Genomic DNA, 72,089 nt, shown 5'->3' on the forward strand with positions numbered 1-72,089 from the left:
ATTTTAACCTTCCTACTACCGTGGGGTCCTATATGACCCCAAGCTAAGTTCAACAGTGTGTAACTCGCGTAATAAATTACATTGAAAAATGAAAAACATTGGATTTTCATGTCTGCTTTGGAACTTCACTTTGTTACATCGTGATAATTTTTGTGTGTATGTGAGTTCAAGTTTCTCTAATTCCTGCACCGAGGTCCATTGGGGTCATATAGGACCCCAGCAATTATTAATAACTTTTGTATTTTTCGATGCATGTCACTGATTATTCGGAGTGAAATTTGACACAAATCACTCTTCAATTGTTTTCTCGAATGTATGAGAAACACCATGGCATTAAAAAATCTATCTTGTGAAGACATAGAAAAAAAAATTTGCATGAAGAAATCACTGATTCTGACTTTTCGCCAGAAGATCTGTAAGTGATATATTTCATCTAGTAGCGATTGTGAAATAGATGAAATTTTGGACTATAATGATATAGATGAATATGATTCAGATTCATTTCTAGATTCTGAAGATGACTGTATGCTTGAAAGAAGCAAAAATGATACCTCAAGATTTGCACTTACAAGTAGGTATATTCTAATGGACTTCTACTTTTGTTGCATTTGTATTTTTGTCAATCATTTTTGTCAATTGCTTTTATTATTTTACAGTGGTAAAATACAGTGCGATATACCTTCATGTAGTATAAAAATCTAAAATAATGATTTGCTTTGTTTTGAGTTTGACGTCACTCGATTATGCTGTGTAGACTAAAGGTGACGTAGGCGTACTGAGTGTAGGGAATCCGAACCATATTCCTCCTTCAACTGTACTCCTACCGGGAATAGAACCCAGCCCTGGGTCGAAGGTAAGTGTCCTAGCCTCTCGATCCAGCGTGGTCCCGAAAATAATAAGAAATAGCTCCTAGTTGAAATCGTAGCCTTGCAATATCTGCTGTATTTCTTTTCCTGATCTATTAGTTTTCTGAACTTTCATGAAAGACACATTTCAGCATTGTTCTGTCATTTGATAACAAGATTCCCTTTTTCGTTATTTCCTTTTTATCATCCTTATTCAATATTGTAGAAAAAACAATTGGAAAAGAGTCCACGGTTATTCCACCTAGGCTAAAGGTGACGACGATAATGAGAATAAATGAAATTGCTGATAGACGAAAGTGGGAGAAAACGGGTGAACCCCAAGAAAACCCATGCACAATGTGTTTATTCACCACAAAAACACTTGGCGCGAGCTGGGATTGAACCAGGAATCTCAGACACTAGAGATGAAGGTGCTACCAATGAGCCACCGCGGCATATTATTCAATATTATGTTTCTGAATAATCCACTAAAATTGTTCCTAATGAGCACGATCAACTACACGATGATAAACATATTTCTATTCTTGTTCTGAATTTGATCCTGATTTCTGTTACTCATTTTATGTTATTGCAATGTTGATTTTCGCTTTCTTTTATCATATGAATCCGCATTTTCTTTTCAAGTCGGAGAATGGACAATAAATCTACAGTAGTAATCCACTAAGGACTTGTCAGGACTCGGTTTCCGTCTCTAAGACTCCGTTTCGCAATATTATCAAGACTGGAAACAGGGCTTACACGTCATAGTATCAGGAATGTGGATATAGTTCAATCTCCTTTCGAGCACTTTATGAGACCCAATATTCTTGAAACTATTTTGAAATGGACAAACAAGAAATGCTCTATTACATATGGATATAAATGAGCGTATGTTGATAAGGGTGAACTTCAGTATTTCATATTGCTTCTTATACTGGAGGAAGTATAAAAAGCACACAATGAATGTATTATATATTTGTGGAGTAAAGAAGATGACAGGCCTATTTCCAACAAATCAATGTGGAGAAATAGATTTACACAGAATTTCGATGTTTCCGGTTCAATGACACTCAACATCGAGGCAAAAATCATAGTTGCTACAAATTATTTCCAATTAGAGACGCTTTTGATGCATGTGGAAGTACGTTACAAGACGCATATATAGCGGGTAACATTACTATTGATGAACAATTAGTGTCATTTTGAGGACGCTGACCTCTCCGTCATTAGCTTCAGTGCTCTCAACGTTCTCATCATTTGGTTTTCACTCAATCCTGAATGGAACAGCAGAAGTAATTACAGATGGAGAATATTTATTCTTGAACTAGCTAAGTCTCTAACTACACAAAACCGACTTCAGCGTTCAGAGTTCCCGTGTATATCTTCGGAAGCCAATAAATATCGAAAACGTGGTCGTTGTCATTTCTATGAGCGGTATGTTATGCAAGACATATGCGAAGATGCGAAACATACGTGTATAAGCAACACTCAGGAATTCTTTGTGTAATATGTGACAACGACCAAAACGACAGTGTAATTTTGTACAAGTTCTTTTGTGAGCAGTTTGTTTCTTGGAGATCAAAATTTCCTGAACCAAAAAAAAAAAAAAAAAACTTTACTTCGCAGGAAAACAAAAATTTAGAGAATTGTTTTAGAATTGAATTGTATGTCTAAAATAGGCAATTAGACTGGAAAATTCAGCTATACTACTAATCATCATCCAAATTATTAAGTTTCCCTATGTGCATAACTGTACTTAATTTATATAATTGCACTATGTTATCAATTTATCAACACATTAAGCATATTACGTGGCCAGAAAAGCTAAGTTAATAACAATGTATAAATAAACACGATAGAATGTAAAACTGGGCACCATTAAAGGTTTTTATAAATAAAGAAGGCTGTGTTTCTTCAATAAATGAAATGGGGTCACCAGAGACCCCAACGGTATTCAGTGTAATGAAAAAATTCCGGTAGTAGCAGGGTTAAAGGATTGCCATTTCTCGTGGCTACTTATGCAATTTTGTCCACAGGCATACATGCAATTTCCAGTCATTACGCAAATACATTTATATACTTAATAGACCTCGGCTAGTTGGGGGCTTCGCCACTAGACCCCCGTTACTAGGGCCTCGCACCACAAAAGCCTCTAATCATAATCAATTTAAAAAGAAATGTCTGGGGATTTGCCCTTAGACCCTCTGATATCTCATTTGATCGGCCTATGACCTCAAATCTCGTAAACCTACAACCATACCGAATCTCAGTTCAAATATCAAGTTGTATGTAATATCCGGTATCCCGAGATATACCGAATTTCAGTGCGAGTACATGGGGGCTTTCCCCCCAGCCCACACATTTGCTCGGTCTACGGCCTCGCACATCATATGCCTGCAAACATAACGAATTTTTAAGGGGGCGTGGTGGCTCAGTGGTAGAGCGTTCACCTCCGGTGCTTGGGGTCCCTGGTTCGATCCCAGCTCGCGCCGTGTGGACTTTGTTTTGGACAAACACCGTGCTCGTGGTTTTTTTCGGGGTTTTCCCGTTTCCTCCCACTTTCTTCATTCCACCATTTCATTTATTTCTTATAATCACCGTCTCCTTTAGCCTAACCGGGATAAGCGTGGGACTTAAAACTCAAGGATTTCATTTCATAACGAATTTCTGTTCAAATAACAAGTTTCATTTCTCTAACATTCCAGGATTCCGAGATATAAAAGTCTTTTCTCCCCGTCAATTTTCTTCCCTTCTAAGACATACATAAAAAAAAAAAAAAAAAACGCTGAAGTACATACCTAGTTATTTCAAATGAAAAGTCCAAATACCAAATTCTATGCTCCTAACCTTCAGAGGTTCCCAGATATCGACATGTTATTATAATAATTACAATCCCCACCCTCTTTCTTTTCCATCTCTTTTCTTTTCCTTTTTACTATAACGTCAAAAAACACTGAAACACATGTCAAATTATTTCCAATGAGAAATATAAATACCAAATTTCTAGTCTCTAACCTCAAAGGATTGAACATATTAATAAAATAATTGTAATCCCCACTTAATTTTCTTCTCGCCCTTTTTCTTCCCTCCTGGAGCACATATAAAAAAAATATTTTAAAAAAACGTTGAAATACGTATCTATTTATTTTAAGTGAAAAGTCCAAATATCAAATTCCATGTTTCTAAACCTTTAAGTTTCCGAGATATAGGCATATTATTATACTAATTGCAATAATTGCAATTACCACCCCTTCTTTTACTTTCTACATCTTCTCTGCCCCTTTTAATTTAAATATCAAAAAACACTTAAACAAGTATCAAATTATTTTCAATGAGAAACCCAAATACCAAATTTGAAGTATCTAACATCAAGAATCATCAATATTTTCCACCCCATTTTCCCCCTTCCTCGTCGAATTTCCCAAAGTCCTTCCTTAGTGGTATCCTACGTCACAAAGCCTATAAACTGTCCAAATTTCAAATTTGTAGCTTAAACGATTTGGCCTGTACGATGATCTGTCACTCACTCAGGACTTTGCCCTTTTTATATAGAGAGATTTAAGATATTATAGGAAAGTCATGGATTTTGTTCTAAGGCCGCCAGTGTCTTAGAAATGTAATAGCTTTGCTATAAACATTAAGCAATCAACTGACTGATCTGCGTCTATATGTATTATGTAAAATACCGTTTATGATATTTATTTTGCTCGTAATAAAAAAAAAAAATAGAAATGATGAAAATTCAAAGACATCCATGATTTTAGCGTAATACTGCAGGAGTTCAGATCATTGGATTAATCATAAAAGCCGACTGTATCAGATAGACTACATTTATCTCCAATGTGGCACAAAGAAAATATGCAGCATTACTATGCAGTTTTTCAACGTTTTAACTCATTCTGAAAATATTATCATAGGTCTCACAAACAATCGAACTTTAATCTTAACTTGATTAATATAATATAACAAAAGGCAGATCTATACAACTACTGACTTGAGATGAAAGTGGCATACTTGTAGTACGTTTAAAGATATACTAAAGACTAAATGATGGATGGGGTGTGCGCAACAGTGGTCTAACCCCGAAAAATGTGAAAATGAGATTTTGATGTAATCTTTTGTCATTTGAATTGAATTGTCTTCCCACTGAGTTAGATAAAATTCACCTAGTAAATTTTATACATATGGATATTTTAGTTCTGGGTCTCAATCTAAGGCCTAAAATATTCAAAACAGGAGTCCGAATCTGAACTTCGAAATTCCGGATCCAAGATCCAAAACTTCGGATCCGGATCCAAGATCCGAAACTTTGGATCCCGATCCAAGATCCGAAATTCCGGATCCGGATCCAAGATCCGAAACTTCGGATCCGGATCCAAGATCCGAAATTCCGGATCCGGATCCAAGATCCGAAATTCCGGATCCGGATCCAAGATCCGAAATTCCGGATCCGGATCCAAGATCCGAAATTCCGGATCCGGATCCAAGATCCGGATATCCGTATCCGGATCGAAGATCCGAAATTTCGGATCCGGATCCGGATCCGGATCTTATAGGATCCGGATATCCGAGATCCGGATCCGTCTGGCCATCCCTAGTGTTAATGTCTAAATTTACAGAAGATTCCACGTGTTTTGCAAGAAGAAGTGGGGGAAGATGTGGTCAACTTCAGTGTTAGTGAAATTTCGTGCTTCAAATATGCAAGAATTGTTTCTTGTGACGTGAAGCAATATTTTTCACAATATAATATATATATATATATATATATATATATATATATATATATATATATATATATATATATATATATATATATATATATTTAGATAATGGTCACAAATTTACAATGGAAAACTTGGAGAAATTTATGGTGGTCCTTTGCAACACTTCCAAAGAATAGCTCGCTAAGAGGTAAGCATTTTAAACCTGACTTTTAAGAAGTTTACAATATACATGATATTTAAGTTTCTGTTACGAAATGTTTTATTTTTGTCACATATTTTTTTCTGTTTCTTTTTATCAAGTATTTTCAAAATTTGTGGCACATAAACAAATAAATATTTCTGAGCCCTTTTTTAGCACATAAAGTTCCGTTCCCTAATAATGATATTTTTTAAAAAAATATATATTTCTTTTTAGCATTCAGTTAAAAGAAAAATGTACGGAAAATTCTTAATTCTCAGTTAAACCATTGAGAAATTTAGAAAAAAAAAATACATATCGCGTTTCTGATTTCCAAGATAATTTCACTCAGAACCCTGCAGTAACGAGTCGAATTACAATAGAGGAAGCATTTAATTTTCCATAGGAGAGTGGCATATATACAGTGTGTTTTGAAACAACACCGACAACGTTTGAGAGATGATTCCTGACACTAAGATAAGACTAAATGTATAGACCAACATGGGTGCAGAAATTCGTAATTTTGGAGTTATAGGCTGGCAAAACATGAACAAATGAACTTTAAAGATTCATAGCTCCAATACTACGAAACCTACGTAGTCGGGTCAAGACCTCACTTAGGAACTAATAGGCCTATGTGCGTTATATAAAAATGCATGTTTCAGTATCATGTGGTACTCACGCAACAATTTTTATAGAGGGAGTTTGGCTACGGACATATGATTTGAAGTACCCACCAAGTACCTCTATAAAAATTGTTGCGGAAGTACGGCAGGATTCTGAAACATAGACATATGGATAGGACATATAGGACCTACTTGTTCCTAAGTGAAGCTTTGACCCGATTACGATAGGTCCCGTAGTATTGGAGCTATGGAGATTTAAAGTTCATTTTTTTTTCATGTTTTCGACAGCCTATAACTTCGAAATAACGGATTTCTGCAGCCAGGTTGGTTTATACTTTTTGTCTTATCTTGGTGTCAGTAACCTCTCAAACGTTGTTAGTGTTGTTTTGAAACACCTTGTATACGAAAAATACACGAATTTCTTGTAACATGATACCTACGTACTAGTGCAAACTCAAACAATTTGCAGTTCTGTAAGTGTGATACTGTTTCGCTTATTCCTGTTCCGCCTACTAGTCTTTCAGCAATATTTACCAAAATTTCTCTGTTGTCAAGATGGTATGCAAAACAGGAAATCCTGCTTTGCCTATTCCTGTTTCGTGTAACAGGACATTTGCGGTACAATCAGAACACTACTATTTACAGGACATTTGCCGTACTGTTCAAAACTTTCCCTTGGACAGTAGGAAATTTACGGTTCATAGCGTGGAACGTGCACCAAGAGCATCCATAGTTAATCTAAATTAGGATGAATATAATAATAAAGGGGGTAGGTATGGAGATGGAACACCCTAATATCATGTGATTCATCCTGATTGGCTGGTTTTGAGAAGCTATGTATATACAAGAGGAGTTCATCTTGGTCATCTAATGGAAACTATCACAGTAATCGAATCCCACTATTCATTATTAACTATAAGTAGTACTGTATCTAAATTTTATATATTGTATTTGTTTCAAAACTTACACTGTTATGTGTTTATCTCTAATGTATTAATTGAACTCTATTATAAATCTTGAAAATAAATTGAGGGCCCATAACGGGAAACCATGTTTTGAGAAAATTGAGTGTAAACATTTTATCATTATATACATAACTAACTCTATGGCCTATGCAACCAGGAGGTCCAATGACGCGTTCACAAAAGCTCTCCACTGAGTTCTATCCTTAGCTAACTGCATCCAGTTTCTACTTTGTATTCCAATCTCTGCGAGATCCATCTTAATATTGTCCTCCCATCTGCGCCTAGGTCTTCCTAATGGTCGTTTTCCGATTGGTCTTCCTGTCAAGACTTTGAAAGCGTTTCTACTTTCTTCCATTCTAGCTACATGACCCGCCCACCTAAGTCTCCTAGACTTCACGACCCTAACAATGTTGGGTAAACCATATAAATTATGTAGTTCCTCGTTATGAAGTTTCCGCCATTCCCCTTTCCCGTTCCTCTTGGGTCCGAATATTCGTCTCAGGATCTTGTTCTCAAATACTTTGAGTCTATGTTCTTTCCTCAGAGTAAGCGACCATGTTTCGCAGCCATACAAAACAACAGGCATGATTACCGTTTTGTATATTTTAAGCTTCAAATTTCTCGACAGAATTCGCGACGACAAGAGATTTTGAACCTAATAGTAACACGAATTCCCTGCTTTTAGTCGACATTTAATTTCTCCGTGACTATGATTTTTCTCTGTTAATATTGATCCTAGGTATTTGAAACTATCCACTTTTTCAAAAGTATTATGTAATATTTTAACGCATTCATAGTTTGCTGTATTCCGGTCCCGACGCACTTCCATATATTTAGTTTTATCTGCATTTACTTCTAAACCCATATCCCTGCAAGCGTTTAATAAGATCTCTGCATTTCTTTCTATTGTTCTCCTATCATCACCTATTAAATTTACGTCATCAGCATATGCCATAACCTGGTGAATACCGTTCAATTCTAGGCCCTGGTTGCTATCTTTGATTTTCCTTGTAGCGTATTCCAGGACGAAGTTAAATAATAATGGCGAGAACGCATCTGCTTGTTTCAGGTCATTTTCGACGTGAAAGCTCGTGGACAAAAATTTTCCTACCCGGACTTTACTTTGGGATTCATTTAAACATATCTTAATTAATCTAATTAGATTTCTCGGTATTCCAAGTTCTGTAAGGACGTTGTATAATATTTCTCTTCTAACCGAGTCGTACGCCTTTCTAAAATCAATAAATAGTTGATGTACCGGGGTATTGTATTCCCACTTTTTTTCGAGTATTTGGCGAATAGTAAATATTTGGTCGATAGTTGATCGATTCCGTCTAAATCCGCATTGATAATCTCCAATAATTTCATCTGCGTATGGGGTCAGTCTTGCTAATAGAATATTTGAAAGAATTTTATAGGATGTTGACAGAAGAGAGATGTCTCGATAATTGTTACAGTCAGTTTTGTCGCCTTTCTTGTGAATTGGAACAATGATTGATTCATTCCACTCTTGTGGCAATTCTTCCTTGTTCCAGATAAGGAGAATGAGTTTGTGTATCATGTTCCACAATTTTTCGCCTCCAGCTAAAATTAACTCAGCCGGAATTTCATCTACACCCGGAGATTTGTTTCTTTAATTTCTTTATAGCAGTTTCTACTTCTATTCTGTTGGGTTCTGGAATATACGGTTCTGCGGTGTGTATCTCCTTTTCTCCACGCACACTAGTTTTCGGTTGCGTGTTAAGCAAATCGTCAAAGAAATCTTTTCATCTATTTAAGATGCTATCCATGTCAGTGAGAACTGTACCGTCAGATTTCTTTAATGTGTAAGCACGAGGTTGATAGCCTTTCTTAAATTCGTTGATTCCCTTATACATGCCCCGGATGTTTTTATTTTTACTATTATCTTTAAGTTCCTTAATTTTAGTTTTCAGAAAATCGCGTTTCTTTGTTCTAAAAGTTTTGGAAGTTTCCCGCCTGATATCTGCGAAATTTTGTGTAGTTATTTCATTCGAATTTTGTAGCCAGCGTAATTTTGCCTGTTTTCTCTTCTCTGCTAGTTTTGTGCATTTCTGGTCGAACCATGGTTTGTTCCTACGTATTTCCGCGTGTCCCATTTTTCTTTTGCTGAAATTTTAATGCTATCTCTAATTTCAATCCAGGTAATCTCAACACTAGTGCACTCCGAATTTTCTAAAGCCGAGAATCTATTCGAAACTTCAATCTGGTATTTCTCTCTTACCTGGCTCTCTTCTAATTTCTTTAAATTGAATCTCTCCGTTTTCGGACAATGAATATTACCTTTATTCAACGATAACCTCTCTCGTATTATCGCTGCTACCAGGTAGTGGTCGGTGTCGCAATCAGCCCCTCTAAACGACCGGACATCAATTATGCTAGATTGCCTTCTTCTATCTACTAAAACGTGATCAATTTGATTATGTGTTTTCCCGTCTGGTGATGTCCAAGTGTATTTATGAATGTCGCGGTGTGGGAATTTTGTACTCTTCACGATTAGGTTTTTGGATGTTGCAAAATTTACGAGTCTAACACCGTTGTCATTACTTTCCCTATGCAGACTTTCATTCCCTATAATCGGTTTGAAAATATCCTCTCGTTCTACCTTCGCATTGAAATCCCCTAATAGAATTTTCATATGGTATCGCGGGAGTTGGTCAAATATCCGTTCCACTTCTTCGTAAAAACTGCCTTTTATATCGCCATCCTTATCTTCAGTTTGGGCATGTACATTTAGAACAATAATATCACACCACCGTCCCTTAAGAGTAATAAAAGAAAGTCTGTCAGTAACAAATTCAACCCGTTTAATTGCTGGTAATATACGTTTATGAACGAAAAACCCTGTCCCTAACTGGTGATTTTTGTTTCCTTCCCCGTAAAAGAACGTAAAATTTCCGGAATTCTCAGATCCATTTCCTTCCCACCTAACTTCCTGAACTCCTACTACGTCCATCCTGTATTTCTCTAACTCATTCGTTACGGATTTTAACGCGCCTGCCCTATAAAGACTCCTAATATTCCATGTTCCAAATCTCATGTCCATTTTCTTTTGCTGAGGTCGTGCCAAGTTATCAGTCCTTGTCCGAGGCTTTTGTGAATATTTCTGAACAAGTGCTTTTTTTTTACAGGATGAGGTTGTCAGCCCTACCCAAACCCTCAAGCTGGAGGACCGCTCCTAGTCGGCTGTCCGCGACTGCTTATTCAGTATATTCGCAGCTAAACTCTATATCTAGAGGCCTTCTCCTCGATCCGCAACCTGAGGACGCGCCATGCCGTGTCCATCCTACGAGAGAAATATAGATGTATTATTTTTCTTCTACAAAATACAAAGAAACTAACAATTTTTTTTCCACTATAACATACATATGAATGTTTTTTTAAAGGCTTACCTAGGACCTTTTTAGAGAGAACGACTTCGCAGGATTCTCGCGTATATGCAGTTGGCTGATACACTTTGTGAAAATGAATTAAGAAATGTAATTGCAAAGTAAGGAACACAGTACAAAGTAAACAGAACAATGTATGTGTAACAATAATATATTCATTCATTCATTCATTCTTTCTTGGCAGGCCTTTTGGCCTCTGGGGGAAGTTTCGGGCCGAAGCCCTTGCCTTCATTCAGTGTTGTGAAATTCTCGGGTTGTGGGACTGTTAGTTAGCTTGGGTTGGGCTTGCAACTGTCGCAAGGCCCCTAATATATTAAAGTAGTCCATGCATTATGTAGAAAAATGGACATGTAACAATCGTGAGCACTGGAAACAGTCTATGCCTTATATAGGGCTGGTAAGACGTACTCATGTAGATCGTCTGCATTACCGCTTTCTTTTTTTTCGGACTATATTCGAAATCGTGCGAACTCGTTCTAGCACACTGCGACGTATTCAACGCTATTCAAACACCACCTCACCAACATAACTGCAACAGATACTCCTTTCGCCTCTCAACGAGCTCTACTCCTTCACTGTAGCAACAGTGAGATTTACGATATTGGCATGAAATTTTGCAGGTTTATAGAATTAATACTAAAACAAAGAATTACAAATTAAAAATAAAAATAAAACATAAAAATGCAATCTCCCTAAACAAAAAGCCTATACCGGTATGAGCATCTATTACATGGAACGCCTCAATTACTGATTCATTTAACGTTAATTCGAATTTTGTCTCATGTATATTCAGATCTAGATCTGATAATAATAATAATAATAATAATAATAAATAAATATGATTGACTTGTGATACTTCTCTGACAAGTTACATTTTGGATAATTCCGTAATATTGCTAGAACCTAAAATAGGCTTGCAATGTACTTTAAATGTGACCGTTTTTGGGACGCAAAAGGCAGTTAAAAACCTCTCAGAAGCATTTCAAACGAAGACCTTTGTCTGGAATGCGAACCCCAAACCATTCTCTCATATGAAATTACTGAATGGCCTGGACATCCACCCAGTCCCTCCAAGAAGTGGTGTAAATTAAAGCACGTCTGGGGGCGTAGAAAACGTAGCTCAGAATCGACTATAAGCATGGGATGTAAAGTTCAGAGATAAAGTGCAACAACACATAAATAATTGAGAACAGGAATTTAATAGTACGTCGTTCAGAAAATAAGAAACATAATTAAATAATTACAGAGCAGTTCAAGGACTGGTATGACTTTTAAGAGTAGGCTAAGCAATACATGATCACTTACTTTCTGGCAATGGTGACGAGCAGAACCTCTGACTGACAGAATGACGGCTAGGAAATTACTAACGATAAATAATCTGACTCACAGAGTCTCGGCTTAAAAACAGTACTTCTCTACGCGGAAGAGAATCCGGCAGTATTTGTATGATTTTCCCGTCACGTCAATATTCTTGCACATTCTTTGTGAATCTTCCTAGTTTTAAAAGTCATAGCCGGTCATTTGCATTGAAGAAGTCAAGACACTAAATTTTCCGTTGGATTATGAATCCTAAAGAATATTCACAGGGACGTGCGCAGGAATTTATTTCGGGAGGGGTCTAAAGCGCTTCGGAGGTCCAAATTGCAATCCCTATTTTATATACATTTTCCCATTTCAATTAAATATTTTGTTTCATTACATTGTGATACACAATAATATTTATGCGCAATTACAAATAGGGCCTATCTCAATATGTTAAAAATGAAGAAAGAAGAATGTTATATTTCAACTTTGAGTAAATCTGGTAAATAGTTATTGGAAAACTGTTAATGAAAGCTCTAAAAGAAAACAATATATATAAATACTTCTAGAAGTTCCCTTTAAATATGGACAGACGTTTTACCAATCAAAGATAAGGATTTGTTTACATTTTTCAATTTTGGCCAATCACAAACAATCATTTGTTTACATCTTTCGGATGTGTCTACCATGCATTCTAGTAAATGATTTTTTTTTCACTTTTCTGTATAAGTGATCCTTATGTTTACATGTTATTAAAGCCTGTGACAAACATCTTGTCATTTCAGCTAAACGAATAAAACGCAAGCTCTGAAGCGATGTTGCCGAATGCTAAGGGGTATAGTTATGACTAGGCAGACGAACTACTGAGCGATCAGGTGGCAAAGGATAGACGTGGATGTGTATAAAATAAACGTGACAATACCACTGGCCTCTCATTTGCCAGCAGCATTTAAAGGGAACTTGGAGCGCCGCCTTCAAATGCCAAGATGTTTGTCACGCCGTTTAGTGTTCTGCAAAGGTTTCTATGTATATATGGTGAGTTAATAATGGTTTCATATTCTGAGAAAAAAATAACTTGCTTTTAATATACAAAAAAACCCGAGTTCCCTGAAAAAGTCATATCATTCTCTCTTACAACAACTTGCTTGCTATAAGAATGTTATAAAATTTGGCCTTCGTGTGCCAGTTGATCCTGTGTGCTTATCTTCTAACGGAACACCCGAAAATATCATCTCTTAGCTTGGAGAATAAGAAGTTATTTCGAATAGTACGTACCGCAAATGTCCCAATACCACACATGTCGACACTCGAAGTACCACAAATGTCGCACTACCGCAAATGTCGATACTGCAAGTGTTGCGCTTTACCTGTTTCGCTACGGGATATTTTTGAGTTTGGGATTTATTTTGGGAATTTAGTATGAACTCAGTTACTTCGTAAAATAATTTAATATTAACGAAAATGCTTCAATAGTCGCGATTAATATTAATATTAGTGTCTAGTTTTAGCTTTTATTTAAATTTGTGATGTCTGCTTTTAAAAATAAAAGTAATTAGCATTAAAAAATGGTAATTTTGCGTACTTTTATTAGAAAACTGATCAAAGTGTGCAACCTCTAAATACTATCCAACCTTCTTGAAATGTGTTATATATCTTTTACATCACTGAGTCTCGGCGCATAAGCAAAGTCTGCAAAAAACTATATATATATATATATATATATATATATATATATATATATATATATATATATATATATATATATATATATATATATATTGACTACAAAATGGAACATCCTAAAGTGTACAAATATTAATTATTAATTTTCTGTTGAAATAAACTACATTTAAATTTAAAGTTTGAGTGATTGCAATGTGAGCCTTGAATCTTTTTTTCTTTTACCAATGATCTCACGTATCGTTATAGGAAGAGGTGTAAAATTAAATGTGAAGGGGATACTGTGTTAATTTGGGGGCTGGCGTCACAGCCTTTGGGTGATTGGCACCCTTGCACTAGGATACAAAGCCATTGTTGTTCTTCTTGGAGATGAGCCCACAAAATTATCAGGTATACATTTGTACGAGCCACAAAGAACGTCAGTTGAAACAGACGCTTAGTGGATAAAATGACGAACAGGGTAATCGATGATTCAGTTCAACTACTTCCAAAGATTTGCAGACACGTCCATTTCTTTGTTGTAAGGCACAGCACAGTGGCATTTTTTTTATTTCTGGGGAAAAGAGAGGGGGATATTGCTATCGTAGTGCAAGCCATAAACTTTCGCAGTATAGTAAGCACAAATTTGGTTAGAAAATTTCATAGCCAACCTACACACCCATTTATTTTTTATTGCATTGTATGAAATATTAATAAATGTGATAAATGAGCAAGAACGACTAATGGTTTTGAAGGATGACATTCAAAACTGAATAGAGAATTGTATCATGATCATACCAATATATTTACATTGTTGGAGTTATTGAAGCAAGGACAGCAGGAGAGTGAAAATCTAATGTTGTTGCTGGAAGTAAGGAAGCGGCTAAAAGTGCATAAATTGAAGACAGAAGCTTAGATCAGCGAAATAATACTGTACCTTGAAGGAGAGATTAAAATCTAGAGCTATAGGTTTAATGGATTACATTGATACTGTATCCTATTGCACACGTTTGGAAAACTGGATATGAGTGTACGACAGAAAGAAAAAGTACAAATAAGTGAATATGTACTATAACATATATCTTCTTTAATTTTCATTTATTTTAATCCTGATCACTTAGTTTTACCTCATGCTAAAAAGTTTTTTACTTCTTTTGGTGATTTGCATTAAATCAATATTCTGAATTCATATAAAGCTAAACTCCCCAAGAAAAAAATCCCGAACTCAAAAAATCAATTTGTCCTAATAGTAGGCGAAACAGGAATAGGTAAAACATGATTTCTTGTTTCTCCTAAATCTTTATAACTTAAAGATATTGATAAATATTGCTGGGAGGCTAGTAGGCGAAACATGAATAGGCAAAACAGGAATGAATCGTTCGGTAAAATGCTCACAAAGTTGTCCCTAAGTGATTTTCCTCAAGATTAAACACTAACAAATTGTTCTCTTCAAAAATTAAAAGTATTAACTCTAGGAATACCAAGGTATTTTGGGATACATTAAAAAGCAGTGGGTGTGGGCGTCAGAAACCCTCATCTTGGTGTTTTTAGGGTTACCCTTGATAGTGAAACGATTCAGTGAAACAGTAAAATAAAATTAGAATAATGCATTTTGATTAACTATTTTTCTTTAATTAATTCTACAATAGTATAACACTAACATCACGGTTCTATGATTGTCTCCCCGTGGCCTGGTGGTTATTGTGCGTGCTTTCTGAGCCCATGGTCGCATGATCGAATATCGATGAAAGTCGAATATGTGAGTCTGTCACAAAAACTACTAATAATTCGGATTCCGCTTTAAATAGTAGGCATAATTTCTCCGACACTGAAGATAGACATTAAATAAACCAAAAAAAAAAAAAAAAAAAAAAACAGAATCGCTAGTATATTAAAATTGGTTCTTTTCGAGCAAGGAGCTACTGCCCCCCAAGAAACGTAATTTACAAAGGCTGACATCAAATAACTTTTGCCAGACCCATGTGTCCCTGAAATTGTTTTCGCGCAAGGCGTTACTGTCCCCCCAAAATGTTATTTACAAAAGTTGACATCAAATAACTTTCACCAAATCCAAGTGTCCCTTAAACCGTTTTCGTGCAAGACATTACTGTCCCGTAAAAAAAGTAATTTACGAAGGCTGACATCAAATAAATTTTACCAAACCCAAGTGCTCCTTAAATCGTACGCTGAAAGAATACATTCACCTTACCATACATAATATAAAATGACGCTGTTAATTCAGCACAATTGTTCTGCGTTACCTGAGATATGTTAAGTGTTTACCCAAGCCTCCATTGCAGTTTGGAGTAAATTGATAACGTGGTAGTGGTTAAATTACCTTCCATGGTTGCTAGGAGTATTGAGTAATTTTATTAGTACTTCATTGTGTTATTTCTCGTGCAGTTACCAAACAACTGATTTTATATATAAACAAAATATATTATTTCTAATTAAATGAAAATAAATATTTTGAGAGAAATCATATGACATAAATTATATATACGCGGTTAGGAGAAACGGAATCTAGTCGGCGAGGAAGAAAAACGTTGAACACTTTAATGTTTCGATTTTTTGACGTTTTAACAATAAAAAAAGAGTATCGGGGAAGGAACAACAAAGTAACTAAACACGGTGTCAAATGCTCTCCATTTGGTGTAATTTCAAAAAGTCTCTATAGCTGCAATATACGAAAATTCAACGTAAGAATAATAACGTAAATCCGCGCTTTCTATACTACAGAACAAGTACAGAAACTACTTTTAGACACAGAAGGACAGCGTACGCGTTACCGACACTCTTTGAACACCTCTAGATGTCACATTTTCACCACTTGTTGATACTGCATTGTAGAAGTATGTCCCAGATATATGTACAAAATGCATGTCATCACTTTGTTTTCGAACTGTTTTCCGAGAAGAGTTTTAAATATGTAATACTAGATGCTGTTTTCGGAGACTGAAAGCTTTTGGGCACGCGAAGGACGCTTTATAAACACACGCTTGATATATTTCCCCCTTAACATCTGTACTAATACTGCTTAAAGGCTGTTTTATTATTATTATTATTTTACAGTGTATACGTTTGAGAACAAGAATATTAAATACGGTTTTATCTTGTCTAAAGTATAATCAAAAACACTTTGTTTGTCATGTGCCATTGCCCTTATTTGATGTATAGCAAAGCAAAGGAGAGTAACAAGTACTCAAATTAGATAGCACCACTTCTACTGATGCAAATGTTGGTAGAAATTCATACGCTCACAACACACTTTCATGAGATGTTACAGACAAATGTAGTACGTTCTTTGTAACTTGATTTAAGTGCCAATCACACTGGGTAGAGGTTTGCTTACAAATAAGAACTAATACAAATTATCAATACCATTTACTTAGATATTTATTGTGCATCCAAGACGTGACGCACGCTAAAATTATAAAATGAAATACAATGTTTTAGTTTAACGTCACGTGATTATGGCGGTCAGGCTTAACCATCAGGGAGACGATGCATTAAGCAAGTTGATGAAAAAATGGTGGAATGGGAAAGTGGGAGGTAACCACGCGCACGGTGTTGCTGCCACAAACTTACTTGGCCGGGGATCTAACCAGGGACCGCATGCACGAGAGGCAAGCGCTCTACCACTGAGCCACCATGCCCCCATACATCCGTCTAATACAAATTACTTTTAATGAGTTTTGACTATATTGCTAAATTATAATTCTTAGTAAACAAAACGTGCCGGGCAACGAGAATATAATCATCATAGGAGACTGGAAGGTGTTAGTCGGCGACGGAAATGAAAATATAATTGATTACTTTGGACTAGGGTAAACAACAATGGCAGGGGCACGCGGCTAATAAAATTCTTTAAGAGTCATAGCATTACAATAATAAACACACTCTTGAAACAACCTAACCGAAGAAGTTCTACGTGGATTAAACTAGGAGATACAGAGAAATACTTAAATAGAATATATTGGTCGAACAAGCATACGGAGATGAAGTTAAGAATGACAAGAGCTATCCAGGAGCTCAAATACTATATGGATTCGGACCATATGGTACTTGAGTTGAGGTTAACGGAGAAAAAAAATACCAAGGGCAAAATATAAGACGCAACATATACAAATTGAGAAGATGCATTAACCTAAAAAAAGAATCCACGAAGCAACGAACAAAGAAACAACCAATATCTTCATGCATGACGTTTAATTAGAATGGGAAACAATGAAGAAAGGAATCAACAAAGCACCTCACGAATGTATATGGAAATAATTACTACAGTATACGCAATAATTAATACAGTATACAGTATATAACTATTGTATAAATATTGGATGACCGATAAAATGTTGGGGCCGCGGTGGCTCAGTGGTAGAGCGTTCACCTCTAGTGCATGGGGTCCCTCGTTCGATCCGTGCTCGCGCCAAGTAGACTTTGTGATGGACAAATACCTTGTGCGTGGGTTTTCTCTGGGTTCTCCAGTTTCCTCCCACTTTCTTCATTCCATCATTTCATTAATTTCTCATTATCACCATCTTCTTTAGTCTAGCCGGCATATTTGTGGGACGCAAAACTCAAAGATTTTATTTCATTTCATTTCAAATAAAATACTATAATTAATGCGTAAGAAAGACACTATAAAATCATAAATAATGAATAGGAATGTAAGAAGTACAGAAATGCTATTAACAGAGAAGCAAAAAAGAAAGAAAAGACGATTTGAGAAACAAAGATGTTGGAGAAAACATGCTTAAAAGTAGTACATAAATGGCGTACAAAGAGATAAGGATTGAATTCGGTGGGAAGTGGAAACGTTCAGACAATATGTTGGACAAGGAGAGAACACTGATAGAAGAAGATCAGATAACACGAAAATGGAAGGAGTATATAGAAGAGCTATGTAGAGAGGACATGCTGAACGAAATAGCGATAGAGGGAAAAAAGAGGAAGTAGACAAATATGAGTTATGTCCACCGATTTTAAAATGTGAGTTCAACAAAGCATTGGAAAATAAAGGAAATAAAAGCGCTCCAGGAGTGGATAAAATGTCCTTGGAAGTATTCAAAAATCTAGGGAAAAAGACAAGGAAGAGGCCATTTCATCTCATTAAATTCAAGAGTCTTCAAAAAACAAAGAAAAACACATCATAATCTACATACCAAAGAAGAACGAAGCAATAATATGTGAAGAGCATATAACATTTAGATTTTTGTAACATGTTTCAAAGACATTGTGAAAAAATCGCACAAAGGTTGGAGGTGAAGGCAAAATAATAACTATCAGAGGATCAGTTTGAATTCAAAAGGAAAAGAGGAACAAGATAAGCAATACTGACCACACGTCTGATTGTCGAGCAGCTCCTCAGGGTAAGTAAGCAGGTGATTGTTGCTTTCATAGTTACTGAGAAAACATACGGTAATTTGGATTAAAGTATCATGTTCAGGCCACTGAAGAATCTGAAGGTGGACTATAGGAAGAATAATGTATGAACTGTAGAAGAATCAGTCTTCATAGAAAAATAACAGAAATAAGAAGAAAGAGTAAGAAAAGTGTAAGAAAATGGTTGGACTGACTTCACTGTTATTCAACATGTATGTAGAAGAAACTATGAAATAATTATTTTCGACTAGTAACTAAAAATGAAAAAAAAATGAAAACAAATATTTTTAGAACAATTAGGTTTCCAAATGCCTTATCACTAGCAGCGGAGAACGAAGAGGGTAAAAAGTAAGCACTCTGTAATTTGTACGAATGTCTGAAAGAAAAATACAAAATGAAAATAAAAAAAATACTCAAGTATGGAAGGAACTTACAGCAAGGAGCATGCTCCTGTTTAGGAGAATTAATAATTGAAGAAACCAAAAACATTCAAATACTTGGAAAGACAAGAAAAGGCGTGACTTCGAGAAGAGCAAGAAGCAGGACAGGTATTCATTAGAAAGAGAGGATTTTTACAAGAAAGAAATGTATCGTTGTAAGTTAGGAGGAGATTCATCAATACCTTGATATAGAGCATCCCGTTATATGGCTCAGAAACGAGAACAATGAGAAAATCAAAAGTGCGGGAATCGGAACGTTCGAAATGTGGTGGTAGCTCAGAATGCCGGTTAACCCGTGGACGGCGAATAATAAAATCAAAGATGTGCTGAAAGAAGCTAACGAAGAAAGGCAAATCACGCAAGTAATAGAGAAAATAAGAAACAACATGGTTGGTCACAATATACGACAATCAGATTGGATGAACGTGTTATTGTAAGGAAAATATCAGAAGGGACACCGAAATATGAGAGAGAAGAAAAAAAAAACAAGAAATAAGTACTTTGGTGCGATTAGAAAGAAGAAGACATATCAATCCCCCAAACTTCTCTGGCAATAACGGTACAAAGTTTTAAATAGTATCCATAATGCCCACCAACCTTGTTCTCCTTTTTGGTGCTGCAATTCCAACATCTAGCAGTGTATATCGGACTAATAAAACAAACATGGGACTTCTATCCGAATGTAGAAGACCATGAAAATTGCAATTTAGTAAATTCCATGCATTTATATTGTGGTAATGAAATGAAATAGAGATAAAAGCAATTATTGTCCTATTTTGCTTTTGTTGTTAGATGACACAAATTTCCATCTATTCAATTATCTAGATTTAAAAGTACGCATCAAAATTCCAATGAAGGTGTATTTGTTACAAAACCGAAACAAATCCTATTAAACGTCGACCTATTTCCATTAAATCAAGTCATCCAATAGTTGATTACAGAAAATACAGATATATATACACCTTTGTTGAATAGAAAATACATGATCTATTCATCATGGTGTAAAAACTGTTATAGTCAAATTCCCGCAAACCTTCATATTTTATATAAATGAAAGTAAATATTTCATTTAATTTTCCAATGATCTATAGGCTAAATAAGCGTATGGTAAGTAAAAGTGATATGTTATTATTATTATTATTATTATTATTATTATTATTATTATTATTATTATTATTATTATTATTATTATTATTATTAAGTATTCTGCCTTTCGGCAGGTCCTGGCACAGAAGTGTTTGTTTTATTTTATTTGACCTGTAAATTTTCTCCCACTTTCTTCGATTTTCAGCTTCCTCTTTTAACTCCCAATATTCTTATGTTTCTCAAATCGCAGATCAGTTGTGTTCTTCTTCTTCCTATTCCTCGCTTTTCTTCCATCTTTCCTTCTATGGCGGTATGAAGAAGACAATTTCTTCACAAGATATACAAGGAATACGTCCAAAGTATACTTTATCTAGTGACGAATGATGTTTATGCTACGTTTCATTGATATACATCTATTGGTACATAAACCATCTGCCACATTGTATTTGCAATTCGTTTACAACACTGACCAAATGGGTACGTCGGGGTGCAAAGTGATATTATCAAATCATTGCCCGAATCACGTTCTAGCAATGAGCCAGAGAGGAACATGATGGGTCCAGGTACGTACGTGTGATGCATCGTAAATTTATTTTTACTTCTGTCGAATATGCGATACATAGGGTCACAAATACCAACAAACTGGACCCTTATAGGGTCAGGTTGCGGGTTTGTCCGTGATTTGAAAATGGTTTCGTACTTCTCAGGCAAGAGCTTTCAGACAATATATAGGTTTTCCCCAGGTACTTGGTCCCGGTATGGAATCATTCCTAGTTATTTTCACAAACATCAATCGTTCACTGCAGCATTCCACTTTGGTTACACTTTTTCCTACTTTCTTCTTCTTCATTGCTATCGCGACACCATTCTCAGCGTTAAAGCCAGCCGAATAGAATATCCTGTAACTTCCCGATACTGCCTTACTTTTTCCTGGCAATTTCACTTAACTCAATCCCACTATGACCATTTTACATTTGCCCATTTCCATTTTTAAATTTTCAAGTTTACTCGCAAGTCGTAGAGTTCGTACTTTCCAGGTACCCATGCTGAAATAGAAGTTATTATTATCTCCTTTGATGATTCTTTTCGGAGTAGTCCCCACCCGGAGATCTGAACGGGGGACTACTTTAGCTCCGGAATGTTTTGTCTCAGGAAGAACCATCATATTTATTTTAATCTGCTCCTTCATCCCTCCTGGGAAAAAAGATAATGTGGTAGTGTTCCTATTTCCTTTCCACATCTCTATGCCGTTGACCACTTTGTGGTTCATCACATTTCCTTTTGGACAGTTCCCCCTCCTAAAGACAAGAAGGTGCCCTAACTTCTACTCGCTCGTCCGCCCTTGAAAAAGCCGTCAGCACTTGATAGAGGTTGACGCCTTATTCCAGGAGTCGGTCGGTCCCCAGCTACGTTAGCCACCATAGACGTTCCCACTTTCTCCCGGAAAGAGGTGTAGCTGGTAATCTCCCTAAAAGTAATATAATTATATAAAAATTAATGCTATAAGTGGAGTGAGAAAACAGAGAAACCTAAGATAAAAACCCATGATTATTGAGGGTAAAATCAGGAGTTTCTCCAGGCCAGATTTCATAACTTTTCTGTCGCGACACCTCGGGATGTTGTGTAATGAAATCAAATGTGTCGTGATCTATATATATATATATATATATGTTCAGAATAGGCGATTAAATAAGTGGAAAACTTCAAATAAAATTAACTCTTATAACGACAGTAGAGAGGATTACGCGAAACATTTTCAGGTATGGGGCATGAATACCTGCCGCTAATGTCACCGTTATCTGTCAATATGTTAACAGACTGACTCCATTAACGAACTCGGCCTTCATAATAGTTTTAGTTATGTGCTACAGTAAACAGTATTCAATAATTTACTTTCAAGTATCGGAGGGATATCGGCTATAGATAACAACCATGAAAGTCATTGTTCACCGTTATATTTTTAACGGATTGATTATGAAAACAAACTCGGACGAGACAATTGTTCTAGTTATACATTACAAAAAAGCAGAATTAAAAGATTTGCTTCCATCTACGGGATATGGTCATTTTGGGCAATACCGATACTCTAATGACATTAATACTACTACAAGATTGTTATAAATTATTAAGGAAACAAATTAAAGGCTATGGTTAAGTATACTATTTCAACTAGCTGACAGATACAATACATGTTATACAAAAGCAATGTGTGGCTATGGAGGCACAATTGAAATGAACGATGAAGAAGTGTCGGACTTTCCCAACTCTGTGGGAAAATACGACAGATTGTTAGGATAATACAGACATCAACATTAAAACCTTCCATACTATGATAGTGTCACTAATAATTTTACAACGCATACTATTGTTCGTAAAGTAGTTCATGCGCTATATACAAACACGGGAATCTTTAAGCTTAGGAATGTAGAATACCTTTATTTACAGCTACAGAAAATATTTTTAAAAAATGCCACTAAGTTACAAATGAGGGAAATAATAATCACAAGATTTGATCAGTTACAAGAAATATATGAAACAAGATATTATTTTTAAAACGATATGCTAAATGTGAGCTAGTGCAGAGAACACAAAAATTATGTACTTCAAGAAAAAAAAATGGTTAATTTATGATTAATCATACGTTGTCTAAAGTATAGTTACAGATTTGAATATTAGTATTAACTTCATATACAGGAAAGAGTAAACATTATTATCATATTTGTCTGAGATTTCACATTGTTGACATACAAAGAAGGGATCGTCTGGATGAAGAGCACAGTCCTCGTTAAACCGCTGAAAATATTTTTACATTGAACCAAATCTGCGGAATTGTTTTTTTTTTCGCAAAACCAACCTCGGCAGATAGCATAATAATTTTCTTTTTTGAGATTTTCTTCATTTGTGTTACTGTGTTTTGCAATACTTTTATGTATCTGTGCATGCTTTTATGTGTTACTACCTTTCTATTTTTATCTATTTCTATTATTACTATTATACAAAATGTTTCCTGCAGTTAACTTTGAATAACCTGTCACGTAATGTATCCAAGGGACTTGAAAAGCTCTTGAAGCAGTAGCAAGTAGCATTGCATTTCTTACGGCCTCTATGGCTACTAACGCTTTGTTCAAATTTCAGGAGCATCTCATGCAATTGAAAAAGTATGAAGACATTCTATTATCTATATATTGGCACTAATGTAGTATTTTTTATATATAGTTATTAAAAATAACAACTAAAGGGAGAAAAAACATCTGTCGAACGTGTCACAAATGTGACTGTCGGAAGTACCCCAAATTTATACGTTGCACTTAACTATACTTTATGCAAGTTAGAAACACAGCACACTAATGAACCAACTACTTGTGATTGCACAACTTTCAATTGTATGCTGTCCACCATGAGTGCTGAACAATACAACTTTTATTTCCAAACTAGAACTTAACAAAGCATACTCAAATTTTACAGTGACCCTTCATTTCTCACATATCTCTCACACCTTACTTCATAAGCTTAGACCTTTCTCGTCAAATCATTTTACTTATTTTTAAACTTTTACAGATATACATTTCATACATCCCACAATTTCACTTAATACTGATTACGCTTCCATCTTCACTTCCAAGTAAAATTGACAGTGTTTTAATCTTACAAGGAACGGACAGGAATGTGTCATCCAGACATCCAAATCAAACCTAGTTCATTCGATAAACGTAACAAAGATATGTTCATTTACAAAAAAATAGGCGCCATGGGCAACGGAGTAAGTCCTTGGGACCCATTATCCCTGTTAGTATAAAGAAAATCGTAGACCCACAGTGAAATAACTATTGCATCAACACTGTTCATTGGAAGATCATGGTTTGTAGTTCATTCTTTTCAGCATGAAATAAGCCTTCCAGAGGTGCTGTGTGTTAGGGCCTATAACGTACTTGAACAGGGAAAATTGGGAGAATATCGGGAAATTTCCCTCCAGAAATCCTTCCCCCTAAGTTTGGACCTCTCTGGAGTGGCCCTGGGTAAAAGCACACAATCCAAATATATCTCGAAAAATACTATAGTGAATAAGAAATATGTGTACCAAAGTGTATGTTGGTATACAAGCTTTTCCCTCATATCTATTCCATCTTTCGATACAACATGGTACACATATTTCTTATTCACTATAGTGTTTTTAGAGAAATATTGCTTTTACACTCCAGAGGGGGTCAAAGTTGATGGGGTGGATTTCTGGAGGGAATTTTCCCGATATTCTCCCAATTTTCCCTGTTCAAGTACGTTATAGGCCCTAACACACAGCACCTCTGGAAAGTTCATTTCATGCTGAAGAGAATGTACTATAAACCATTACTTTCCAATGAAAAGTGTTGATGCAATAGTTATTTTACTACGAGTCTATGATTTTTTATACTAACAGGGCTAATGGGCCCCAAGGACTTACTCTGTTGTCCATGGCACCTATTTTTTTTGTACATGAGCATATCTTTGTTATATCTATCGAATGGATTAGGTTTTATTCGGATGTCCGGATGATACGTTCATGTCCGTTCCTTGTTAGAAATGTCGGTATTCCCCAACTGTCGTTTTTCCCCTGTATGATTTATGGGCTATAGATAGTCAGAGTTAAAATTCTATTCTCCGTTAACATGTTAACAAATTAACTCCATTAATGAGCTCGGTCGAGACAAAGCTCTAACAATCAAGTGCAAGAGCCATAATTACGAAATTCGGTTTATGCATGGGGTACGGGCTATAGATATCGACCGTTAAAATCGCAATTACCCGTTAGTGTGTTTATGGATCAACTCATATCGAACTTGGCCGAGATGATTGCTCTAGCTATATATGGAAGACAACATAAGGTAGGTGTGCACAATTTCGACATGTTTGCAATTCTGCCAGGTACCTGTATTTCCCAACATGTTGGCATACGTCGGTAGATGGGGTTAGTGTGTAGGTAGATAGCCTATTGTGAACATGTTTTGTCCCATTTCGATGGTTAGGAGCTAGGCGCGAAAGACAAGCAGTTAGAGTATGTAATAGAAGTAGTGCTGTTATAAGATCGAGACCAAAGAAGTGCGGTCCATTGTTCCAGAAGGAAGGTTCGAAGCTTTGTGGTAAGTATTGCATTGTGAAGACGAATACTTTAAGTTTACAATGATATGTGTAACGCTGTGTGTTGTACATTGGGAGTCATATTGTCACCCTATTTGTGTAGTCTTTGAAAGTGCTTGCAATTTCGCCATGCAGAACAAAGGGTGGTGAAATTGGAACCTATGCTAATGTGCATGACTAATGGGAGCAACGGCAGTGATATCCCCTTTCTTTAGATTTTGATATCTCCTTTCCTTCGATTTAGTTGCAATAATGGCAGACAGACGGAATAAAGGAAAGTATTGCAAGTGGTCATCCATGGATTTAAAGAACGCTGTGATCAGAGTTGTCCAGCATCAGCTATCTGTTAACGCTGCAAATAAACAATTCGACATACTACATTGAAAATCAGGTGCCTATGTACAGAGGTCTTAGTCCAGAGGATTGTGCGCATAGCGGTCGCAGAATTTCCTCTTATACCTCTACTGTTGAAAAAATGTGTCTTCAAGTTTTGTACACAAACCAAAGTGCCACATCCTTTCAACAATATACAAGGTGCAGCAAGTCGAACATGACTTCGTGGACTTTTGTAACTGTGTCCTGAAGTAGCGATAAGAAAAGCTCAGTATTTAAGTGAAGCCAGGACCCAGAAGTTAAATAAATAAATATTTACTAATGATTATGTATTATGTTCATCATAATATTCATGGGGTGAAAATATGTATTCCAATATTTGTTTTGTTGAGCGGCTGGACTGATCATCTTTGTTTACAGTAGGGGTGGCAAAATTGTGGACAGGGTGTATGCAATTTCCCCAGCTTCACACTTTATTTATTTTTTTTTTTTTTTTGTATTTTGGAAATACTACTAGCGTAAGGATGTTATTTTTGTCCAACAGATAACTTAAGCCTTGCACTATTCATTTCCAGTACGGACGTACTCGCCATACCTATCAGGAATTCGCAACAGTCATTCAAAGCTTAACATGGCGAAATTGCGCACAGCTACCTGAATTCAAAAGTCCACTTAGGTGTATGGGATATAGGTATAGATAAGCACAGTTAAAGTTGCAGTTACCGGTTAATATATTAACGGAGTTACTCCATTAATGAGCTCGACCGAAATATTCACTCTAGCTCTCTGTTGCAAAGAAAAAATCATAATTAAAAAAAATCGTATCCGTTCAAGAGTTATAGCCTTATGCAGAGTCGTTCTGACGCGTGGTTAGTGTTATTACTAAAGAATTCGACTAACATATGTTTCCTGCAGTAGTCAAGCCTTTAGTAAGACGCTTATCATACGTCAAAACGACTCTGCATAAGGCCCATTATTTTAGTCATAGAAGGAATAATGGACTGACGGACGGATATACAACATAATCTAACAATACAATCTTATTAACAACAGTACTGACTACACAATCTCACACGCTTCACTGGGTGATCCTAATAATACTAAATTTCCTTATTTTAATCTATCGTATTAAAACTATGTAATCGAGAAGCTGATTATTATAATTTTGTGTTAGTAGCATTCATTAATAGTGCCAAATATATATATATATATATATATATATATATATATATATATATATATATATATGTTCTTTATGTTCCGAGAACACGAAAGTGACACTGTATAATGAGAAATACCCGATAGTGCTATTCAACTGGTTCCAATCGGTTCGCTAGAATAGGTTGCTAAAATATTTCGAGTGCGCAGAACGTTTGCTATACCCAAACGCATAGTAAATTTTACCCAGGAACAGTCAATTTTACTCTAACTATATTTGTTTCTAGAATTTCTTACCACTCAATTTATCCTGCTGTTCTAAGTCCTTGACACCTAACTCTTAATGTGTTTTCGAAGCATCATTCAGTGTTTCACTCTCCGAATTGGTACCTCCTCCATACACTGAAAGAAAAACGCAGCCAAAGGAGAACAAGAAAAAAGTAAAAACAGTCATTTTGACGGGGTCCCCAAACAAGCATCAACTTCAGACAGCATTAGAAGAAAATAAAATGAAAAATGAAGGAAAGAAGAACAAAGATGGACAGAAGACAAATAACCGAATCAAAGAAAATGAAACTTCTTAAAGATGAAAAAAGAACAACAGACAGAAGATAAGCGCCCAAAACAAGAGAAACCGAAAGAGCAAATGTGGGATGACTCCAGTGAAGAGGATGACAATACTGCCTGCATTTACTGCAATGAGCTTTACTCGGACTCCAAAGTAAGGGAGGGATGGATCCAATGCATCCAATGTCGTTCTTGGGCGCATGAAAGCTGACCTGGGGCCGAAAAGGATGATGACCATTTTCCTTATGACTTGTATCAATAGGTCTTCTATTACAGCAAAAAAGTAAAGACAAAGACAATTAAATTTATTAACAACTCATCAAGTTGTGTCCTTTTAGACTTATTCCTATATTTTACAACAATAGTTACCTTATGTCAATAGAAAACGATCTTGAATTTCGTGGAAACTTTTAACATTTTTATTTTCCCATAATAGTAACATGTCTCCCGGTTTTACCCTACTAGTGGGGCAAAACCGCCCAAAATTACTTCTCTTACAAAAACAGTACCTACAATTACAGAAACAATTAAATTATTTCTTTAGAACTGTAGCTGCATTAACAGATAAGTAGTGCATACTTTTGCAAAATTGTTCCTATGCGGTCACCCCTAATTAGTCAAATATTAGATGAAAGCATTTCACTAAAAATATAATTAATGTAGAAAGTAGGCTACCGTGTGTTTTAACAAGAAAATAATATTCTTAACAAAAAGTGATTGAATATCACTGAAAAGAAAGGAACACAGACCAAGGTGAACCGAATTCAGAAGCAATCGTAATGAAATAATTCACAAACAAGTTTGAATAGATTGAACAATATATAAGATTTGACAAGAAAATTCAAGGATTAATGCATGTGTCAGTAACTGACAATGACATAAAACGGTTATCATTCAACGCTAATTATCTTTATTCTTATTTTACAGGATATGAGTTAGATATGGTTACTACGAGCACACTTCCCCCTCCCACCCCTAACTACCAAAAATTATGAAGCCGCCACTGACCATTACACTTTAACAAAGAAGAATAGCACAAAGTAGATTGGGTAATTGCACTGCACATATGCTTTTATGACATTTAAAATCATAAAAACTTATATCCAAAACTTATAACTTATAGAGCTATCTTTGATTGAAAAAATGGTTTTTGTTTGATCGAAATCGGTTCAGAAATAGCTGAATTATAAGAAGATAAAGTTTAGTATGTCGCATAGGCTTTTATGACATTTAAAAATCATAAATAAATTTTCAAAGTAAAAAGCAGCAAAACCTGTGCACAGGTGGACCTGAGAGGACTTACGCCTTTCTCTTATTTGTTTGTTTGGTTTGCTTTTGGCTGCCTCTCAGGCTCCTTTTTCTGTTTGTTTCTCTTTCTGCTGCTGCTTCTGCTGCTGCTTCTGTTGTGCCTCCGTTTCTCTTTCTGCTGCTGCTTCTGCTGCTGCTTCTGTTGTGCCTTCGTTTTCTTTTCCCGACTAGCGCTAGTCTCCATTCACGTCAACTCAATCTGATTTGCTGCTTATAGATGAGGGAGTGAAAATCCTTCTTCTGGCTTGGAGGCGACTCGAACTTGCGACGTCCACGCCGATAACTACTTACAGCTGGCCAGACTGCAAGCGAGCGAGCTCGGCTAACACTACGCTCAAGAAATCAAGTGAAAATCGGTCCTTATATATGAACAAATACTTCTACAAGTAACGCCATCTATTAGCAAAGTGATAAACTAAGTGATATGTAACGTCATCTATTGAGTAGGTGAGTAACTGCTTGAATATGTTCACCTGCCCGGCAAATCTAAAACGAAAAATAAGAAAATTGTGGATATCTTGGTTCCTATAAGAGATAGAGGGCTGATATTTAATTTTTGGCAATTAATGTTTGGCTGACCCATAAGTGTTGCCAACCTATAAAATTAAAAAAATCACTAAGTCTAGTAACAAATTTTGTCCTAAGTTTGCAACACTGCAAAAATAAAAATTCAGATATTTGAAAAATAAAAAAATATTAGCATAATCTACACAAAATTGTAAGACTTTTTTAAAGAATAACATTTTCCCGAAAACTCAAAAATAAACCCGTAAAAAATTCCCGAAATTTTGAACTTGCTGTAACTTCGTTAAATATTAACCGATTTTCAAAATTCAGACGACAATCAATAGACAAATAAATTTCCTATCTATCGAATGTCTTATAAGTTGCATAACTCTAAGGATATAATTAGAAAAACTCAAATAAATCTCTTATTTATACATGTATCTTTAAAATTCGAATGACATTCAAAAGTACTGCTTCTCCTTATGCATTGTGTATGTTTAAAGATTTCAGTTTTATGGCTTTATAACCATAAAACACTTAGAACATACTTAAAATTACAAGTTCGGATACTGATAATGGAATCTTCTGTTAATCTCGTTCTCTATAGGAAACAATGACTTCTTAAACTCTGTCCACTGATCGTAATTCAAGCTGAATAGACAACCGTTAATATCAAAAACAACTTGAACTTCGGTTTGCACATTTTTCACAATTACATTGAAATTGTTAGTCAGTATAAACTTCTTTTGAGGATCCATTCTAATCACACCATTTTTTGGTTCTGACAACATATTTTTGTTCATTTTCATTCATTTTTGGATTTACATACAGAACTCAACAGTTGGATAGTTTTCTTTTAGACCAGTGTATTTGATTTTTATTCCATCTTTAACGATCTCATCAATCATTTTATCTGTTAAGTGTTTTGTAAATCTAGGTGGAAGAAATATCTTAAACTCTTCACATTCAACTAAAATGCTCTTCCCAAACTTAGTTTTAATCTTTTCTATTTTCACAATCTTATATTCTGTATTTAATTCTAATTCTCTTAATCCAATAACTTGTTTTTGCTCAAGACTTCCAAGCTTGTTTAAAAGTTCAATGTGACTCGCCATCGTATTTATTCTATAGAAAATCAAAAATATTTAATCATTTTCGTCAATTTCGTTTGATGGAAAAACTTCCATAAAACAATCGTTAATGAAAACAGTTTGAGGGTATCTTTTCGATACCCTTATGCCCGTTGATATTTTGCTAACTAACTAAAACTCTTCTACTACTTTCTCATTCTTAGGATCATATGTAAAGTTCTTTCGCCCAATTAAAATCGCATAACAAATAGTATTAGCAGCCACAACTTCAGCAAAGTCTACAACAATCTTAATGTTTGTTCTTTCATTTACTGATACATTCTTCCTCTTACTACAATTAATCACATACATTGGTCTGTTGTCTATAAACTCTTTAGGGTCATAGTACATTTCAGTGTTGCCACACGTTATTCTCTTAAACGCAGTATAATCTTCGTACATCTTAAAGTAATCCTTGTTAGTAATATTTAAGTTTCTTGATTCTTTTGGAAATACCTCATTCCTCCCATTCTTAAGATAGATATTCTTCACCTTACAATGATCAAACTTACTTGCATCTGCTGTTTGTTTACCACTTCTATCAGTTTGGAACATTACAACTACGAAATCAGGCATATCAAATTGTCTAGAATTAAATTGAGTAGTAACATCAAACTCCAAGAAAGAACCTACAACAGTCTTCTGAACACATTGATAAGTATGGAATGAAAACATGATTTTGGGTTCTTTAAGAATATTCAATTTTAACTTGTTTTCGTAATTAGACTCATATTCAACAATAGGCATTCTTATCTCCATACTTTTTATTGTTATTTTTCCATCGTGAGGAGCTGCTCCCGATCCAGTCCATTTGTACAAGACATCGTTATTGTTGTTAGCTTTTGTAAATGTTATTCTCAATCCGCCTTTCCACATAACCTCTTTATAATCACTTAAGAAGCCTGGAATTAATCTCAATGGATACAAAACACTAAAGTTCTTTCTTAGACCAAGTTTATCATCTGTTTCAAATCCTGCTTGTTTTAAATATTCAACTTCTGGCTTGGAAATCTTTAATGTTCCGACAGCTGTAGATGTAATTCCAGGTAGCTCGATTTTATCTATAACAACTCCATGCTTTCTAACCTCAATTTGAGAAAAGAAGAATGGGAAGAAGTTATCTACAAGTTTTATAGTATCGTTTGCACCAAATGTTCCTCCAGCTGATGCACCAACAACTTCAAAAGTCATATGACAATCTGCTTTGTGTGGGTGTATAAAACCATCCCCCACGTTGAAATCGAACTCAATATCTTTGTTAGCTTCATTCAAATTATTAAATGTTCTTGTGTTAGCTTTAAAACTCTGTAACTCATAACTCTCAATATCCATTTATTATAAAGAAAATATTGAAACAGCGCTTTATGGTAAACACCATCAAGCTATATAAATATTAGCATTGTCGTAAAGTCGACCGAGGAAAAATTTTCTGAAACTTATAACCCCCATCCCAACTTAACCTTAGCATTCATAGCAGTACCAACCCCAAAAGCAGCTAATCGTTCACCAATTGGCGCATCACTACTAAATGCTCTTTTCCATGCTTTAGTTTCCAGTTCCTTATCTGCAATATGTCTCGACTCTGTATCTTTATTGTCTCTGTAGTATATATCGTGTTCTTTACAAGCCTCATCTAATGGGTTAATACCTTCATCACCTCTTTCTAATCTTTCTTGTAGCTTCGTAAAAGGCCCACAAAATCTGAAGCCAGGTATATGTAACTCTGGTATCCCCTTCATGTTTAAGATCTTATTCATTAGTCCTTTTCCAAGCTTCTCATCATTCCAGAATCGTGGTGGTAACGTATTTAAGATCTTAATCAAATAACCTATACCTTTTGGATCATTAGGAATAAACTGTGAAAGCTTATTATTAATCATACTCACTATACCTACTTTCTCATTGTAAAAGTTATGATTACCAGCCCTTTCTTCTCCATCTATAACTATTAACCGATCAATTAACTTTCTCACATCATCCATCCATACATATTCTTTAGGTATCTCTGTATATTGTTTAATTCCTTCACCACTCCTTTTAGGCGTCGTGTTCTTTTTAGGAGTTGGGGGTAAAGTTGGTTTAATATAATTATCCCAAATAGGCTTGATAATATTAATGTACTTTGAACCTCTCCTAGATGCTACCTTTTTATCTCGATTATATTTTTGGAAGGCGGCATCTGAGTCTATTATTATTTCCTTGTACTGTTCAAAATCATCATCATCATAATCTTCAATGGTTTTATTAGTATTCGTCGTTAACAATTCCCATAGACCTTCTGTTCCTTTATAAGTTTTACCATTAATTATCAAATCATCACCATTCACTTTAACTTCCAAATTTCCTATCTTATTTATTATTTTTCCATCTTCTTCTACAGTTCTTATTCCAAACACAGTATCATTTCTTTTACTATAATATTTCGTTGCAATCTTACCAAATGACTGTGCTGTTGTTAAAGGTTCTACTCCTTCCACTTTGTCTTTAATTTGTTTTCTCATTTGTTTTATTTCTCCCGTTATAGGTGTATCACTACTGCTTGGAGAACTATCATAAGGTATCTTTTTAGGTGTTTCTAGTAGACTAGGATCTATTGAAGCCGTCTTATGTACAACTGGAACAAGTTCAGTTATTAGATTTTTATTTTGTTCTGCTACTTCTTTGATCTCACTTCCCAAGTTTTGAATAGCATCAATTACAGGCTGTTCTTGTGTCTTAAATTTATCGTATATACCTGCTCTTTCTTTCTTCCAAGATTTGAAGCCCTTTATCAAGAACTCCTTCAGCTTAATATTCTTATCAATTTCTTTCTCATCCATTTATTGTATAGCACACGAACAAACGTCAATGAACGTCAAAGAACAAACGTCAATGAACGTCAAAGAACGTCAATAAACGTCAATAAACGTCAAAGAACGTTAAACGTTAAAACGTAAAACGTCAATAAACATCAAACGTTTAAGAAGTGTTTTATCTTGTTCCTATACTTACCATTGTTTACCTTCCTTGTCATATCAATTACTATGAAACCATAATCTTCTTGCCAACATTTTGAACATATCTCTTTAAATTTATCATAAGACATATCTCCCCCAACAAACTCATTATACACATGTTTAAGATTAGTATCATCTTGTCTGAATATGCATAGGAAGTTGACATTATCTCTTATAAGCTGTTTAGGTACTTTTGAATATGTTTGTGCAAGATAGAAACAGTCTAAATGTCTATGCCTACCTCTTGTAAAGTAATTTCTAACAGTATCTTGATTCTCCAAAATGTAATCGTCAAACACAACAACAGAGTATTTTTCACATTCATCAATAGGTACAATAGAATCATTACCGCTTAAGAACGTTGCTATTTGCTTCTTAAACTTTAGTTCTGCCTTTTCAAATCGATCTTTTAACTGCTCATACTTTGGCTGATTCATGCTTTTAGAATATATGTAGAAGTAATTATTGTTTAACCAACCTGGCTGTAATAAGAAGTTAAATAGTAAAAACGTTTTACCAGACGCCGACGGACCCACGATAAGACAACGAACATCATCAGGTATAAGCTCTCCATTTCTTTTCTTAGCTGTTGTTTCTTTTATCATCTCTTTTACATCCCAATTAATAGTTTTCTTACTCATTTATTATAGAGAAAATCAGGGGGCCACCAGCACTGGCCCCCTTTCAAACAGTTTGAGGATGAACTGTAGGGTGAGCGTTTTGCTCACCCTTTAAGAACATTTTGGACCTCCGAATACAGCGGGGCAAATCTTATGATCTTATATCTTTAAGTTGTTCTCTAATCTTAAGCAACGTGTCTTTTATATATTCACCATCCATTTCGCCATTCAATGTTATTATCATCTCTAACTGTTCTTTAAATGAGTTAATACAAGTGACAATGGTTTTATATTCGTCTTTTCTTTTGCTTATGTTTAACTTCGAAGACAAACCTGTTATTATAGCACTTCCAGTTGCAAGAGATGTTGTTAATATTGAGTAAATTGTTACAGGTATAAAAATATTAATAAACCCAGTTGTTGCAGAAAGAATAACCGACAACGTGATCAAAGTGTAGTATGCATATTTAACAATTCGTAGTTTTCTCTTTTTCTTCTTTAAACTGCATTCTAACTTTCGAATGACATCTTCTATTAACTTGATTACTTTCTCTCTTGGAATATCTCTAGGTAAATCAAACTCATTCATTTATTATATAATAAATGGCTAAGGTATTTAAGCTAACGAGTGATACTTCTGTTTTAAAGAAGAAACTCCATTACGAATTAGACAACAAGAGCAACTATTTAAGTATAGCACTAGTTGGGTTTTATAGTACATATCTAACTCCAAACATAACAACAGAAAAAAACAGTTTCTCATATGGTGATAGACAAGTTTTTATACCAGAAGGGCAATACAGCTTAAACAGTCTTAATGAATATTTAAAATCTCAATCCATCAACATAACATTATCAGAAGATCATTTAAGAAATAGAGTCAAAATTGAAACTGATAGTAATGATGTTACAATTGGGAGTATAGGCACTGTCCTCGGGTTTAATGTTTTTGAAGTTTTAGAAAAGAACAAAACACATATTGGAAGTAAGTTGCCAAAGTTTCATCCGTTTGATACTATAAATGTTCACTGTAATATAGCAGATGGCATGTTTGTTAAAGATACAGAATACACACATAGAGAAACAGGAATTATAGCATCATTCAAAACAAATGCTGAGTTCAAACATAGTATTATTTACGAGCCCACTTATCCATTATTTTTCCCTATATCCAAAGACAAGGTTGACAATTTTGAGATAAGGATAACAGATGAGAATGATTCCTTAATTGATTTTGGTGGAGCTACAACAACTGTACTTTTACAAACCAAGATTTTCTCTTAGATAAATAGGAAGATGTGTTCTATTAAAGGTTGTATGTTTAGTGTTCCTTATAACGAGCTAAAGGATCTAAATATTGATCATGTATTAACAAAGAAACAACTTAACGATAAAGCTAAGAAAATTAAAGAAGGTAAAGGAATGGATTTAACTTTAACTACTGCACAAATGAAAAAGATTAAGAAAGAGCATATTGGCGGTTTTATCTTTACAATTCCAGCCATTCTAGCAGCTTTAGGAGCAGTTGGCTCATTAGCAGGTGGTGCAGCAGCGATTACTAAAACTGTACTGGATGCTAAGAAGAATAAACAAGAACTTGAAGAACAAAAGAGACACAATATGGCCATGGAAGAAAAGCAGGGGGCAGGTAAACCAAAGAAGTCAAAAAACTAAAACCATTGACCAACTTCGATATAGAGAGGTTGGCTAAAGAATTAAAGATAAAACGATTTAGAGGTGTATTTATGAGTGATGAACTTCCACAAAAACCCCATGTACATGAGTGTGGCGTAGTTAACCTTGATAAATCAGAAAACATTGGTACTCATTGGATATGCTATTGGAAAGATAACAACATAAAGTACGTGTTCGATTCTTATGGTGGTGTTCCTCCTAAACAACTGGTACAATATCTTGGTACCGAAAACTTCTTTTACAATGACGAACGAATACAAGACTTTAACTCAGTTATATGTGGTCATCTTTGTGTTAAGGTTTTAAATCTTTTAAATCAAGGGTATTCTTTTAGCGACGTTATGTATATGATTAAAAATGAATAAGTGCTTTTATGGTTTGTATCCATAAAAGTTTTGTTTTGAGATAAATATGGAAGCTATACACAATAGATTTTTAGATTATTTTGAGAAGCATGAGGATGAACTAGATCCACTAGTTAGTTATAATTTTTATCAGTATTTTGAGCAAGTTAGTGAGATAGACTTAAAAGATAAAAACAACGTATATAATGTTATTCATCTATGGAAAATGCTAATACCAAAATTTTTGTACACGGAAGAAGAGTTGGAAAAGTTACGTTCAATAATTACGTTAAAGGACTTGTTGTCGAATTATAGCTCTAGACCATTAGAGTGCAGTAATTGTGGTAGTAAGTCATTAACAAAAGGTATGAGTAGTTACATTTGTGGCGATTGTTCTGTAGAGAGTGGCTGGGTTTACAGTACTTGTGAAGAAACGAAAGCTGCTTGCATACGAAAACCATGGTATGATACTATAAAAAGATTTAAGTTACAGTTATCTCGTTTGCAAGCTTTACAGGATAGAATTTTTCCCGAAGAGGTGTTCAAGGTGTTAAATGATGAATTTGGAGATATGCCAAAACATTTAATATCAACAAAAGATGTTCTAGAAGTACTAAAGAAAAACAAATACACAAAATATTATGATGATGTCTATTTAATACACTATCACCTTACCGATCAAAAACCATTAAAATTACAACATATGGAGGAAGCACTTATAGACGATTTCGAAAACTTACACGAGGTCTTTAGGGAGCTGTATCCGGAAAGAACATGGTTTATTAACCTGAAATGTGTATTGCACCATCTGTTGAAAAAGCACAATGTTCATGTTGATATTGATTTTAAACGCTCACCTAGACAAATAGAGATGTTAAAGAAATGTTTTGAAAAACTAGGATGGGCATTTTCTGTATAATAAATGAGTATGGATATATTTGGCAATGTTAAAAATACAAAAGGTGATGTTGATATTAGTGAAGAAAAATTAAAATTGTTGGAGAATTTAAATGATGTTGTTAGCGTAAGTCAACTTAGGTCAATAGAAGCCCAATTAGAGAACAATAGAAAACGATTTGAAGATGCATTAGAAACGTTACAAGACACATACATCAAGAAAGAAGATTTTCAAAAGATTAGGATGGATACTACTAGATTGGTTATGCAGAAAGAAACCATGCCTCTACTATGTCGATTAAGAGCTAAAAATGTTAAGGAGCCAATCTTTAGGATATTTAATCTCTCTAACGGTCACAAATTTCTCTATAATGGGAAAATAATGCACATGGACTTAAGTTTGGATAAATACTTTCTAGATATATATTTGGGTGATACTTTGGTTAAAGAGATACCTTTTGACTTTAAGAAGAACGACATAATTACGATTAAACCAAATAAAAATTCTGCTATGGAAGAAGGACAATTATTGTTTGTAGTAATGTACATAGAGAGAGAGCTTTCCTAAAGACATTTGCTATACAATAAATATGGATATCTTTGGTAATGTTAAAATGACATCAGAGTTAGATAATGCAGTTGTGAGAAAATATATTGCTATGTTGAAAGAAGAGCTTAACTTCATTAAACGGAGTTATGTTATAGAGCTTCATAGTCGATTGATATCAGAAAATGTTGAAACTCCGTTCTTTTTAATACATAATCTATCTATCGCATACAAATTTCTTTATAAAGGTAGGTTAATGCACATAGAGTCATCTTACAATACGTATTATATAGATCTATATTTAAATGATTCTCTAGTTGAAACTTTTCCATTGCACTTTAATACAAATGATCTATTAGCAGTTATTCCTTCTAAAGATTCTGGCCTCAAACATGGTAAATTACTATTGCTTCTTATGCATGTAGAAAGAGAAGACGAAGATAGTGATGATGATGGTGAGAATGTTGAAAGCATAATATTAAACAACGGTAGTTATTGATTTTCTATATAATAAACAGGATGTATTGTGTTAAGTGTAAGAAAGTGACAGATACGAAGAAAGATACTATTAGAATTGAACAAACAAAGAATGGAAGATATCTAAAGAAAGGTATTTGTTCTGTATGTGGTGTTACTAAAACTCAATTCGTTAAAAAACCTGATTGACTAGAAGAAGGTAAAGGTGTTAGAGAAGACATTGTAGAAGAAATTCACAAACCATCTAGAAAAAACTTTGACAGATTAAGTGTAGTTATAAAAGGTATCGATGATCTTTGGCAGGCTGATCTTGTAGAAATGGATAGTGGAGTATTAAAAGGCGTTTCCAAAATCAATAAAGGTTATAAGTATTTGCTAACGATTATAGATGTGTTCTCGAAATATGCGTTTGCTGTTCCTGTTAAAGATAAGAGTGGGAAGAATGTTACAGAAGCATTCGAATCCATATTAAGAACGAGAAAACCTAGCAACTTACAAACAGATCAAGGTAAAGAGTTTTACAATAAAGAGTTTAAGAAGTTAATGGAAGAAAATAAGATTAATCACTACTCAACCTATAGTGGTAAGAAAGCTTCTGTGGTTGAAAGATTCAATAGAACGCTTAAGCAGAACATGTGGAAAAGGTTCACGACACAAGGGAATTACAAATGGATAGAGATATTACCAACACTAGTTAAAGAGTATAATCATCAAATTCATAGAACAATTGGTTTAAAGCCTATAGAAGTTAATAAGAAGAATGAGCAAACAATATTGGAGAAAGTGTATCAAAAAGAATATAAGCGTGTTAAGCCGAAATACAAGTTAGGTGATCATGTTCGTATAAGTAAGTCGAAAGGGTTATTTGAGAAAGGATATACACCTAATTGGTCAACAGAAGTATTTGTTATTAGTGAAGTTATTCCATCTAATCCGCCTACCTATAGAATTAAATATTTAGAAGAAGAGGATGTGCAAGGTAGATTTTACGAACCAGAACTATTAAAGACGAAACACAAAGATGAATACTTGGTGGAGAAAGTGCTGAGAAAGAAAGGTGACAAAGTATATGTTAAATGGCTAGGGTTTGATGATTCGCACAATAGTTGGATAGATAAGAGTAATGTTGTAGTGTAAATATAAATGTTTGTCTTTTATGGTTATTATGCCATAAAAGGATAATTTGAATGATATAAGGGTATCGAAACGCTACCCCTCATAGCATATCGAAAATTAACAACACAACAAACTTCGAAGTGGCTGGGATTAATCATCGGAATTCTGAGGGTTTCAAACAGGCATCATATGAAGTCAAACTAGCTAGTAACGAAAATGAAGTTAAAAATAAAGATTTTCTATATAATAAATATGGGTACTATGGATAGTTCTCTTAGTCTTAATGACATTTGCTACGAACAGATCAAGGATCAGTATTGGTATGGAATTTTTGGCGACTTTAAACTGATTATAGATAAGAACACTGGATACTTCAATGCTACTAAGTTGTGTCAGAGTGGTGGTAAGAGGTTTGATCATTGGTTAGAAAACAAACAATCAAAAGAGTTATTAGATTACTACAACAAACTTCGAAGTTCCCAGCATTCCGGGGACTTCAGAAACTCATCTTACACAGTAAACCTAGCTGGTAACGAAAATGAAGTTAAAAATAACGATTTTCTATATAATAAATATGAGTACTATGGATAATTCTCTTAGTCTTAATGACATTTGCTATGAACAGATTAAAGACAACTATTGGTACGGCGTCTTTGGTGACTTCAAGTTGATTATAGATAAGAGTACAGGATATTTCAATGCTACTAAACTGTGTCAAGATGGTGGAAAAAGGTTTGATCACTGGTTAGAAAATAAAGGATCAAAAGAGCTCATAGCATACATTTCCAAATCCGGTAATCCGGGTCTAGAAATTATCAAAAAAGTAGCAGGCGGCAAAGGAGAAATATGGAATGAAATAAGAGGAACGTATGTTTGTAAAGAATTGATTCTAGATATATCACGATGGTTATCTCCAGAGTTTTACCTTAAATGCAATAAAATCATTATCGACTATTACACAAAAGACTTTAGACAATATAGAGAAAACCAAGAAGAATTGCAATCAAGAGTAGAAGAGATAGAACAACAAATGGAGCAATTACGATTGTACAATCAAGAACTAGAAAGCAAAGTTGATTATCTTAAAACAGTTGCAGCGCCATATACAGAAGATCCAGGAAAGATACATAGGCTATTCATTATCAAGAAAAACCTTACTAAAGAACAACTTGAGAATGTACTCCTTTACTATGACGAAGAAGAACGAGATCAAAAAGAAAGAATAGAACGATATAAATATTGGGTTGGAAGAGTACAAACATGCAATTACGAAAGTAGGATTAAACAACTCAAACTTAAGTATCCAAGTATGAGTATTTTGCTTAACGTCGACGATCCAAACTCTATCAACTTATACAACAGAGCTAAAGAAAGATGTGATGATAGAATAACTTGGCACGGTTCGCATATGAACACAGATTTGAGCGATATAGATCTTGTTGACAGGTTTATTCAGTTAAGAGACATTTAAGTACGAGAAACTAAAGTTACAACTGGGGGTCCGCCAACACTGGACCCCTTTCAAACATACAACTTTTATGGTATAATAGCCATAAAAGATAATTAGTTAAACATTACCCTCTGCTGTAACAGCGAATGCTACATTCAACATATCACCTAAATTGGGATTATTATGATATTTTCTTATTATAGCTCTCCAATCTACGTAATGTCTAAACGAATATATAAAGTCTATAGATAGGTCTTGATAAGTTGAAATGTTACGCCAATGAACTCTACCTTCGAACTCTGCAATAAATTCTTCTGTTAAATTTTGTGACATTGAAATCATTTCCCAATCTACTTTGTCAGCGTAATCTCTTATAAGGTTTTCTGATAATTGTTTAGTTCCAGATATGTACCACCAATTAACTCTATCTGCATGTTCTCGTATAAAGGCTTCAGAGAGTTCGTTTTTGTAAGATATAGCATCAAAATCAACTTTATCTATAAACTCATTAATAAATTCTTCAGATAGCTTTTGGTGATACGATACTTCTTTCCAATCAACTCTATCTGCAAATTCTCTTATAAAGTCTTCTGATAAGTCTTGGCTTCCTGAAATAATCTCCCAATCAACTTTATCAGCTAATTCTCTTATAAACTCTTCCGATAAATTTTTCCATAAACATATTTCAATCAAATTAACTTTCTGCAGATATTTGCGTATGAAGTCTTCTGTAATGTGATCATAGTTATATTCCTCCTCATAATCATCATGGCCTATAGATAGCCATTGTTCATCAGTCAGTGAATCTAATATCTCATCGGACAAGTTCATAAAGTTCATAACGTTCGCATAGAGAATGTTTTGTGTAAGAAATGAGTTGTTTTCTTTAGTGGCCTTCTTGAACAAATGATCTAACATACCTATGGACACGCTAAAATTTATTTTGTCTTCATCGTTATAACCACCAATATCTAAATATTTACATACACAATCAAATACAGGTTTGTAGGATAATATTTCCTTAGCACTAGTCATGTTTGTTTTTATTCTTAGATTTTAAAATTTATTTCATTTTTGTTGGTTTTGTATATAATAAATATGGAGAAAGAATTTGATTTATTACATGATAGACTTAACCTTATTCATGAAGATCTTAAACTTTTAGCAGCACTACTAGAGAAGCAAATACTGTTGAAGGAAAAAGAGTTATTAGTAATGCAACAAAAAACATCTGATTTGAGTAGTGATGATGAATACAAATATGGTAGTGATGATTATGATGATGATGATGAGTAAGCTTACAAAAATGATTCAGTTTTAAATGTGTATATGTGACTTTGATGGGCTAATCCCATAAAAGCCGTGTTCTAATACAACGCGTAATATGTAGACAATAGCAGGGGTGTACAATGTTAAGCGTTGTACTAGGACAAATGAAAATGAACTGAAATAACCCGGTGAAGATAAAAATTGAAGAGTATAAAGATTTTCTATATAATAAATAAGATGAATAATTATAGTAAATTTACTGTAGTAGAGTTAAGACGCCAATGTAAAGAGAGGGGAATCAGAAGATATTCCCGATTAAGAAAAGCAGAACTGATAGACCTTCTTAAACAACATGATGATGAACAAAGCAGGAGACAGATTAGAAATATATTCCCATTTAAACAAGAAGTAATTGAAGAACCAAGAATCAAAGTTGAATCAGTACCAATTGGTGTAAAACGTCAGAACATTGCATTAAAATCAAGATTAGAAACATGGAGATTTACAACAGATTACAAACCACAAGACCCACTTGAACAATATATTACTGCAACATCTAAAGCTATATTAAACAGATTACAAATTGGCTTAAGTAAACATAGTTCATTGAAAGCTAATCTTTATATAAGTTGTACATATAAGAAAGGTGAAGAAACTGAAAACTTCTATTTTAACACTGAAAACTAGGAAATATACCGATCAAGTAATTTGAAGGAAGAAATAACTAAGATGAAACAAAGATTAAGAACAAGAATGGATGAGTTCCAAGCTAGAGGTTCTGGCTGGGCTCTTATAAACATTAACTTTTTACAACTAGCAATCGTCAAATATACACCATATAGAGGATCAACATACATAGAATTGCCTGATAAAATTAAAAATAAACAAGCAGTCATAAATGTAAAGAACGAAGATGAAAAATGTTTCTTATATTCAATCGCTTCTGCATTACATCCTGTTGAAAAAAATCCACAACGGCCACCGAAGTATAAGCATGTTGTTATAGACTTGGAAAAAAAATTAAAAGGTATCAATTATCCTGTAAAACTAAGTGACATCTCAAAAGCTGAAAAAATACTTAATATTTCTATAAATGTCTATGCATATGATAAAGACTATTCAATTTTTATACTATATCATACACAAAACAAGAAAGAAAATTATGTCAATTTATTATATATAAAAGAACAAAATGGAGACCAAGTTAAAACACACTATTGTTGGATTAAGGATTTAAGCAGACTAGTATGTACACAGTTAACTAAAAAGAGAGCTCGAAAATATTTATGTGACAGATGTTTGTTATACTTTTACTCTCAAAACGCTTTAAATAAACATGAGCAAGATTGTTCGTTAAATGAGCCAGTAAAAATAATAATGCCTGGAGAAGGTAAATGCGTTGAATTTAAAAACTACCAATACAGAATGAAAATACCATTTGTGATTTATGCTGATTTTGAATGTTTGTTACATAGAGTTATGGGTTGTGAAGAATGTTATCCAGATAACGAGCCATATACCAAAAAATATCAACGACACAAACCATCTGGATTTTGTTATTATGTAGTAAAGAGTGATGGAAGTAAAACCAATCCTGTTGTGTATAGAGGTAAAGATGAAGCTAAGAAGTTCATAAGAATGTTAACAAAAGAAGCTAAACACATATCGAACATATACAAACAAAATAACGAATTACCATTAACAAAAAGTCAGAGAAAAGAGTTCAATAAATCTAAATGTTGTTATTACTGTAAGCAGGAGTATACTAAAGAAAATCATAAAGTGAAGCACCACGATCATATAACAGGAAAATTTGTAGCACCTCTATGTAATAACTGCAATTTAAAAGTCAAAGTACCAAAGTTTGTACCAGTGATCATACATAACTTGACAGGATATGACTCACACTTGTTTATAAAAGAGCTTGGATGTAACAAAGAAGAAATAGATCTAATACCCAATAACGAGGAAAGATACATATCATTCAGTAAAAAGGTTGGAACTATTAAATTGAAATTTGTAGATTCATTTAGATTTATGGCTTCTAGTTTAGACAAATTATCATCGAACTTGAAACGCGAACAAATGATACATACCCAACACTTTTATCCTAATCAAGAACAGTTTCGACTTGTAATAAGAAAAGGTGTTTACCCATATGGTTATGTTAACAATTGGGATAGGTTTAGAGAAAGAAAATTACCGATAAAGGAAGCATTCTTCAACAAGCTTATGGACACACATATAAGTGATGAGGATTATGAACATGCAAAGAAAGTATGGAAAACATTTGGCATTAAGAATCTCGGACAATACCATGATTTATATTTGAAAACAGATGTATTATTGTTAGCAGATGTGTTTGAGAACTTTAGAGAAACATGTCTTAAAGCTTATGACCTTGATCCAGCTTGGTATATGACAGCACCAGGTTTAGCTTGGGATGCAATGTTAAAGATGACGAATATAAAGTTAGAATTGTTGTGGGATTATGATATGGTATTAATGGTAGAGAAAGGTATAAGAGGTGGGATTAGTCAATGCTCAAAAAGATATGTGAAAGCAAACAATAAGTATATGGAAGATTATGATAAGAACAAAGAAGATTCTTACTTAATGTATCTAGATGCCAATAACTTGTATGGATGGGCAATGAGTCAATATCTGCCGTATAAGGGATTTAGATGGTTAAGTGAAGATGAGATTGAAGAAATGGATTTCACAAATATACCTGATGATTCTGATACTGGTTACATATTAGAAGTTGATCTTGAATATCCTAAAGAATTACATGACTATCACAAAGACTACCCATTAGCTCCTCAAAACATATGTCCGCCTGGTTCAAAACAATCAAAACTATTAACAACTCTATATGATAAAGAGAAATATGTGATTCACTATCGAAACCTGAAACAATGTCTTTCACTTGGATTAAAACTTAACAAGATACATCGAGTAATAGAGTTCGAACAATCAGATTGGTTAAAGAACTATATAGATTTAAACACACAGATGAGAACTAGAGCAACAAATGACTTTGAGAAAGACTTCTATAAGCTCATGAACAATTCAGTTTTTGGAAAGACTATGGAGAATATTAGAAAGAGAGTTAATATCAAACTTGTAAGTGATGAGAAAAAATACGAGAAACTTGTAGCAAAACCGAATTATAAGAGTACTACAGTTTTTACGGAAAATTTAGTAGCAGTTCACATGAACAAGGTTAAAGTGCAATTTAACAAACCGATTTATGTTGGTATGTCAATTCTAGATTTGTCAAAATATTTAATGTACGACTTCCATTACAATGTGATGAAGCCAAAATACCAAGACAAAATAGAAGTATGTTATACAGATACTGATAGCTATATATACCATATTCAAACAGAAGATGTGTACGAGGACATGAAAAATTACATTGATTACTTCGACACGAGTGATTACCCTAAAGATAACAAATATAAGATACCACAAATCAATAAGAAAATACTTGGTAAGATGAAGGATGAGATTAAAGGTACAATCATAGAAGAGTTTGTGGGTTTAAGAAGTAAGATGTACAGTATAAAAGCACCTCAAATAGATTTAACAGATAAAGACTTTAAAGGTAAGTTCGATAAAGAAAAGTGTTGTAAGAAGGCTAAAGGTGTTAAGAAGAGTGTTGTGTATAAAGAACTTTCATTTAACGAATATAAGGACTGTTTGATTAGCCAAAAAGAATATTATAAGAAGATGAACTTGATTAGAAGTTATAAGCACGATTTGTACAGTATAGAAGTAAATAAGTTAGCTTTAAGTTGTGTAGATGATAAGAGATGTGTTTTAAAGGATGGGATCAATACCCTACCATGGGGGCATTATAAGTTAGAAGAGTTGTAGTTTTAGATTTAAGTTTTTAGATTGTAAGTTTTTTAGATGTAAGTTTTTATGATTTTAAATGTCATAAAAGCATATTCAATCTCACTTTAACATTGTAGTTAGGGGGATACTTTGCGCTAGCCTTCTGTGTTAAAGCGTAATAGTCAGGAGTGGCTTCATAATTTTTGGTAGTCAGGGGGTGGAGGGGGAAGTGTGCTCGTAGTAACCATATCTAACTACTGATATGTGAAAATTTTGGTAGATATGGCATGTGTGCTCTTCTAAACACCACCGTGGTTCATATTATCATGGATTATTAAGATATATTTACCAGGGTCATCGAAGACAGTAGAGTTCTCATTATTGTGGATTTTTATGTGGAAAAAAGGTCGAATATTAAGTTTTGCTGTGAGTTAAGGAAATTGGTAACTGGGACTTACAGTTAGAATAGAATCAGGATTGTTTACCGCACGAATACCCTACATTGTGGTAATGTCGATTTCATGATGGACTTCTAATAACCTAAGACGTGGACGTCCGTTAACCAGTTGTTCAGACAATAATATAGTGTTGTTCGCAACCTGCTGTACTAAAACCGTCGCGAGACCACCTGCATAATGAAGGATATGCTGCACATTCTGCGGCACGAACCTTGTAAAAATTTTCCATACACATAGATTTTTTTTTCAAGGTTCGTGCCTCATTGTTTGACTAAAGAGCAAAACCCTCCACGATTCTAGTGCCCCGCAGAGTTGATTAGGTTTTATCATTACTAGAGTGGTACTCTTCATCTCTAGATCACCGATGGAACTTTAGGTAGCCCTTCTATTTTTTTTCAAATGTGCCCTCGGAAAATATGTGAAACATACTTCGGCCTCACTCACTCCACCCTCTTAGCGAGAAAACTTTCACTTTGTTTTGGGGGAAGAAGTGAATTTTGCCTCGTCTGTGTTGCCAATTTGTCATTCAGTCATGTGGTTTTAATGAGTGAAGATCATAGGCTACGTAGAATGGCTAAGAAGACAATACACATTGAAGGGCGTGAAATAATTCAATATGTCAATCCTGTCCGCATCCAACTATTGAAAGATCTCAGCCATTGCAGCTTGTCCCTCCTCTTTTGAGGGTGTTACAAAAAATATCGTCAGCGGCTTAAGCATGGGCATACTTGAAATAGAAAGGGTATGCCAACGATTCATTAATACAAAAAAAGTAAGCATTAAGTGAAGGGAAACAATTTCACATCTACCCAAACAGATTCTCCTTCAGAGAGTAAGGATCAAGAATCCTGATCCTAATCCTCATTTTTTGTCAGTCAAGTCATCATTCATAAGGAATAGATTCCTGTGGGTGCAAACAATCAACAGTTTGTTCTTCGCGGCGGTCTTGATTACTTGCTGAATCAAATTCATCGTATGAAACCACACTGGTTGAACGCGGCAGTTGGTTCGTTTTTGATATCAATCATTGCCATCACTCAGCTATAATTTTGACAGTTGTAGCAAAATGTGAGGTTCACATGCTCATCTATTATTATTATTATTATTCCCTGGATTTCTCTTTTGCAGATTTTTGTCGTGTCCCCTAAGCAGAAAATTGCACTGAAAGGGCAGCATTTCATGACTCATCAGATTACTCAGACATTGTAATAGGACAAATCAACCTCATTCCCAAGAATGACCTCACGATTAGTTTTAGAGAATTGTGAAACAGGCAAATCTGTATATTGAAAAAAAAAGTGAAACTATTTTGAATAATCCTCAAACGGGTTTGTTCCAGTAACTACAGCTTTGCAGGCACTAGCACCAGTTCTGAAACATAATTGAGAAATCTTGCATAAATGCATTATTAGTTACATAAACAGATATAATTACAACTTCATACTAAGAAGTTTAGAAAATAGCATGTGCTGCTATACAATAACTGGATGTTTCTTTCTTAACACTGGTACTTTTTTCAATTGTCTGAAATTTAACCTAGGAGTTTTATTATTTTTAAATTAAAGTTTATAATAAGCAAAGAGGAAAAAGAAAATTCTCACTTAAATTACTGTATAGCTACATGCTGAATTTTATTACCTAATCTTAGCCAATGAAAGTAACAGATTTATACACGACTCAGTATTCCCAAAATGACCAAAGAGTCTGTTATATTTCCCTTTCTCAAAGAGGATAATAGAAAAGTAATGTGGCCCAGGAGAAATTCATGAAAAGGGAGAGGGGAAATGATAACAAATTTGATTGCAATGGTCCGTCCGTTCCCGAAGAGAAGAAACAAAATTAAATATTCCTCAACAACTAATGTCCTGTTTCTCGTGTTACATTCTGGAGAGTTTGTTCGGGTTATTGTTCTCGAGACAAACAAACTCATTACATTCTGTTTTTCTTTTTTCACCAAAAAATGGTTATATATATATATATATATATATATATATATATATATATATATATATATATATATATATATATATATATATAATTTGTACGGGGGAACAATTTATTACGTATTCCCTACGAAACAAGAGCAGCTTTAACATATTTTTTTTTTTTTTTTAGAATTGAACCAGGGAAATAAAAAAGTATAAGACTACATTATGTGAAATTTTCAGTTACAAAATATTTTCTCTTTGAATATGTATGTGTATATACGCTCTGTAAGAGAGTGAAAGAAAGCGTTTTCTATGCCATTAGGTCTATATGTCGTCTAGCTCATACTTTGCTACCACAACAATGGCACGTAATCTATTTTAGGTTTCAAGCCTTGTACAATTGAAAGTAACATGCCAGTTGCACACAATGTGCTTCAAAAATACATGTATTAACCTCTGGATTGGATTTCATATGCATGGACTATGGATGATTCAATATGGGAATATACATATTTGGTTTTACAGTACCAGTCACTTGTACACCCAAGTGTTTCAGACAAACCATACCTTTTGCAAGTAAAAGTGGGGTTCTCATTTGAAATTTCACCATTTATTCCTGCTTCATCCACTTACGGAGGGAGATCGGATAGATAATTTTCTAAGAATTAGATTTCCTCTTTAGCATTATGTCACTTATACCTTAATAATCTTTTTCTCCATTGGATTATTCTTGAGGGGTGGAATAATAAATACCTTCTGTGATTTCCTATATAAGTTTTATTCTGTTCATCCGTTATATTCAACCGTTTTCATATTAGTTGTACTGAAAGTTTTATCTGATACAGACACCATCTCTTGGCGGTCATTTTGAAAACAATGAACCATATGAACAATATTTAACCACAACGCTGTTTAGTGTATGAAGATATGTCGAACGAGGTACCACTTGACCCATATTTTCGTTTAAAAATTGTAATTTGGGCCTGGACCCCCATGAAAGGCGGCCCTGGGGGCACCGCGACAACATTATTCGATTTACCCCATGGCTTTCCTGTTTGAGCTTTAGTTTGGTTCATTTATGTTCAACCGTTTTCATATTAGAGCTACTGGACGTTTATCTGATACAGGTAACACAACACATCTTGGCGGCCATTTTGAATACAGTGACCGTTATGGAAAATATTTTGCCACATTGCTTTTTAGTTTTTAAAAATCTATCGAATGAGGTGTCACTCGCCCCATGTTTCTATTTCAAATTTTAAAGTTGGGCCCCGGACCGCCTTGAAGAGCGGCCCTGGGGCACACTGCGACATCATCGTTCAATTTGCCTCATTGTATTTCCTATTTGAGTTTTTGTTCAGTTCATTTATGTTCAATCGTTTTCGTGATATTTCCATGGAAAAATTAAAATGGGCCACCCTTTATATATACAGTATATAAATATGTATGTATGTTTGTATATCCTACCATAACTCTGAAATGCGTTGCGTTCTTTCAACAACATTTCGAACACACTTAGCTTACAATCTGAGAAAAACACTGTACTGCAAGACATTCCTAGCCTTATCAGGAATGCCGGCAAAGAGAGGTGATTTATGATAGAACATTACATATATTAATGTTGAATAATAGTTTTCGGGGTCAGTGAAATGAACACCGACGCTCCCGAATCAGTTGAATACTGACACTGCCTAGTATTCTATGGAAATAGAGTGTTTCAAAATGTATGCCAAAAGTAGAGTATCTTACAGATTATCATTACCCTTTCATTGAAATGCATATTCTAAGGGGGGAGAAATTTATATATTTCCCATACAGCTATGTTTCTCGTGCGGAGAACGGGTACTTTAGTTGGTACAGTCGAATCTATATTAGACGTGAATCTACAGGTCAAAATAGGATTTGAACCACATGAGATCCATGAATCTGAAACTTTTGAAACATACTTTGGATTATTATTACTATTATCTACGTCGAACTGTGTTCGGGCCATTCTGCGCTCTGTGTATTTCATTAAAATAAGAAGAAAAAGGAGGCTTATGTTTTCTCAGTGTTTGAGCCTATTGTGAGCATTTCCAAAACTTGGAACAAAATATATGTTTTACGTAGTGTTAGTTATGCTGTAGAGATGTTTCTGCAGGTCAATATGGTTTCTATTTGTAGTATCTTACTCTGGCGGTCTCTTGTCTTTCTTTCCAAAAATAACGTTAGGCCGCCTCCCGCATCTTTTGTCAGTGTTGTGTTGTGCTTTCCTGCAAAAGCCTCGTGTGCGGGATCTTCAGTGTTTGTTTATTGGATTTTCTTATTCTAATACTTATTAATTCCAGCAACTATACAAATTTATACAGTCCAAAATTCCAGATGCAAAATAAATTGTTATTGTTTTCAGTAACTCATTATCTGTTTAATTAAATGCGCAAAACAATAAATTATTGTTTGGTCGGCGTATACAAACTGTGTTTTTAGCATTTTATTTTGATTATAATGATAATACAGGTATCCCAGGTTGTTATTCAGGGATCCGCCATCTCTGCGAGCTGCATATTTTATTTATTCCAATCCGTGTGGTGAACTCATAGCTGCAGGTGCTAAACATGTGGTCAAAATTATTGGTTCGTGATCTGATTGAAGATTGTGTAGCACCGTTAGTAATTCCAAGACCTCAGTGTTGGCAGTTAGGAGCATATCTAGCATGTTAGGAATGCCTCTTTTCTTCAGATAGTGGATCGTGTTTGTTTTTGCGTCGGGCATCAGATCGATTTGCTGGAGGTCATCTCGCAAGATTGTGCCATTTCGGTTTGTCATCCTTGAGTATCATGCTTGATGTTTGTAATTCAGGTCTCTGCTGATGAAGATGCGATGGTCGAGCCGTCTGATTTGTGGGAAATCTAGCGGATAGAACAAAGTGTTTGTAGGCTAATGTACAGCAATAAGCTGGAGTGACCCATTCAGTAAAGCGGATCGGTGGCTTCCGTAGACTACAGGGCTGGTAGCTGTAGTCGGTCGTGGGTGATGTGGCTCTTAATCAGTAACGCAGGGGCCCCTTTCCTTCTGCCGAAACTGTCGTTTATGTATATGATGCAATTTATTATGGTGAATTGAAATGAAGGTTTGAGAGTTTGTGTGTGTGTGTGTGTGTGTGTGTGTGTGTGTAGGTGTGTGCGTGTGTGTGGAGCAACGTCTTTTCTTTTCCTGTGAAGGAATTCCGTGAGCTCCGCTCGCATATCTTTGACGCCTTAAGCCACTTTGACGTCACAGTTTATTATTATATTGTTATGTGACATCATCTAGGAGAGTGGAATTTATATTGATGGTTGTGACCAGCTTGGTGGATTGATTGGTTGTTGCAGTGGGTTGAGGAAAAGATGTTTTGAGCTTCTCCAGGAAGTTGCGGATGTTTACTCCAGGCACATAAAGTTAAGACCTCTTTGAGGAATGTAACCAGGCTGACGTTTATTGTGTATGTTTCTGGTGTGTCTGGATACTGTTTTTGTCTTGGGTGTTCTTGGTGTGAATGGCGATCTTATGGGTGCAGTTGGCGCTGCTGTCGCCGGGGTAGTAGTCTCTGCTGTTGCTTCAGCGATGGTGCTGCGTGTACTATTTCGGGTGTGTGTTCTTGTTTTTGTGGGGTTTTGGAGGCGTTTGAGTACGCCTGGTGCGCGTCAGCAGTGGACTACTGACTGGTGTTTGCACTTTGGTTATTGGCTGTCTGTACAGGTGCGAACTGTTTCTTCATAACCGCTTGGTTCTTCTTTAATACCTGGAGGAAGACTCACCCTTAGTAGTTAACGGTGTTGTTAATTTGCAGTTCAGGCAATTGGCTGCGGTGTCTTGCGTCATTTGGGACATTCTGGTGTGGCATATGTTCCTCCTCACTTGGTGCAGTTTGCTGTGGAGCGCCAGATACACTACGCATGTCCAAAACCCTGACATCGGTAGCTTTGAAGGATTTTGGTTTCTTCGCACGCTTCCATCTCTACTCTGTAGCAGAGTAGGTGTGTCACGTTGCACATATTCACTCTTTTTATTAAGAGAGTCACAAAGAATAGAGGGAAATCGGGGTTCTCCTCCTTGGCTACCAGTTTGCCTTGAAGCTGAGCCACTGTGGTGATTTGGAAGGCAGCTTTGTGAGTTAATTTTCAACACATTCCTTGTCTGCATTCTAAGAATTACTTTAGGCGGTAGAACTTGATGACATTCTGCGACGGGAATATCGGTGGAAGTGTAGAGGTAGTGGTGAAAAGAGTTTTGATAAATTGATATTTGTTCAGGACCCCATAGGTGTATAGAGGGGATATTTTTCGCTGGGATATGAGAGATCGCTAATCTTGCCACCGCATCGTTTGCATATTGTGTTTGCATGTCATTTTCATCTTCTGGAATGATGTGTGAAGTTTCGTAACTCTGTGGGCTGCTGGTCTGTGCCTGCAGTGATTTTCTTTGAGGGAGGGTTATGTTTTGGAATTCTCACAGATAGACAATTGGTCCGGTTGATGCTTTCTTCATTTATTTCCAATGAATGTTGAATCCATCGTCTGCGTACGAGGTGGCGTGTGTCTTTGGGAAGGCAGTCGAGGGGGAGACATTCATGGTGTCCTCGCTGCCGCTGGTCGTGTATGAAGTTTTACTTGCTTCTGGGTGGTGTAAGCGTGTGTTGTTCGGTCGTTAGCTCTGAGATGATTCACTGTCTACCTGGTGTTGGCCCATTTTGTTTTCGGTGGTTGTATCATATCGCGCTTGCTACTACCATTTTGTCTTAGGAATTGAGCGACGGTGGTAGTTGGGGGTTTCCATGAATGTGTGAAGTTGAGTCCCTTCAATTGATTGGGGGATGTTTGTTGTGCGTAATCGTTCATCTTCATTGTGACGCTGGTTGCTGTCGTTTCGATCTGGTTCTGATTTGACTTGATATGTGCAGCAATGGCTTTGAAAAAGGCCGGGGGTTCGGTGACAGTTTGAGTGGTATTTACTGTTATATACGTCATGTTGTGGTGTTCTGCTGCCGTGTTGACCCTGGTAGGGACAGCACTGGTCCATTTAGTCTTTCTTTCAGTTCATTGTCTTCCAACAGGATTACTCTTTTTTATTATTTCTAGGCGCTCGTGGAACAAGGATGGCGAGGGCCTTATGAAAGATTCAAACCCCATTAAAACCATAGCAGGAGGTATAAATTATTTTTTTAATCACATTTTCAAAAATGAAACACGGTAAACTTAAAGATAGTTACTTCAATTAAATTTTCCTCATGCTCACTTCCTGAGTTCAATTAACTTCTCTCCAACGTGTTTTAGGGGCGTCATTCAGGGGAAGCAGGAGGGGGCACTTGCCCCCGAAATTTTGATGAATACACATAGTCCAGTCAGCATACGAAATTCTAGAAAAAAATCATACAAGCAAGGGACATTGTATCAACATTCTATATATCTTTAGGACTCAAAATATATAAACTGGACAAAAATAAAAGTTGTGCTCAATCTGCTATCCTGGAAAATGGCGGAACACCAAATATTTATGAAGGAAATAGCAGGTTTAGGTTTAAATTAATATAGCAAGCACACTAATTGGTCAATTGGTAGAAATTACACCTCGTTAGAATACAATAAAATAAGCTTTTATACGACATATAACATTTGTCCATAGTACCTACTAAATAGAAGTAATGGCGGGAAATATTTAAGATTTACTGCCCAAAATTCCTTATTTTCGAATAGTTTCGGCTGTAACATAGCAACTGCACGGAATTCATACACAAAAAATAGTGTACAAGTACATATTACAAAATATTACAAAATATTGTGCAAGTACATAATAAATACATTCTGAAAGTTACACGTCATTCCTACGAAACGAGAGGGAATAATAACTTGCTATTCTTATAATTTTTTGTCTGAACTGCGTAAAGAACTCTATAATAACGTTTCGCAAAGATATTTTTTTTCACCATTCCACCTGCAGCTATAAACGAGTTACTTATCTCTTGAATCACAATAAAATGGGTGTTGATTTTTTTTTTTTTTTTGTTGCTATTTAAAGTCTTTAATATAAGGAAGTACTGGACGGAATTTTCGGAAAGTTAACTCTAAAAATTCCCTCTTTTTGAATTATTGCTGTTATAGAGAGGCAACACTGCATAGAAACAAGATCAATACGTTGTAAATAGACATTAACAAATATTAATCATAATTTTGGAAGTGTCCAGTCTTTCCAGCAACAATGGGAGATCATAGTAATCGAGCTTTTACTGTATCGTAATATACGAAGGAAAAAGCGAAATTACAGTCAAGAAGGCTTCAAGTCGTTTCTTCGAAATTTTTATTTGAAATGTTTCGAAGATTTTGTTATACCTGTAACATTTCTCAGGTGAATGCTATGAAAGAGGAGCTGGATAAATTTATAATATTACATTTAAAAAAAAATATTCCCGATCTTGATAGCAGAAAATATCGAGCTATGACAATATAGCATGGTTTATTTCATATCATAGGTTAGACCTATAGTTTTCTAAAGGCTCTCATTAACATTATCTTCCAAATCATCGTCGAAGACTTTTGTACGGTTGTCACAAGATAGTCCTTGGCATGTGGCACACATTTGTCAACAGGCCACTCCCGATTTTATACATCACAATATTTGTTAGTGTATAATATTTTAAGTACATAGTACACTAGTTTCAGCAGTTCGACTGGTGCAGGTTGTTTTGAAAAAGCACGGGATTCTTGATCATCCATCTCCATAATGTTGGGTCCAGCAGTTTCCCCATCCAATGCTGGATTTGTGAATAGACCCAGTATGAGTGCTGTGAAGCCGGATCACTGGTCGATGAAAGCATCAATTGCTCGATATACTTGTTTGGCTATTACATTGCTGCACCTGTAACACCTCAAATTATCGAGGTTCTCACTCTTCATACAACCATACAACTGAAGAAGGGTTTTTTTTTTCTCCTGCTGAAGTAATTTCATCTTTCGAAGTCGAAGACAGATTGAAAACCTTTACAGTCGACCGAAATTCACAATCTTTCTGAAAAAAAAAATATTTAGAACTTTTATTTTACTTTCTTGTAGAGGCCTGAAGTGGCATCACATCCAGAAATAACATGAGCAAAATGAAGGAACACCCAAACCTCACACAGAAGATCATTTTGGTCTGAAATATTGAACAGTTTTTACATTTTTCCATGCTTTAAAGTTGGTTTGAAGAAATATATTTTGTCAGACAAAGAAGACTTAGCAGTGAGAAGATGAAACAAGTGAATATCCTGGCCAACCATAATGGCATTCGTTCCAGTGTTTACTTTATCTATGGCTACTGAGACAATGAAACTGTCTTCATCAGATTCGGCTTGATAAATATGTGCTTGATTATTGGCAGTGACTTGACAGAATATCTATGAATTGTCTTTTGTTGCTGTTGTTTGCAAGGAAATCAGCACGTGTACTTGTTAGTGAAGAGTTTAGATTTATAGATATTCTCTTAGCAGCTCTCCTTTGCTGCTTACATATCGTTATGGTGGGATTGGATGGATATCCATCAAACACGATAGTACCGTACGTGATCCTCCATAATGTGATTTTATGTAGAAAATATAGCTTTTGAAAACACTATCATAAGTTGCAGGTCTGGGTCAAAACACACAATGAAGTAAGTAACCACCATCAACAACAAGAGCGCAGTCTTCGGGAAAGTACGACATATCGGTAGACATAAAACATTTGAAAAGACACGCCTTTTTATTTTTTCTTAATGATACACTGTTAAATAAGGATGGTGATTTTGGTGCAAGCTCATACTTGAAGCACCTTCTCAGTTCCTGAGGCCTTTTAACAAATTATCCTGTTAAGAAAAGTTGCTGCGTATTGTCAAGTATTATTTCATTGTTTATGATAATCCCATAGTTTAATGCTGCAAGGGGAATTACTTTATCTTTCCTGTGAATGATTACAGTCCCAAAATCTTTCTTTTTTTCTGTTTTGATGCTAAGGAAACTATTCTCTTTTCTATGGTTTGATCACAAATTACTCTATCATCTGCAACCAGTCCTGACGCGATGTTGATTAGTTCTTCAGATTCTTGATGAAATGGATTATGTTCCAAGAGCCACTTGCAAAAACGTTTCAGCTTCCCGGTAATCACGAATTTGTTGAGAGGTTTGTTCTTCCTTATGCTGCTCAAAAGATGCAAAGATTTGTTAGTTTCTTTACTTCTTTTGATATTTCCTGCACTAAGTGATAAGGAAGAAATTCATCGCAAGATAGTATCATTTGCTACGCCTGTACCATGAGTGAGTACACCTACAAATTTTATCGAGCGGTTCAGTGATTGCTCTATAACCATATAAGTGGATACTCCCGACCAATATCTTTCAGAATAACGGACGGAGAAGATTCCTTCTTTTGTAAACTTTTCGAAGTTTTGTGCTCACATTCGATGTTCGTATTCAAGTACCGAGTAAAGATACAGGTGAACATTTTTTTTTTGCGTACAAACTGCGGCCTGATGCATGAAAGGTATGAATCATAAGTTTAACTATCTCCACATGCTTTCTCCAGTTTCCAATTCTTTCCGCTGCAATGAATTCCATGACCAGCTTCAATTGGTTCGTATACAGAAGCTACAATTTTGCGATTCAACTTTTTTCCTTTGCTCTTGTACATATTTTATTTTTGGACACATGCCTCAGACGATGTTAGTTCTCCCAATGACTTTTCATTCATAAGTACATCTTTTCTCTCTCTTATTATTGTATTAAAATAATTGCTTTTTAATTCACTATATCGTTCAGATAAGCAATAAAGCAATGCACAAAATATTAGTAGATGTGCACTCAAGAATCGAGAGAAAGCATGACTTGACATAATATGGGGAATTGTGTTTTTAGCATACACACTTGACCACAGTTCCTCAATGTTGCTGCCTCTCATGATATAACCTATCGAACCTAAGAAACTCATTAGCAAGTGCAAGCCACTCAATAGTACACTGACAGTTGAAAGTGGGCTCCCGACCTACACTGACATTATAATTGCACATGCTTTCACAAAAAGAGGTTGGTCGAAAGTAACAACATACGATTTGTTCTTAACAATTCACTTACATTTCGATGTTTTGTATCTTCAAATCATTTACGAAAGATGTAACTGGTTTCTTGTAATGCACAATTTTCATACTGTTGAGTTGAGAGTTTATTTTCTTTTTCACATTTCGGATAAAGGCGATAGAATTGATATTGCTTGAGTTGGAGTTATACATTTCTTGCCACCAAGGATGCGAACAGTCCCATTACCATCTAGAGTACTCGTGTTTACATCTGTATTGTCAAACACAAACTGCATGAAAGAACTATCTTCCATGTTAGGTTGGATACTTTCACTTGTACAGTTTTATTGATGTCTATTTACAATATTCCGATCTTGTTTCCACGAAGTGTTTGCCTCTCTATAACAGCAATAATTCAAAAAGAGAATTTTTAGAGTTAACTTTCCGAAAATTCCGTCCACTACTTTCTTATGTGAAACAGTGCCACACCAATTCAATGATCATTTTATTGTGATTAGAGAGATAAGTAACTCATCTATAGCTGCAGGTGGAATGGTGAAAAAATATCTCTTTGCGAAACGTTATTATAGAGTTCTTTACGCAGTTCAGACAAACGAAATTATAAAACTACAAATTATTATTTCCTTTAGTTTCATCGGAATGATGTATAACTCTCAGAATATGTATTAGTGTACTCGAACAATTTTTTAGTGTATGAATTCCATGCAATGTTGCTATGCTACAGCCGAAAATATTCAAGGAAAAAAAAAGGAACTTTGGGCACTAAATCTTAAATATTTCACGCCATTACTTTCCTTTAGTAGGAACTATGGACATTTGTTATATGTTGTGTAAAAGCTTATTTTATTGTGATTTTAACGAGATGTAATTTGTACCAATTGACCAATTAGTGTGCTTGCTATATTATTATAAACCTAAACCTGCTACTTCCCTCTAAATATTGGGCGTTCCGTCATTTTCTAAGATGGCGGCTTGAGCACAACTTTTAATTTTGGGGACTTTATATATTTTGAGTCATAAAGGTATATACAATGTTTGTACAAAGTCCTTTGCTTGTATAATTTTTTTTCTAAACCTTCATTTTTGAACCTATAATCACTGGACTAATATACTTTAATTTATTGTCTACTAATATACTAATACAAACGTAAAAGTCTTTTGTCGGAGCTGCTCTTGCCCCCCTCAAGCAGAGTCTGAAATGACGCCCTTGACGTGCTTCTCAACTGATCCTCCTAGAGACAAGCGAAGAAAAACTGCCTTCCGACGTCGGTTGAGGATCATTTGCCTCCACTGCCTCTGCCTACGTGACCTATCAGACAATTTAAGTCATCAAACTTGACAGAGCTGTAGTAGACATTAGCAACATAAGGCCTTATGCAGATTCATTTTGATGTTTGATTAACGTCATACTAAAGACGTGACTACTGCAGGAAATATATGTTAGTCGAACTCTTTAATATGAGACTAATCGAACGTCAGAACGACTCTGCATAAGGCACAGAGAAGCTAGCCTGGGACTAACATATTTTGCGATAAGTAGATGCGAAACATTATGCGGTGTCATATTCGACCCAGTGTTTACTGAACTCTGATAAAGAAAAATATTTACCAGCACTTCTATACCATCGGAAATATGAAGAAAATTTAAGATTTTTAATCCCTGTTATCCGACTGACAGATATGAGTTCTGCTGCAAACCCCTCAAAAACAAGAAAAATACAAAGCATGCACTACGACCAGTAAAAAAGTTAAATTAATTGAGGAAAATATAGACAAGAAATTTTATTTAAAAAATGGATACTGGTAATGAATATAACGCCGAAACACGTAAATGAGTTCAAGATTTCTATTCTTATATAGAAAAAGGCGGCATCCACACAACACGCCGGACACCTACTTAGAGATGCAAGGGCTCGAAAAAAAACGGCTTTTTTGAAAAAAAAAACTCGTTTTTTTCTGCTTCGCTTTTTTGCTTGGGAAGTTTTGGGCTTTTTTCAAAATACTGCTTTAGATTGATAAAACAGACTTTGTATCGCTTCTCTATAACACAGAAAATCATTTAATTAGTGGTTGATGCTGATAATAATATAAAACATCGAAAATAAACTATGAATTTCGAAAAGATATTTCAAACAATTTTTCTTCAACATATTTACATTATAAATTCCACAGGATTAACCAATGTATATAATAACGATTTTTTAACCTCCTATATACAAAAGTAAGCAGAGTTGGCAAGAACCGTGGTTGTTTTTGAAAATACCAAAAACCCGTTTTTTGGGGGATGTTTAAACCAGGCTTTTTTTGGTTTAAACCAGGCTTTTTTGATTTAGATTTTTTGCTTTATGTATTTATATTACATATTCACAGAAATAAGTTTGTTTCGCCTTGGTGTTATTATGCAACAGCGGGGTTATGCCGGAAGAACTCCCATAAGCTTAAAGAAGTCCGGTCAGTAAGTTTCTTAAATTGAGAATCTCCCGCCCTAGCCATTGGGAAAATCCCGTCATTACTTGAAATGTAAGACAATAACGGGAAAATCCTGTTATTGCTTTGCATGTAAAATTTAAAGGTCAACGTACCATAATCAATACGCTAAAACTAAGGTATTAAATTACAAATTTAGTACATAGATATCATTGAAAGTCCAATCCAAGCTAATGTTGGAAGCTACGTAGGCAATCGATAAATTTTGCCAATTCCTATCAATATATTTAAGAAATCTTGTCTTCTTTATAAAACAACACGCATTTAGGCATGCAGAAATATACAATTTGGTTTGTTTCGCAAATTTAGGCTTAACATCCTTACGAAATACGAGGTTATCAAGGAGAAGACTTTCGCTTAAACTGACATCCGAACTGCTACTTGGGTTACGCATGAAAGAAGGTTTGTGGTTCGACCGAGAATTGAACATGGGACACCTTGATTAAAAGGTGAAAGGGAAATAAAACTATTGCAGGTGGTTTGATATTTGGAAACGTCACCATGAAGTTCACATGATTCGCATTTTTCATTCTTTTTATTTTTGTGGTTTAAGCCAGTTATTAAAAAAAAAGTTGGTGTAAACCAGCCAACCCTAAAAGTAAACACTTCTTTTAAAAGAATACACAAATAACTAGCAAAATAGAATGTAGTATTTTTACTTCAAAATATTCCATACCCTATTTTTGAAACAAAATAAAATTAAAATAAAACATAAGAGAAATACTTAGATTTATATGATACACTTAAAGGCTGCACATCTAGAGCTTTTGGTTCTGTATATTCTTGAAATTCTACAGTTAAGTTTTATAGAAACACCATCACAGTTTACCCAATCCTCAAGTTTTTTTGAATTTTTAACAAGAGGGATTCAACATATCATTACGGAACTCCCCCTCCCCAAAAAAAGGAATACGGAATATATTTAAGTTAAGCTAAATACAACTGCACAACAAACATGACTGAGTGATTAGCTTTTGCGCTTATATCAGGAAGTCCGGGATTCAACCAGCATTCGACCATTCTGACAAAGCTTTTCTTCATTCCATCTGTGAATGTAGAAATAGTGAGTATACTGTGAGTTTGGCGACTTCCTTTCTTATTGTTTTTAAATCGTTATTAATACTAATTACCAGAAGTGACGGTTTTGCGAAGGTTAGGGGGGCAGTCTTTCGGACTGAAGCCCGTTCCCCAAAGTTACGGAATGTCTGCAACAAACGAAATATCTATTATTTATGCCTTTACTCATAAACTTTAAGCTCCTGTCAAATAAAAATTACGAATGTTTAAAAAAACTAAACATTAGTAAGAAAAACCCTTCCCAAAATACTTTTCTAAATCCGCCACTGATTCTCAGTATAAAATGATTTTTAAAGTTGTATCCGGAAGATTATTGCTAAACATATAAACGGAACGAAATATTAGTTATGCCTGTACTCATAAACTTCAAGCACCTCCCAAATAAAATTAGGACTTTTTAGAAACGAAACAATCAGAAAAAACCCTCCTAAAGTACTTTTCTAAATCCGCTACTGATTATTTGTATAAAGTGGTATTCAAGGTTGTGTCCGGAAAATTATTGCTAAATCACTTCACAGCTACAGTATAACATAAATGTGGAAGTACGGTTTGACGGATATATTGAAAAACGTACGCTTTGACCGGTAAATAGAAAAACGGGCAAGTTTAACTTTTGCGCTAGAAGCTAGAGTACTAAAAGCTCTTAGAAATGAAACACGGATGACAAACTAGAGAAGAAAAAAGATGTCGATAACTCAAAAGTTAAAATAAAGTTAAATAGCCTCTAAAATTACCCTCAAATACTACATTCTTCATGTTAGCTTTAATTCGTAAAACATGTGCTCCATCCATCTTGATGGTGAATTTCAGAGCGAAATATCACATTCAGGTCATGGAATTCTTATCTAACTATAGAATATACTATAAGAAAGCTATTTACATAAAAAAAAATCATGAAGTTGAAAAAAGCCAAAATTTCCAAAATTCTCGTTTTTTTCCCAAAAAAGCCGGCTTTTTATGTGAAAAAAACCATCGATTCAAAAAAGCCGGCTCTTTTGCATCTCTACACCTACTTAATATGATTCAATCCTCACATCAATTATATCTGCCAGAGAATTCAGCTTTTATGATGACAGAAGAGCGGCTACTTCAACTTCAGAGGTTTTACCTTTCCTGAATCCAACACAGGACGTGTCAACTTCTATGATCGATATTTATTTTTATATGTTGATCGGATACAGAAACGATAACTGACATTAGAGTAATTGGTTTTCATTCTGCCCTATAATATTTATTCTGTCCTCGACAAGATTTTGCTGATGAAGTTGTACAGTGTTTCGAGATTCGAGTACAGTGACATACATTAATATAGTGATGAAAGGATGCTTCAGTCACAGTTGATCTTCTTCCCTTATGCCGATGATGGACACTTTTATTTAAGTTTTTGGGATCAACGATATGATAGAGTTGGAATTATCGACTCGCATGGTGTAGTAGATAACACACGCATCGAACGATTGAAGCAACTAATTCACAAATTGTACACAGAAAACCAATTCACAGAGCTGGAGTATCTGTCCCTGAACTCAGTGAGCTCTCATACAAACATAGACGACAATATAACGCAATATATTGTGGGATATATTGTGTACTTTTCCCAACTTTTTTAGCTACTGGCCGCTAGGTACTTTTCTCGCTGAATAATAACCGGATGTATCAGTATCGTCTCCAAATAATGACAAAAATTTGTAGTGGTACGATATAACTGTTAGCGTGATGCTTTTATATTCCTTAGTGAATGTATATTCAATGTTTACCCGGCGCCTTCACCATGCAAAATTTGGTGTAGGTAGAGTCAATAATGTACCTGGAATATAGCCCTTCACCGATTCATTTATAAAAATACAAAATAGTCTTTGTGTTTTGCAAAGTTAATGTATCAGAATCTCTCTTATGACCAAGGGTAAATGAAGTAACTCATACTGGAACCGCTTCGCTCATGGAAGCCACCGGAGTGTCTTGTAGCGACTTCAGGTTACGGTCCTAGGAAATTTCCTCAGCTCATGGCAGCCTCGTGAGGTATAGTTTGTGTTGAGGAATCCCCTTCGCTTCAAAGCAGCCTCCAGGGATATTAGGATAGGTAGAGCCTCTTAGTCCATTGTGACCTCCAGAGCTGTTGTGGGTAGGCTATCAGTGGGCAACTGATGCATCTTTCCTCTGTGGTTCATCTTTTATAAGTCCTCCTCAGGTAGCTAGTCCTCTTTCGGTTCCCATCGTGTTGATCTTCGTGTCTTCCTGTTCAGTGTTACGTCCGCTTGTTTGTAAACGTTAGCACGTGTCGTCCATAAACATGTGGTCATGTTGTGGTGTGGGGATCCTTACAATATAATATTTGTTAAATTGAAAATCATCCGTTATCTTTATGTTATTGTAAACCGTTATTCATATTTGGCACTAAATAAAAAGAAACTTTTCAAGCACAAATAGTGATGTCCTAGAAAAAACAATCTTCCTACTCTTCAATGTCACTCATGGGTATTTGTATTTTGTACAGGTAAGTGTGCGTCATCTGCTTACACATATTTTTTATAAGGTCACTGAAACATATAGGTTTCTTTGTATGGATTTTAGATTTGTTTTCAATAATTTGACCTTTTGATCTTGAGAGTGACCTTAGATGGCTGGTTCAGTTACTGGATCTCGCTATCGACCTAAGCTATATATATACCAAATTTGAGCTCCCCAGCTCTTATAGGTAAAAAAGTTATCTTGTTTACATAGAAACATATTTAACAACATTTGCGAATTCGTATAGCTCGTACCTCGCCATATTATTTTTGTCTTTCACAGGATGGTGGTTAGTCCACTTATTTGAGAGATTATCGGATCCATTTTAGACTTCCAAACTATCCTATACATACGTGTCCGAAATATTATAGAATGGCTATGTCCGTCCGTCTATCTATGTATCTGTCGACGGATATGAAAGCAAAAACGTTAAGATATGTATAAAAGTGATTATTTTTTTCAGTTGATTCATCATCTCAAGAGAACACATGTAATACTCTACCGATAACGGAAGTAGTTGAAATTTACTAGTATTTCCAGATTCAATAATGATTTTGAAAGAGCAAAAGCGGTAATTTACTTCAAGATGCGTTTATTTATTTATTTATTTATTTATTTATTTATTTATTTATTTATTTATTTATTTATTTATTTATTTATTTATTCGCAATCCATTCAGCGTCACAAGAATAAGTTCTACCTCCTCACCTAACCCACTGTAAGTGGCATCAAGCAACCAATTCTAGTTTCAATGTTGATTGCTATAAAACAGTGATTGTAATAAATACCGACAAGTGTTTCTCTTTGCCACGATTCAGCGTCTTAAGAGAATATACCATCATTACAAGCAACGTTCCACGGAAACTGGAAATAGTTAAATTTTACTAGCACTTCCAATATCAATACGGATTTTCATAAAACAAAAGTGCCAAGAGATATAGAGAACCGCTTTTCTGTAACTGATTCATGTAGAATAATCCCCCTTTAACCCTCTATTCAAATCGGAACTTGTGCTTGTCACTGGCTGTACCGTTTCTCTTATATGACGATCAATCGTTTTCGATTTTAACATTGATCATCATATAATACACACGGTACAGACAACAGCAAGTTTGTTTTTTTTCTTAACACATATTTAACGTCTCAAGAATGTCTTTCTCGAAATTTGTATATCTATTGAAACAAGAAGAAAAAGTTTGCTATTTTTCGGTTACAACACTGATTACATAATGAGTAAAACAAATACAATTAGCAACAAGAAGTTTTTATTTATATGAATTCAGTACAGAATACATATTTCACCTCTAGTTTTATTTATTGCAATCGGAAGTGATATACATCAATTACCACTTTCGGTTTTAACGTTAATATTAATAGAACAAAAACAGTAAATTATAGCAAGTAATGGCTTTTTGATATGGATTCAGTGTTCGAAGAACATTTTCTATCTTTGATCATATTTATGTATTGTAACAATTCGTTATGGATGCACCACTCCAAGTTTGAGTATTGAATTTGCATAGTTTGGAAGTCTACCGTAGTTTCACACTGTGAAACGAAACTCATTTATTATAATTTAGTTTGAGGGTGCAAATCGATGCGCCTGTTCTCCTCCTGCGGAATGCGCTCTTCGACACAGAAACAGATAATCTAGAATAAATGACCCCGTCACTATGTCCTCATAGAGAGCAAAACATCAACCATATTCTATATGTCTTTTCTCCATTCAGTTAGTACTCTGAAACATTTATTAGAGGAACTGTGTTTGTCGCTGTTTCTATCTTTAGCGAAGACGCATACACGCAAATCTCACAAAATGTGTATATGGAGAAAAAAGAAGAAAAAAAAATGAAAAATAATAAGACAAGAAAGCGCAACAAGATTTTTAACTTTTTGGCTTTGATAGAGGGACAAAAACCTCGGTCCCCAGGGAGAAGTGTCCTTATGGGTGACGCTGCATTCATAGACAATTTATTAGGTACATGGCAAAAACAACATGGAAAAGGGGTGGCAAAAATCCATGCAATCATACATATTGTTATGTAATTAACAAATAGTTCGTTAAATTATTAACCTGTTGAAGTGTCTGTAACTTCGGGAGTGTATTGCTGATATTGTGTTTTTCAAAGCATTCAAAATTTGAACGGCATCATGTTCATTGCTGAGATCGGCATCTGTCTGCAGACTTCAGTTACTACCTGCCCTGATTTTCTCCGCTGCTTCTTCTACTTGTTTCTTTATGCAATAGTTTTCTTCGTGATTTTTATTTTTTTTTCTCCCTAGGGTTGTTACGTTGCATATAATCTGCCTTATGCAATTAGTATGATGCTTATTGTAGCCTGTATGATTTTTATTTGGGTGTCTGTAATATGTATGTTTTTTGTGAGTTTCTGTTTGTCTTCTAGTTTCGTTGAAATAGTGAAAATGACGATTTCTGTGTGAAAATGTTATTAGTTGATTGGTTGATCGCTCTTTGTATCCACTCTCTCCTAATTGATGTCTGTGTTCGTTCTTCTTGCTTACGTCATGTGTCCGTTTTTTTTTTCGTGCTTATTTTCATTCTTATCGTTTTGAGGTTCAGACTGCTCTTGCTCAGTAAGTTCTATATGTGCGATGATGGTTGGAATTACTGTTTGATTAGTGGTGGTTGGACTGCTTGAGTATTTACCACTTTCAGTGTTGGTTGGCTCATTCACGCACGTAGCACAGAAATTTCGGTTGATTGGGCTATTGGCGATCGCTGCAGAATCTATTTCGTTGTTTCTTAGTATCATTTCTACTTCATGTAGCTGCTTCTGCATGGGGGGCTTTTCTTATACAATCTTAGGGGCGAAGCTTGGATGAACTTTGGCCAAGCACTGATCACTAGCCTAGATGGTTGCTAACCCATTCCCTCTGTAAGGTATGATTAAGATAGCATATTTTGAGCATACTCTTTAATTTTTGCTATACCTGAATGTAAAGCCATTCTCGAGATACACGAGGCTGGCACGTTTCGCATGCCAAGTGAATTCAATGTAGGAATAAAGACTTTTCCACATCCTAAATTTAATACACTACATAAAAAACATGTTTTGTATCTCAAAAGCATTATAAGTACAGCGACATTAGTGTAAGTAATAAAATGGGAGAGTTATGTGCATGCATATGCTGCATGCCAGTAGCTTGTGATAATAGCGCAAAACACAACACAACAAACCGCCTTTTTGTGGATTCAAACAGTTTTCGTCAAATTTCGGAACTCTAGCCAAGAAGACTTACAACAGTGGTGCGAAGTTCGCTTAGACAGTGCTCATTAGAGACAGAACTGACTATTCGTGATCGAAAAGTCTTCCAAGTGGCTCTTAGAAGTGCCACAATAAACAAATGACGGAAATACACCAGAGGTGTCCTTACCATAGCTACTCAGGACATCTCAGTTAAACAACACAAACCTAGTGATCCTCCTAGTGTCGTCAGCAACTAGATACCGAAAACCCCTTCCAAGTCAAAGCAAGAAGGGCAACAAACCCACCAAGAGGAAATTCACCAACCTCGGTACAGCACCCCAGAAGTCATCAAAAGGTACCAGTGGACTCTGCCTCAGCGGAGCTAATCAATCAAGAATTACTAGAAACAACTGCAGCCTCCCAATAGCCGATACAACACATCGAAGGGTTCTCCATCCTCCACTCGGGCCTTCCTCCTCTGCTAGTTACATAGAACACTCAGACATATCCTGAAGACTTCTTTCTTCCAAAACACACAGATACAGCGGATATACTCGATGACATAGAAACTACAGCCGCAAGTTCAACTGCAGATGAAAACTTTGTTCAGCTCTCGAATACGGCCAACCAGCATAATAATCACTCGGTTACCATGTCATCAATAATACAGTTCAAAAATCAGTTTGCAGTCCTAAAACAAAGGACGTAAGAAGAAGATAGTAATAAACTCGTTCAAATCATGCTAGCCACTGGACAAGACAACGCAGCTGGTGGTCAAGAACAAATGAAGAAAGGGACTTCGGACTTCCAACCACATTCCTCTATCCCGGCTAAGAAATGCCCTCAACTCTTCATATATGGGGTTAAAAATAAGTACACTCTCAGCAAGTCGCTACTAGCACACCCAAAGTATCAATAGCATCATGCCACTCACAGAGATATTTGAAGATTCACTACTCCACCATGGTGGACTAAGTCAGCATGAAGGCATTCTTCATACACTATAAATACGAATACATTTATCGATGTTGAAATCAGACTTTCCTTGAAGATTATTCATAGACGCAGAGCAGTAAGATATCAAAGAAAAATTCCTAAAACAAAAATTCAAAGTGGAATCAGTCAACTAACTCAGAGGACGCCTAGATGCAATAATAGGCAACTGCCCAATGTTCCTGATGTTTATAGTCATCTTGCGAAATAACCTAGGTGCCAAAATCTAATTTTTCTGCTAAGTACTTCGCTAAAAAGTAGAAGTGGAACCTCATAAGAAGGATATTCTTCAGTGTCATATATGCTAAAGGTTAGGCCCTTCCCAGTTTACCTACCGCAAAACAGCATGTGAAGTATGGTGATCCGGACCTGACTCAAGGCTGACCAAAGAAATCCAGAGACTCAGCACCAACTGCCAAGAGCTCCACTGAGCAAATCCCCAGGAACATGCATACATCAATTTGTTGAAAACAAAATCATGAGTCATAATCAGCAAATTGCAACAATCACAAGAACCAAGAGAGTTGCACCTACGATCTAATCCATACTTAAATTACCACAGTAGCAATTGTATGTGCTATTCAGAATTCAATCTCTCCACGACGAATCTCCCAAATTTACTTAAAGGACCTGCAGAACAAACAAGACAATCACTAATCAAACAAAAAATGATGGTACATTGCTACCTATGCGGCAATTATGCGCCACCTTGTAATTAGAGTAGTATATCATCTGCAATATCTCTTAGACACAGATCAAACTGTCGTTAAGTGATTTACTTTAGAGAGGAGTACTTCTGATACACGCCAGACATAGAGCATGCTCTTGCGTCGGTTCAAATGTGATCTCGACGTGTGCGTCACTGGGAAACGTAGTGGCAACCGATGTCACATTCCAGGTTCCTATCCTGCGGGAATTTCGTTTGATGACGACCGAGAAGGCCCTGTTGTGTTTCCTTCCACTGACGGGGACTACCCTCTGTGAAACAGTAGTGTCGTACTCCTTAATATTACATTCTCTTATTTCCCTTTCCATGTTGTTTTCTAGGGACAGAGTAAAGTGGTGGTGTCCCAGGTCCGTCCAGCTCGCAATGAAACAGCCATATAGGACATCATGTAACTGCCTGGTTTTGTCCACATCCGAGCTTTGCCGATGTCAATCATCCTCAGCCTCAGTGTGGTAATGGTAGAGCTGCTGCCCACTCTCCTTAAATGACGCCTCTGGCTGTAACTGTCATAGTTTGCCATGTTATTGTCGCTCTGAAGCACAATCCATCCCCCCCAACCCCTGAATGCATTTGCAATGTATAGTATATGGCAAAAGTTTGTAATAAACTCTTGTAACTTAAAAATGGCTGAGGGAAAGTAATCATATCTTGGATAGAGGTTGTAGAAGTAGATCCATACCTGATGCTGAGTAGTGACCGAGATGAGGCATATCTTTACGTCCACCATCTTGGATTCGGGACAAAATTTTAAATAGAAATGACCTCGTGTGATATATCATTACGAGGTAGCTTTTGACGACAAATAGACGTTTGCCTTTTCACTTATCTCTGAACATGTAATAATTTTCAACTATGGAAAGTAAAATCTCCGAAGTAATACAACTTAATATTCTGTGAGTTTATATCTCTGTACGGGCTGCAGATTTATAAAGTTGTTAGACAGTTTCCCTTATTTGAAATAAACCATAACGTAAAGAAAGAAATGCACATGCCCATATACTTGGAAAGAAGATGTGAACTTTCAACGTGGGTTGAATATATTGAAAAACATTGTGGTGGTGAATGATGTTGCAGAGAGAAAAGTGAAACTGATACAAGAATACGGGAACATTTTAACAAAGGACGAAAAAGAGGAACAATACATATTGCAGATAGTCATTGAACACAGAAAAAATATCCAGGTGCTACAAAAATTGGCTTAATGATGCAGTAGAATTTGATTAGTTATCCACAGCCTTCAGCTTTCTTTTATTATCATTTTAAACATTCATTATATTATTTATGTAATTTCATTTCATATAAATAATTTCAATATATGCTGGTGTGTATTTCGACGGGATGTAATTATATAACAACATATATAATTATTTCCTTCTTACATGTATGCAATAGTTTATTAATATTTCAGTAACCTATAAAGGAGAAAACAATATTGAAAGATAATAAACTATTATTTCAAAGCTAAAAATAATTAAATGACCAGAAATAAGTTGAAAATATAGGAAGATATGCTTTTATAATAAAAGGTTACCCCAAAACGATGTCACAAAACATCATTTCCATTTAAAATGTTAGGTCCGAATATAAAATTGCGGACTTCAAAATGGCCGCCATCATGCTATTTCTCAGGGTCACATGTGGGTTAATTCCAATACTTGCATCCAAGAGTTGGTCCCTTTCCTTCAGCCGCTTTAAAGTAAGAAGGGTTTATTCCAGACTTTTCCTATATAAGATATTAACATATTGAATATGCATTTAAACTTTAGGTTGCTTGGGGGTCGGTTAAATATTCTTCGATTGAGCCCATTTTTTTCATGGATAAATTGGGTCCGACATGGAACCAATTTAGGGGTTGGGAGTAAAGAAATTCAGAAAAAAAATTCGCCATGTAATTAAGGACCACCCTAATACATATAAACTTCATATTTTACAGTATAATCTAGACATTATAAGCCATTTTTAGTAATATTAGAAAAGGAAATTAGAAGAAAAAGATTCGATCCCTAGTGAGTCCTTTGTGCACTTTGACTTGCATCCCCACGTAGACGAAGGTGGTGAAAAGTAAGGTTAAGCACAAGTGAGAAAAATCAATTGAAGAGGATATTTTGATACAGCTTAATAAAATATTCGCCAGATAAATGCGTAAAGAAAAACATAGTTAAACTTAAATTATTGATTTTACGTGGATTTACTTGTGTGTTGAATCTAATATTTTCTGCCTCTATTAAGAGGTCCTCTGACGTTACAGTTCAAGAAAAGCTATCATGGTCTGACAGTCTTCATACCGCAAGAGATCGAAGATTGATTTTTGCGCTCTACTAAATATGAGTGACATAGAAGTGTTGCTGCAGATGTACTTTAGGGAGCTCTATATCACTAAGGAACAATTCACTTCAGCTACTGGTGCGACAATTTTAAGTTTGACAATTCTCGCGCTTTCGTGATTCGCTATGCAGATATTTTTTAAAAGTTTCGTAACCAAATGACGTATTCCATACGGCTGCAAAATGCTCAATCTTAAAGAAGACTTGTGCATTCAGCGCATAGTATCTTACTGCCGCTATTTCTATCTTTGTATACTTGCAGAGATGTACGCAAGGGGTGGGTCCTGGTTGTCCGAACCCCCCGAAATTTCGACTTTTGTGTAAATTTGGCCTACTTTTAGGGGCAATTTTAGGAATTTTAATAAAAATACCCCATATTGAGTTTCGACCCCCAAAAATAAATTCCTGCGTACGCTACTGTATACTTGATTTCGCTGCCCCTTAATTCAAGTACATTCCGATATACCTAACGAGTTGCATCAACTCAAATATTACATTCCTGAACCTGGGAATCCGGGAAGAAGAATGACACCAATACATAAGACAGAGACATCAGCGTTAGTTTTAGGGGCCTTATACTGTATCGTTCTTCGCAAAGTTTGCGGAAAGTAACACAATGGAGATATGAGTTAAATTTGATGTTGAGATTGAGAAAAATAAATGCAGACGATAGATGATTTCGAAATGCAAAATTTTCATTACTTACCTCATATAGCAAAATAAGTGTCTGATATCGAATATCACATTACTGAAACGGTAATTTTGGTTGCGTTTGATGGAAAGCGATACGGATGAGTTCCTTGTTTGCACATTTTGCAGCATATAGGTTGGAGAATAGTACATGACTAGCCCATAAGCCCTAGTACATGACGAGCCCATACACGACGTCGTCTTCCTTTTTTAACACTCCAAGTACACATTTATTTTTGTGGTACACGAACTCTACACTGGGGTCTGGCATACCCTAAAGCACTTGAATAATTCTACATAAGAGTTTTAAAGTAATTATAAAACTATGTGACTGAATATAACGTAATGTAGGATGGATTGTAGAGGATGACAAAACAGGCATAATTGGCACACCTCAAATAAATTCAACTGTACTGCGAAAAGCATATAAACATACACGCCACTCGCCACATTACAGTATAGATATGAAAAAAGAAACTATCTGCACATATATATATATATACCAGAGATGGAGTGGGTCAGTGGGTCGTGGGTCAACAGCATGTTACCCACTGTGACCAACCACCCACCATGACCCACTGCGACCCACCGACTCAGTATGATCTACCGACCCTCTCTGCTCACTGCATTGTAGACAGTATCTTCTTA

Source organism: Thermobia domestica, chromosome 6 (genome assembly GCF_964235325.1).
Source record: "Thermobia domestica chromosome 6, izTheDome1.hap1.1, whole genome shotgun sequence".
Lineage (NCBI taxonomy): Eukaryota > Metazoa > Arthropoda > Insecta > Zygentoma > Lepismatidae > Thermobia > Thermobia domestica.